Source organism: Onychomys torridus, chromosome 6 (assembly GCF_903995425.1).
Source record: "Onychomys torridus chromosome 6, mOncTor1.1, whole genome shotgun sequence".
Lineage (NCBI taxonomy): Eukaryota > Metazoa > Chordata > Mammalia > Rodentia > Cricetidae > Onychomys > Onychomys torridus.
The window spans coordinates 46,685,876-46,757,964 of record NC_050448.1 but is presented as its reverse complement, the minus strand read 5'-3'; the positions used below and the strand labels follow the sequence as shown (position 1 = coordinate 46,757,964).

At 43.4% G+C, this 72,089-nt stretch overlaps 2 protein-coding genes across 3 annotated transcripts in view; one reads left to right on the top strand and one right to left on the bottom strand.

Moving 5' to 3' along the window:
• Positions 1 to 14,329, top strand: part of Ift80 (intraflagellar transport 80) — a 101,960-nt gene extending 87,631 nt beyond the window's left edge. For both annotated transcript variants that reach the window (XM_036190853.1, XM_036190854.1), the window contains exons 19-20: positions 7,199 to 7,322; positions 12,180 to 14,329. In XM_036190853.1, coding sequence (XP_036046746.1) covers positions 7,199 to 7,322; positions 12,180 to 12,290 — 235 coding nt within the window. In that variant the 3' untranslated portion in view covers positions 12,291 to 14,329. The remainder of the gene's footprint in view (positions 1 to 7,198; positions 7,323 to 12,179) is intronic.
• A 20,258-nt stretch (positions 14,330 to 34,587) lies between these two features.
• On the bottom strand, positions 34,588 to 35,463 carry C6H3orf80 (chromosome 6 C3orf80 homolog). Its single transcript, XM_036191435.1, has one exon. It carries the CDS (start codon positions 35,395 to 35,397, stop codon positions 34,654 to 34,656), a length of 744 nt encoding a protein of 247 aa, XP_036047328.1. The 5' UTR covers positions 35,398 to 35,463; the 3' UTR covers positions 34,588 to 34,653.
• Positions 35,464 to 72,089: the final 36,626 nt, after the last annotated feature.

The following is a 72,089-nucleotide window of genomic DNA, read 5'->3' as shown; positions in this document are numbered from 1 at the left end:
AGCGCTCAGCAGCGGCCTTCACCCTGCTGAGAAAGTGTCAGCTGCTCTTTGTGGTACCACTTAGTGCCTCCTATCACTCCCTGATATGTGTGTCTCACAGTGAACAAAATTGTGTGACTCTGTGACCCAGAAATTACTGCATTATGAAACATACTTGTACATGTCCAAATGTCTTTTCTGGACTTGTTTTTCTCTGGGATCAAAAATAATCCACATATCTTCCTTTTTTCCCTTTTATTGAAAATAGATTCTTTTCTCATAATGTATCCTAATTATAGTTTTCCCTCCCCCTCTGCCTCCCAGTTCCTTCCCACCCACCTCCTCTCCTATCTGGAGCCACCCCTTACTTCTCTCATTTGAACAGAACAGCTTCTATGAGACAATATTAAGATATAAGAAAGTAAAATAGAGTAAGATAAAACAAAAACTAACCTATTAGAATTGGACAAAAATAAACAGAGCCTGAGAAGGCACAAGAAACAGAGACCCACTCATTCTCACACTCGGGAATTCCATAAAACACTAAACCGGAAGCCATAATATCTATGCAGAGGACCTGGTGCAGACTGGTGTAAGCCCTGTGCTTACTGCTTCAGTCCCGGTGAGTTCATGTGAGCTTTGCTCATGTTGATTTAGAGGGTCTTGTTTTCTTGGTGTCCTCTGTCCCTTCTTGCTCCTACACTCTTTTTGCTTCCTCCTCCATGGGGTCCCCCGAGCTCTGTGGAGGGATTTGATGGAGACATCTATTTAGGACCAAGCGTTCCAAGGTATCTCACTTCCTGCATATTGTCTGGCCATGGTCTCTGTATTTGTTCCCATCTGCTGTAGGCTTGTTCCTAAGCCTCTCTGAGGATGGCTAATCAAGGCACTGCTCTGTGAGTATAGCAGAATATCATTAGGATATTACTATGTTATCACTAGGGGTTTTTCCTTTTCCTGTTTGAGACCAGTAATATTTGGTTTTACCCTAGGTGCCTGGTCACCCAAGCAGTGTTGGGTGTAGGTTCCATTTTGTGGAGTGGCCCTTACGTCACCTCAGTTCTTGGTTAGTTACTCCAACAAGCTTTGTGCCGCTATTGTTCTTAGACTATCTTACAAGCAGGACACCATTATAGATCGGATAATAACCCACATATCCTTCACTAGTAAGATTCATAACTCTCAGATTAAGATTCTGTAGCTATTTCTTCTTCACATTTCCCTTAATAGAAGCAACAAGATACATTTGGTAGGGAGCAGTTGAGATGCTCTATAGCCTATTCTTGCCTCAAGCTCACAGCAGCCCTCCAAGAACAACTTAGGGAATAAAGTGATGTGTGTGTGTGTGTGTGTGTGTGTGTGTGTGTGTGTGTGTGTGTTTAGAGAAAGGGGTTTATTTGACCACATTTCCAAGTTACAGTTCCTCATTCGGGGAAGTGAAGACAGAAACCTGAGCTCTGTCATTACATGCACAGGCAGAGCAAAGCAGGACTAGACAGCCTCCTTGCTGGCTCCTGTTGGTGCCCAGGCAGCTTTCTTCACTTTCTACAGTTCAGGCCCAGCCGTAAGTGGGTGCCGCACACAGTCAAGACACTCTTCCTACCTCAGTTAACAATTACGAAGACACCTGACAGACAGGCCACAGCCAGCCTAATGCAGACAGCGCCGCAATTAACACTCCTCCGGGGTGATTGTAGATTGTGTCAGGCTGACAGCTAACCAAAGCTCAGTGAGCTTCTCAGAAAGGTCTTATTTTCATTTCACACAGAGTTCTGATTTTTCTTAGGACAGGGCGGGTGTCCTATCAAATGATGGTTTAAAAAATGCTTAGGTGTTGTGTCTATAAAAGAAAAAGCAATTAGGGCATACATTTATTCATGTACTTTTAGCAGCGGAAAAGCCCATACTTTTGTAGAGCATTGTGGAGGCCTGAACTCTACTTCATGGTGGATTATTTGTTTTGTGGGGAGTATGAGGTAGTGGTTAATCTGTACAAAATCTTTTTTTTTTAAAGATTCATTTATTTATTTTGTGTATGAGTGCTCGATCTGCATGTACACATTTATTCCAGAAGAGGGCATCCAATCCCACTATAGATGGTTGTGCATTGCCTTTGTCAAGGTCGTGAAGCTTTATAAGGGAGGAGGATTTACAGGTGTAAAGTTCCAGGGTGCTCCCAGACTTTGAGTAAACCCTTTAAGGAGCTGTCAGTCAATAGAGAGGATGAGGCCATGGATTAGTGATGAACATCTACAAAGAGTAGAGGGCAGTGCAGCTTTCCTGAATGCCATGTTTTAGGGTTGCTTAGGAAGAGGATTCAGTGGGGTTAGGAAGACTTGGACAACTGCTGGCCACTCAAGCATGTAAGGATCTGTATTTGGATTCCAAGCACCCACATAAAACCTGGGTACAGCAGCATGGCTCTAACCATGGTGCTGGGGAGGTGGAGAGGAGGGATCCCTGGGGCTTGCTGGCCAGCCAGTTTAGCTGAACTGGCAAACTCCATGTTCAGTTAGAACCCTATCTTTAAAAAGTAAGGTAGAGTGACAGATGAGTGCTCAGACCTAACGTGACGTTTATAACATCCCCCCCCCCCCCCAAGGCTTGGGGAATCTCAGAAGAGGGAGCAGGAAGAATGTAGGAGCCGGAAGACAGGGAGAACTGTTTCTAACTGCGCTCTTCTGGGCATGACAGACACTGCAATCTTGATCTCACTGCAGCTCTGGTTACCGCTCAGAACTGGCCCTGTCAGCAGTCAGTTATGGCTGGGGAGGGGTTCTGTGGCCATACCTCTTCTTGTTCTAGTATAGGCTACTGAAAGATTCTGGGACACGGGGAGTCATGAATAATTCTCACCAAGGTAACACAGAGGACCCTGGTTAAACTTAGTGGGTCACTAAACACAACAAAAAGACGTGAATGTCAGAGAGAGGTTTGTGGGAGGGTGACAGGGGTGGGAGGGAGATGAGAGAATGGAAGTTGAGAATAACAAAGAGTGCATTTTATACATGGTTGAACATGTCAAAGAACAAGTTTAATTAATTATGAAAAACATTTTAAAAAGGTAAGGTGGAGACCAAGTGAGGATGACACCCACTGTCACCTTCTGACTTACACACACACATACACACAAATAGAAACACAGAAATACACAAACACACACACAAACAGAAACACATAAATACACAAACACACACACAAACACATACACAAATACATACACAAACACATGCACACACACAAACACGCACACACACAAACACACACAAATTCATATACACACACACACACACACTCACACACACACACACACAAGACTGTGCTTTGAAGTTGCTCTTGGTTTATGGAGTGCTTGCCTGGTATATGCAAGGGAGAAAAAGAGTATTTAGCAAAATATGTCAGGAGGAACCAAACAGAAGAAATTGAAAAACACCTTGTTATGGAAAAGCACATAAAAATAGTGTGATAACAGTCAGCTTCAGCACTGATCAGCTTTTGTACAGTCTTTATACCCTCCCTTCTCTTACCATTTATTTTAAGTCAGACTACAATTGTCACATTTTATCTGTATTTAAGTATATCTCTAAAAGATTTTAGTAGCCATATACCATGATCACACTTAAAAATGATCATCAATTATATAGAGTGCTCTTATTTCTCTGTTATCTACAAGTGTTTTATGGTTTGAATGGAGACCCAGAAAAGACCCATATGCTGTGATTAGTTGCTACATTCGTAGACAGGTCCTATTTCATTTTGTGTTTGCTTATAATTTTCCCATTGAAGATACTAGACCTTTAGAATTTCCTATCATCTTGACATTATTGATTACATATTTTTGGTGACTGTCTCATGAATTAGCAACAAATTATTCATGAATCTAGAGCCTTATAGGTTTAAATTTAGTTGGGAGATGGGTAGAGGAAGACTAAAAACTGTAGGTGGTGGTATGTGTATTTCTATAATGACTGGGTCATTTGTGGTTTTATGATAGCAGCAATCATTGATGGTCACTGCTAGATCTCTTAATTCTTGAATGATAGAAGGAAGTGTTGGATCATATAGTAGATTACTTATGAGGTCCCTGAACATAGTCTACCTCTGTTGAGAGCATCTGGAAGCGGATAGGTTTTAATTCATTCATGTGTTACTCTGCTTGAGAAACTTGCTCTTACTGGTTGTTCATCTGTATTTCATATTAGAATTTGGAGACTGCCTGCACCCTAGTAGAATGCAGAGCCTAAAGACTTGTGGGTAGGTAGCTTAGCTGTTTGGTGTCTACTTTGGACATTGAGTTAATATTCTCTGAGAAACTGAAGTTAGGAGAGGAAGAAATGAAAGCTCCAGGTAACCACATTGATCCTATGTATAAGTGTTAATAAAGTAATTCCTAATCATCTACCAGTTATATAAAGTGCTTTTGATTTGTTCAAGTTATGCAAAAGATCATATTTAGAAGTTATCATATCTTTTTATATAACTTCTTCCTATGTAAAATACATGGACTTATTCCAGCCCTAGAATCTAATGTCACATTTGTTTGGTTGCCAAACCATTTTAAAACTAGAGACACACTGTTCCCAAAACCCTTATATAATTGAAGTAAGTTCCCTCCTAAATGTGGTAGAGAAACATTTTTACTCAGTGTGTATGCATTTAGAGAATACTTAAAATAGCACATATGTAAAATACTTTCAGCCATTACTCTTCAAATAATTAATGCATGTTTTATTATTATAATAATGACAGTAATGTAGATAATACTTGGGACCTACCCTCTGAATACAGGATTAGACATTACATTGTCTTTTCTGCATAACTAAATGTATTGATGTTTGCATACCAAATGACTTCCTTAGAATTTTTGAAAAGCCCCAGTACAGAGTGGCTGCCTATGCATGCCTGCTTTCTCTTTTGCAGGCAGATGTCCCAGCCAGTCACTTACTGTAAGGGGCCAGTAGTATGAGTCACCAGAGTCTCCACTGACACCCAGCCCAGCAGGATCAGGGGCTTGGGGAGATGGAGCGCTAGAAGGAATAAGGCATCTATCTGTACTACCTCTGCTTGTCAGAGTCTCTGTTACTTCATTGTTGCCTTTTATTTTTCGCTCCAGTTCCTATCTGCTTGGCTCATTTTTCTGTAAAAGACTTCAAGTTGCACAAAATGAGAGAACTCTGGGAGTCAGTGACAGCCAGTGCTCTGGTGCAGTCAAGAGACACCATGACCACAGCCACTCCTATAAAAGAAAGCATTGAGTTAGGTCTTGCTTATAGTTTCAGAGGTTTAGTACATTTCATCATCGCAGGGAATATGGTGGCGCACAGGCAGACATGGTGCAGGAGGAATAGCAGAAAGTTCTACATCCAGATCCACAGGCAGCAGGAAGAGAGAGCCACTGGGCCTGGCTTGGGCTCTTGAGACCCCAGAGCCCACCCCAGTGACACACTTCCTCCACCAGGACTTTACCTACTTCAACAAGGCCCCACCTCCTAACCTTTCCATAGTGCCAGTCCCTGGTGATTGAGCGTTCAAAACTATGAGCCCATGGGGTGCCATTCTCATTTACACCACCACAGTAATATATAGCATATGTTGATATTTTGATCTGTTTTTTAAGAAATCATGTTTCTTTATTTTGGCATTCCCATTTATGGTATTACTGAGTTACATTCCCATTTTTGTATTGTTTTTGATAGCTCGTTCAATTGCCTATCAATTGTCAATACACACTATTATCCAAAATACTTTAAATTTCTAAGTTTAGAGTGTGTGTGTGTGAGACAGAGAGACAGAGAGAGAGAGACAGAGACAGAGACAGAGATAGATAGATAGATAGATAGATAGATAGATAGATAGATAGATAGAGTGAGTGAGTGAGTTATGTGGGCGGAGTTCACATGCCACAGTATAAATATGGAGGTCATAGGACCAGTTTATGGAATTGGTTCTCTCTCTTCACCTTATGTTGGCACCAGGGATGGAACACAGGTTGCCAGATTTGCATGGCCAGTACCTTTCCCTGCTGAGCTATCTTTCTGGCTCCAAAAAGTCTTTCAAAAGATATTATTTAGTTTGGCTAATACTGAAGAGTCATAAGTTATAAAATATTAATGTTTAGTTTTATCTAAAATAACAGATCTATAATAGTTGCATCAGATAAATCATAGTTGTCCTGGTCATGTCATGGCATAATAGAATGCATGAGAACTTGATCATTGATGTACTTTTGAATACTTTTGTGACAGTTTCCCATGCTTTGAAACAGACGACAGTAAACAGTGTAGAGACACATGCTCCACTTGGCTTTTCTTGACTCAAGTCCTATGAATCATGCACATGCCCTAGTCAAACTTCCATGGAAGCCTGGCCTGAGAGACTATGTTCACTTCCTTGCAGGTTTTCACTGTTTTAGTAATTCTCCTAGTATTAAATAAAGGCTTACCTTAAAATAGCATAGTTTTGTAGATACATTTATTTAATTATAAAATTTCAATGGCTTCCTAACATTTTCTTTAAATTTTTAAAATTTAATTCATTCATTGATTGATTGGTTAATTTGTGTACATGTGCATGGGTGAAAGTCAGAAGACAACTTGGAGAAGTTGGTTCTTTCCATCGTATTGGTCCTATGAATTAAACTCAGGTCATCAGGCTTGGTGGCAAGTACCTTTACCTGCTAAGACACCTTGCCACCCTAGCATGCTATTTTCTAAGACTCAAATAGTAATAGCATTTGTCATACTGGTTTAATATTAATGTTTTATTGTATAAGATTTTAAATTTGACATAGTAATGTCACTTTTTAATTCCATAAGTTTATTATAGGTTCACAAAATGTCAAGTATTTTCTTTTGATGATTTTCCAGTTTTACTGAATGTTTTTTCCTACATGTACTCTGCAGTACTCACCAGAGGAAGTGAAGACTAGATCTCCCTTCAGAACATGTGTAGGCTAGTGTAGGGTCTGTAATACACACCTCGTAAGTAGTGCTAGCACATGTAGGTGAAAATGACAGCGTTTCTATGTTGTATTTGTACAAGAGTAGCTGGGCAGCAAGAAGGGTCATGTCTCATCTGGAGAAAATACATAGATGGCTAATGAGAAAATGGCTTTCCAAACTATAGGGTAAGCACAACAGCCATTAGTCCTCCCTCTAATTTCAGAACTCTGTTGCTTAGATACAGTGATATTGATAATCTGTATAATTTCTCATTATAGGGCACTGGAGTTGGCTGTAAAATACAAAACCCATGTTGATACAGTCCTTGCTTATCGTCAAAAATTTTTGGAGACATTTGGTAAACAGGAAACTAATAAACGATATTTGCAATATGCAGAAGGTGTAAGTATTGCACAGTGTTTTATAATAGTATGTATGCTTTATATAAAACATTCATCTTATGGTGAAAGTCTCATGACTCATACTCTAATTTCTAAAAGCATTATGTTTTCTCTTGTGATGCTGTCATTTTACTTTGTGACTATATGATTGTAGTCCTCTTTTTTTCTGGGATCTTGGTTGTTGTTGCTTGTTTGTTAACAGGGTCTTACTCTGTAGTCTAAGCTAGACTGGAACTCACTGTCTAGCTCAAGATAACATCTAACTTGGAGGACCTCTCCTGCTTCAACTTCCTGAAGGCTGGGATTACAAGCATGAGTCATCAGTTCTGGTGGTTTGGGTTTTTTCTAGATGCTTTAGCTGCTTTTTTAAAATATATATATCAGTTTTTATGATAATTTGTGTTGAGGTTGTATGTTATTTGATATTTTAGATAAATAATGTAGATGTCTAGGAAGAAAGCTAACTCTTAAATTTGTTTTCCCCATTTGAGAAAACATACACACAAAATCCAGCCCTTCCTTCAGTGAAGTTAGTTTATTTGTAAAATATTTTTATTTTAAATTATGTGTCTGTATGTATCTGTATGTGAATTTGTGTTCATGAGTGCAGTGCCTGCAGAGGACAGAAGAGGGCGTCAGATCCCCTGGAGCCAGCATTACAGACAGTTGGTGCCAGGAACCAAACTTACATCTTCCGTAAGAGTGTCCGGTGCTCCTGAGCCATCTCCAGCTCAAATTACATTTTAAATAGCAGAAGCTTAGTATCCTTATTTTCTTTTTCTTGGTCTATGTAATATTTAGCAGTTGCTAAAGTATAATACCTCAGGTGTAAGTCATAGCTCAGCCAGAGGAACAGAGCTTTCTCAGTGTTTCTTTCCTCAAACAATGCAACAGGGTAGCTTGATTCTCTCTGGTGTTATATATAGTCTTTTGCTTTTCTTCCTCATGGATGCCAAGTGAAAGTTAACAACTACAACAACAAAATCACAAAACAGTATTTTTTTAAAGCTTTTTTTTAAAATTATATTTGTGTTTTAATTTTACACATCAGCCATGGGTTCTCCTGTCCTTCCCCCTCCCTTCCCCACCCCCATTTTACCCCCATCCCCTCCCCTCCATTCCATGTCCTCCAGGGCCAAGACTCCCCTGGGGATTCATTTAAACCTGATGGATTTAGTACAGGCTAAAACAGTATTTTTAAAAGAAGAAAATGTTACTTAGAAATTTCTGAGTAGTGGTATAAAAATTAACCCTAGGAAAATAGCTTATGTGGCTGACATCTACTTGCTGATTGCCCGGTATCATTTGGATCTATCATAATCTATCATCCATATTTATCTATTTTGCCAAAATTATAGCCATATCTACTATTCCAGAACTAAGAACTTCATAGCTATGCCGTTGGCAGCATGAGAAGTTGCCAGCAGAGGAAGAGTTCTGTTCTCTGCCCATTACACCAGAACATAGGACAGAAATTCTGCTTCACTGAAGACAGTTCTTGTTTTAAAAGAATTACTGTCATTATCATCATCATGGTGTGTGTGTGTGTGTGTGTGTGTGTGTGTGTGTGTGTGTGCGCGCGCTTGTGCAGCCCAGAAGGGGCATTGGGACCCCTGTAGCTACAGTTGTGGGTGACAGCGATCACATGATGTGGGTGCTGGGAACTGCACTCCAGTCCTTGCCAGCGCAGAAAGTTGTGTTGACTGCTGGACCACCTCTCCAGCCTCTTGGAGACGGTATGTGGTCAGGTTAGAGAGGGCACCAGAACGAGGACTCCATCCTCACTCCCTTGGTTTGCTCCCACACTGTTGCTTTTTCTTGGCGTCCTGTCTCTGGACTCTAAAAGCCGCTATTCTTATCTTGTCATTTCTTTACAGCCTCTTGTTATTTATGAAGCTGTCATATTAGCCAGAGTTTTCTTTTTCTTTTTAAAGTTTTTTTCATTTTATATACCAATCCCGGTTCCCCTCCCTCCCCTTCTCCCACTCCTCCTCCCCACCTCCCCCCATCCCACCCCCATCCATTCCTCAGAGAGGGTAAAGCCTCCCTTGGGGTTAGCCAGAGTTTTAAGCCACTGCTTTTGTGTCACCTTTCACTGACGTCCCCCTGAGCCACGTCACTGCATGCACTGATAAACTGGCCTGTGTCTCTGCCCTTTGCTACTGGAGTCAGTACCACTGTGAATTTCGGAGAGCTGAGGGAAGTCACACTCTCTGACACTGTCTCAGGGGCATTCGGAGGAGCAGAAACTAGAAGAGGTGGGGTGCACTGTGATGGATATGGCAATGGTGCCCGTAAACCAGGTCCCAAGAATGCTCCTTTCTCCCTTTTCCTCCCTTCCTCTGTTACTAAGTCGTCCCTTCGTCCTTGGTGTCAGTTTTCAGGGCCATCCGCTTCTCTGATCACAACATTTGAAAACCACCTAGAAATTCATCACGTGATTAGATGGCCGTGTTTCCCACTTTGCACCTGGCACTCACTGTCTCCTTCTCTACTTTCATGCACATTTAAAAAATTCGTTTATTATCTGTCTCTTTCACCATGACCTGTCTTTATTATCTCTGAAGATAGTTTTTTTTTTTAAATGTTTTCATTCATTATTGAACCCTGTACTTAGGACAAGGCTTAACATAAACAAGTGTTAATATTTGCTGAATGAGAAGGCATATAGGATAAGAACTGAAAACAGCGGATAGTGGTTTTAGTGAAGTCCCTAGGCCCAAGGATGGAGTTCAGTGATGGAGCCCTTGCCTAGCCTATGTGCAATATTGACTGGGCCTGATCCCCAGCTCTACATTAAACAAACCTTTCTGAAGAGTGGCTGATGCACAGTCATATTACAGTACCCTGAGTGAGAAGAATGAGGTGGGCACTCTCTGAGACAGAATTGAGAGGCAGGAAGCCACAAAAGGCTTGAGTATGTGATTCCCGAAGGCAGTATCCTAGAGGACTCAAGAGCAGTGGACTCAGAGACCCTGTGCAAAGCTTAGCCCGAGGCAGAAGGAAAGCAGATGGGGTGATGGCCAGTGCAGGTAAGTTTATGAGGATGGAGACCCATGAATTCATGCCTGATTGCCATCTTATTCTCTGTTCAAGTAGGCAGCTGATCTTGACTAAGAGTAGGCAAGCTGGGTACTGGACAGAGCCATTAGATATGGATTTTTAAGTGCTTGTATGTGACAAGAATTGACTAAGGATCAAAACAAGAAATTCCAAATAGTTTGGCTTGCCCTAGAGTAGAAAGTATGGCTTTTGATGTAGAAGTCACTTGAAACTGTCAGAGAACAAGCACCTTTACCTAAAACATACTGTTAAGAGTATTCTTATTTAGGACCAAATTATCTGTAGAACATGCTCCTAAAACTGGGTAAATGCCAAGTGAAATGAGGCAGCCAGCGTCTGCAGGAGATGGCCCGTGGATGCACTCATTTTCATTTCAACAAGTGACTAATGCTGTCCTCAGGTCAGTGGACAGATGACCGCTGCTGCCACAGGTGGCGGGTGTCGTTGTGTCCTGACTGACTAGAGAAACAAATGTAAGTCAGTTTAAGGCTGCAAGGAAGCCAAGGCTGTCAGCAAAGTTTCTCTTCCCTTTTAATAACTGTTTTGTTATTAAAATGTGGAATGTGCGCATCGCCATTTAAAAATTCAGCTGTGGCCTGGTTGAAAGTCAGTCTTCAATAATCTAATATCTGCCCTGCTTTTCAGCAGGCTGTCATTGGATTCTTAGTCCAGACAGTTATCTTCTAGGCTAAAAGAAATTCTATTAATTATTAACCAGTTTACCTTATATATTATAGATACATATGGACAATTATTTTTAAGGTCATCAAAACATCAACAAATTACTTATTGGAAATTTAGACATAGCTTATTGGAATAAAAAAGAACCAAGTGATTCATTCAACCACTACCACAAAATAGGTGTGCCGTTCTGTTAAGATGAAGCTAATCTCCCTGTTTCTTCAGATGAATCTGCTCAGGTAGCAGGCACTGCTTTGGTCTGTTTACCCCTATGTGGATGGATTAGCCTCTTATTTCTGACCAAGTTTTAGAGCTTTGGGTCTATTTCATAGTTTCAACTTACTCTAGGACCCAGATTTTCCAATGTCTTGCCTCAGAGGACACACATTCCTAAATAAGTGATCTCCAAATTTGTTTAACGGTAGGTTCCTAAATAAACAAATATTCCTAAAGAAATAAATATTTCTAAAGAAATTGCTTGTAGGACTCAGGGGCAGAGGAATCCTTCCCCAGTATCAAGTCTAAGAAACTTAGAAAGGGATAGGTCTAGGCTAGGGTAGGCTTGCCCTTGTCATAGATGAAACAAAAGCAAACAGATCTAAGTCTTTTCTTACTCCCAGTCTTGCCTGTCCTCTGCTTCCTCTGATGTGACTACCACATCCCTCTGTCACGTTAGGAGTGGTTGCAATGGAGCCATTTGTGAAACAGCATTCCCTTATCTTTCCTTGCGGCTGGGCTTCTACTGGGAAACTCAGCTTATGAGATGGCCAGAGCAGAGCTGATGCAAGCACACCCTAGTTGCTGCCCTGCCCTGTTTGCTTTTGTTGGGAGCAGAGCAGAGCAGAGTGGCTTCTTTCCGTTGTTTCTAAGCTCTTGTGCAGGATCCTGAGGTTCTATGGACTGCCTCTGTGTGCTTTGTAAAGAGCTGCACAGAACTGTGGTCTTCTCAATCACAGTAGGAGGCTTCCTTATGCTCTGTAATTGCTCTCTTGATCTTAAAGGTAGCTCTCTCTCCATTTTTGAAGTCATATGCTCTGTTTTGTTTGTTCTTGGTTACTTTGGATTAAATGAAACATAGGCTATAAGCACGACTCTCTTTTCCCTTCTGTTGTAGCTCCAAATAGACTGGGAGAAAATCAAAGCCAAAATCGAGATGGAAATTACTAAAGAACGTGACCGATCATCCAGCAGCCAGTCTGTCAAGAACGTGGGCTTAAAGCACTGAATGCCATGCTGACCGCTAAACTAGTTCAGAGTAACCAAAGATATGCATGTTTTGTTTGCTTTTTAAAAAGGCATAATTTTAAGGCTAGTGTTGTCTCTGAATGGTGGAGTACTTGCCTAGCATGCATGAGGCTTTGGGTTTGATTCCTAGCACTGTCAAAAGAAAAAGGCATTATCTTTAAATAATTGTATGCACTTTCCATGTACTTAATACCAAAAGTACATTCAGGAAGATTAAGCACAAAATAATTGATATAATTCCATCGCTTATATTTTTCTAGTCTAACAATTAACGAAATATTTCTATATGCTTATCTATGCCCGAGTAATGTTGATTACATTCCAGTTTTTTTATTTCTTTATTCCTGGTTCTTTAGTATGAATAGCTATTAATGCTTATAGTAGTATTAATATCTAATAAAGCCTTGAGTTACTTATAGTGTATGTTATTGTTAATTTTCATTTGATCTGTAAATTGTGAAGTATCTCCCATAGTTTATAAAACAAAAATACGTGAGAGTGGGTTTGGGGAAATGTTATAATGCAGACACTTGTACACCAAAGTTGATAGTGTTGTTCAAATAACAAAAGCTGGGAACAACCCAGGTGTCCATCCACTGACAATTACATAGAGCAATGTGGTATTCTCATGCAGTGGAGTTATTCTCTCATCAGAGGATTGAACTGCGACACGACACATGCTGCAACATGGATGTGCCTTGGGAAACCTACTCTCTGTGCAGTGAACATACCACAGAAGTCAGCCCTGGGAGATTGTGTATACACGAGGCACCTAGAATATGCAAGTTCCTCCAGGCACAAAAGAGAAGAGAGGAACAGGGCCTGGGGGAGGGAAGATTGGGGTCTCATTATGTAACACTTGCAGAGTTTCTGTTTGGGGTGAGTAAGTCCTAGAATTGGAGAATGATGATGGTCTATAACATTGTAGATGTAACGCACCTCAACTGTACTCTTATAAAGGGTTAAAGTGATGAATGTTGTTGTTATTATTATTATTATTATTATTATTATTATTATTATTTACCACATTGAAAAGGAAGTAGGCAAACTCCCTTTTCTTCATTCTTCTTCTAACTTAAGAATGTTTAGGCATAAGACCTAGAATCTGAATTTTCAAAGCTTGTCTCAGTGGGTAAACCTGTTTGACTGGCCTTGATTTAGTATATCCCAAATTACCATCCACCAAAGCTTTTTAATAGTGACCCAAACATCACTCTAGAGTGTCCTTGAACCTGTTTTTGGTACATTACAGACCTCATGCACACTCACTGGAAAACATTGCCTTCCCCTCCATTATAATTCTCATGTAGGGTTCTTTCATAGAAATGCTCCTTCTCAATATGCTTCTTTCCTTTTATGAAATGTTGGACTGTTCAATTCTTGGTCCAGAATTTGGATACAGGAGTGTGTGTTCAGTTCATGACATCTAAGGCATTTACTTATATGTTATACATGTTTTCTACATTGTTGAATTTCAGTGTAATATTTAAAAAGAAAAAAATGGTCAAAAGGTTAAATTTTATGTTTACTATATTTACCACAATAAAAAAGTAAAAAATAATGAAGCAAGTCTCTATTCTTTGATATTTTACAATTAATTCACTTTTGACACTGACTGCCTAGAGTTAGCAATAGACACCACAAATGCCATGAACCACAGCTGGATTGCCTTGAGTTCTGGAGTCCCTAGGCTATCTGCACTTGTGTCTGATATGGCTGTACATCTGGGGCTCCCATAAAACCCCTTCATTTCAGGTTTGATAATTCAATAGAGTTGTCTATAGAACTGCTGGAAGTCTTTACTTACATTTTATTTAGGAGGGTAAATGGAAGTGTAAACAGGCATGTAGACGAGGCACATGGAGCAAGGCCTGGGGAAGAGGAAGGTCACAACAGAACTCCCACATCTTGACCTTACTGAAGTCAGGAGACTGGCCATCTTCCCCTCTCATAAATGTGTTCAACAGGAAGCTTCTTCCCTAGGTCTTGATGTCTTGGGGTGTTGTAGAATATTATTTTAAGATGTATTACATTTGTTTGTGCTGTGGAACATTTATTTAATGATGCAAAGATGTGTTGCATTCTTTTAACTCTGTGTTAAAAGCTGTGTTATTGTGCCTGTCTAAAACACCTGATTGGTCTAATAAAGAGCTGAATGGCCAATAGCAAGGCAGGAGAAAGGATAGGCAGGGCTGGCTTGCAGAGAGAATAAATAGAAGGAAAAATATGGGAAGAAAAAGCAAGAGTGAGAGAGAACAAGGAGAAGAGGATGCTGGGGCCAGCCACACAGCCACACAGCCACACAGCCACACAGCCACACAGCCAGCCATGTGTAAGAATGAAAGTAAGATTACAGAAGTAAGAAAAGGAAAAGCCCAGAGGGAAAAGGTAGACGAGATAAATTTAAGTTAAGAAAAGCTGGTTAGAAACAAGTCAAGCTAAGGCCGGGTATTTAAAGTAATAGTAAGCTTCCATGTTGACTTATTTATGAGCTGGGTGGTGGGTCCCCTAAAAGAACAAAGAGCCTAAGAGTAAGAGTGAAAACCAGCCAACAACATTTTGGCGTTCCAATGTGGGCCCAAATTTCCATGTAGGGCCTGAGAAAGCTGACAAGAAAAAAGAAAAAGGACATGGCTCCTTTAAGAGACTTTGCTATTCAGCTGGCAGCACTAAATAGGAAGGGCAAGCTAAGTAAAAAGCTGCTCCTGGCAGTGTAGGTACAGGCTTCCTACAGTTAGGAAGGTTGAATGCAGCTATCTCTGACAGGGCTGTGAGCTTTAGGCTTGGCATTTACCACCTGAGAAGTGGGTGGAACCAGCTAATAGAGCTGCTCTTGGAGAACCTAGCTGTAGCTTAGCAGCTTACAGTTTTCTCACAGGGTCAAAAAAGATTAGAGATATGCAATAAAAGAGATCCAGATAGAAAAAAAAATCTCTGAACAGGTTCCAGTGTGTTTTTCATTGCATGTAGGCTTAAGAAAAAAAGAATATGGGTATAGACAGTCATAGAAAGAAATAGTTTAAAAATAAAGTCTTTAAAGAGACAGTAAAAAGAAAAAAGCCATGTAAAGATGGGAAATACACAGGGAGTCTGGATCCTGTGTGTTGTTATGTTGGTTTTGAATTCTTTGAATGCTGATAAGCAAATAACAACTGCTGGCAGACATGGGCTTGTGAGCAGGACTGCAAAATTGAACCAGTTTAGATACTTTAGAGCTATCTTAACTTTAAAAAAGAAGTAAAAAAGTATACTTGTCAAATGGAAATCAAAAATGCTTTAGAGTTTTGTTCCCACAGGAGACAAGAAGCTGTGGATTCCTTCAGGAATGAGATGATCAGGGGAGACCTCCTGAATCTTGACAGGTGACATCAACAAAGGTTATAGCTGGTCTTCCCAGGACTGGGCCAATATCCCAAATTTTCTCAGGGAACCTAAAGATACCTTCACCCACAGATAGCAGGAAGCAGTTTGGAGAACAAAATGCCCACATTCCCAAGAGGGGTGTGGGAGGCTTTTGGTTCTTTGGTGGGTTGTGATGTTTGTTGTAATTTAGAGGAATATAGGAATATAGGATAAAAAGATAACTATTAATCTCATATTTTACACTAGCATGGATTTTGGTATATTGGTACCAATTTAAAGTTAATTTTGTTACACTATATATATATATTTCTACTCTTGTTTGGGGTATTGTACTTATGCAGTTTATTTAAAAGTGCAATGTATAAATAAGAAATGAGGTTAGTAGTTAATGTATAATTAAACTTGTAGTCACATTAGGAATGTGTTTAAGGTTAAATAGGTATATTTTATATTAAATGGCATTCAAACACTTCAAAGACCTATAGAATATGGCATTTAAAATGTTTTGTTAACATAGGCTTTTCATGACAATGAAACACAACAGCTCCTGGCAGCACCAATTTATTTTATATAAGGATGATGGGCATCAAAAAATTTGCTTTCATTGTGGCAAGATTAGCCATTTGGGCAAGAAACTGCTTTTGTCTTGACTGCTTGACAGTATGTGGTATAAAATGGACATGCAGGACCAACAGGAAAGTGACTGCTGAACTTTATCAAAACAAGGTGGGACAGTCCTTCAGGATTCCTGCTTCATGGATGAGTTTGCCAGACATTTTGCAGGACATAAAGGAAAGCAACTGATGAACTTCGCCAATACAAGGTGGCAGGACAGTCCTTCAAATTTCCTGCTTCATTGAAAAGTCTGCCAAGTACTCTGGGCCTGTAGGCTAAGGATGGATGCCCCAACACTGCAGAGGAACTTTGGGTGACTGTGCAGGCAGTCAAATGTCTCTGTCATTTCTAGAGTTTTGGAAGTTGCTTGCAATGCACTTTGTGTTTACTCAGATAATAATGTATCCTTCTGGAGCCTTTGATGGAGTTGAAGACTAGAAAGGTACAGTTGCAGTTTTCCTTAGTTATGATAGAAAGTGAATTAGGTAGAAAAATTTGGAGTCAGTAAGATGAAATGATGGTGGAGTATTTTCTCTGAATTTGCTAAATACAAGTGAACAATATTGTAAATGTAATTCTTATTTGATAACTGTTGTGTATAGTTTTACTATGTTAAAGTTAAAACCTTTCATTTTTATTTAGACAAAAAGGGGGAAATGTTATAGAATATTATTTTATGATGTGTTACATTTGCTTATGCTGTGGAACATTTGTTTAGTGATGCAAAGACATGTTGCATTATTTTATGTTGCATTTGTTTAACTCTGTGAAGCTGTGTTACTTTGCCTGTCTAAAACACCTGATGGTCTGATAAAGAGCTGAACAGCCAATAGCAAGGCAGGAGAAAGGATGGGTGGGGCTGGCAGGCAGAGAGAATAAATAGAAGGAGAAAAAGGAGGAGGAGCAAGAAGAAGGAGAGGAGGGTGCTGGGGGCCAGTCACCAGCCACAAAGCCAGCCATGTGTAAGAATGAAAGTAAGATATACAGAAGAAAAGGGAAAAGCCCAGAGGGAAAAGGTAGACGAGATAATTTAAGAAAAGCTGGTTAGAAACAAGCCAAGATAAGGCCATTTAAAGTAATAATAAGCCTCCATGTGTGATTTATTTATGGGTCCCCCAAAAGAACAAAGAGCTAAAAGAGAGTAAAAAACAACCAACAACATTGGGGTTTTCTATTTTGTTTTTAAAATCAAAGTTTGATTATATATGCATAATCAATTAATGCATTGGCTTTTGTCTTAGAGTTTCTATTCCTATGGTAAAACATCATGACCAAAGGCAACTTGGGAAAAAAAGGATTGATTTCAGTTTTTATGTCACATCATTGAAGGAAGTCTGGTCAGGAACTCAAACACGGCAGGGACCTGGAGGCAGGAGCTGAAGCAGAGGCCACAGAGGAGTTTTGCTTACTGGCTTGCTCCTCATGACTTGATCAGCTTGCTTTTTTATAGCACCCCAGAACTAATTCCTCCCCAGGGGCTGTACCACCCACAGTGGCTTGGGCTCTCCCATACCAATTACTGATTAAGAAAATGCACTACAGGCTTGCCAACAGGCAGATCTTATGGAGGCGTTTTCTCAATTGAGAGTCCCTCTTTCCAAACAGCTTTAACTTGTGTCAAGTTGACAATACAAACTAGCCAGGACAGCCATGCCCCACCTACTTCTTCCCCATGGTTGGTTCTTCTGGCAACCGCACCCTGTCTAGGTTCCTTTCCCCCAAATCACCCCCATTTATTATAACAGACACCCTATCAAACAGGACAGTTCTAGGACTTTGGAAGTTCTGTGCCAGTTACCCCCCTTCTTTATCCCCCAAAGCCCAGGTAGACTGTATTATAGACCACCCCTGGTCTTTGATCCTGTATCTTTTGTAGTTAAAAAAAAATTCAAACCCTGCTGAGCATAGCAAAAGCAACATTTATAATTTCCCAGTGAAGTTGACAACACTGAATTTGACTCTTAGCCAACCAGGCCAGTGTGAATCACCAATTGTATATGATAAATGTAACTAAAGAAGATACTGGTGTATTACCCAAGCCCCATCTAATCTCTTAGTATAGACCGTCATCATTTTAATGACCAACATACCTCTCAGATAGGTTCCCTCAGGTTTACAAGCATCAGCTAGATCTTGTAAGCTTCCAAAATCAGGAGAGGTCCCAGCAACACATGGCATCACCCCTTCAGTCATCAGGTATAACTGAAATAAGACACTATCATGTTCTCCTCTAAGCCTCCTTTTAAGCATTAATAAAATCCTGGCATTCTCTATTTAATCTACTGATTCATTTCTGTATCCTTAGGTACCGGTCCTGCCTCTCTATATCATCCATTTTCCCATCTCTGGAAAGGACATGGCCATTGTTGCTGATCTAGATTATAAGTGATGTCTTGCAAGTACTTCTCCCTCAGTCCACTCCATACAGTGTAAGATTACATTAAGTATAGAATTATAGAGCTATTTCTATCAATAAACAACACAGTACTGGTTAACTTATGGAGTGCCATGGCTTGAATGTTCTTTTCAAATCTCGTGTTGAAATGTAATTGCCACAGTGAAGGTATTAGGAGGTAGGACCTTTAAGGAGTATATAGAACATGAGAACCCCACCCTCACAAACACACTGGTACCTTAACAAGACAGTGGAGTTGTTAGAAAAGTTTTCTCTCACAACACAGACGTGTGATCCCTTGCTCCCACCCACTCTGCTTGTTTTCTTACTGTGTCATGCCCTCCACCCAGTTAGGATGCAAAGAGAAGGACCTCACCAGATCCCAGCACCTTGATAGTGGGCTCCTCATCCTCCAAAGTCATGAGAAAGAAATTGCTTTGTAATTCACCCATTCTGCAGTATTTTGTTATAGCAGCAGAGAGCAGACTAAGACACATACACACACTCTTCAGATACTAAGGGATTTAGATGCAAAGGTTTAAAGGCTTGATTTCTTAGGAAGCAACTCTGCTTCCCATACTTGGGGCTGCAGTACTGGTCCTGACCACTGCGTCTGGTAGTGTTTTACTTTCATTTCTGTTGCCATGATCATAAAACCCACTGACTAAATGCATCTTTGAGGAATAAAGGGTTTATTTGTCTTATAGTCTGTGGTGGTTCGAAAGAAAATGGTCCCCAAAGGGAGTGGCATTGTTAGGAGGTGTGGTTTTGTTGAAGTAGGTGTGGCCTTGTCAAAGTAGGTGTGGCCTTGTTGGAGGAAGTATGTCACTGTGAAGGGTGGGCTTTGAGGTCTCCTATGCTCAAGCTAAGTTCAGTGTGGCACACAGTTGTTTCCTGTTGCCTGAAGATCAAGATGTAGAACTCTCAGCTCCTCCAGCACCATGTCTACCTGCATGCTGCCATGTCCTGCTATGAAGATAATGGACTAAATCTCTGAAATTGCAATCCCCCACCCCCAATTAAATGCTTTTTTTTGGGGAAGAGTTGCCATAGTCATGATGTCTCTTCACATCAATAGAAACCCTAACTAAGACACAATCCCAGGTCACAGTCTACCTCTGAGGGAAATAGGGTAGGGATTCCAGACAGACCTGACTGCTAGTCCACACAGTACTACTCTTTACCAAGAAACTCACATCATAACTAATGAAGTACAACAGGAACCATGAAGGATACTGCTTGCTAGCTGACCTGTAAAATTCAGGACCACCTGCCTATTGATGGTATCATCCACAGCAGGTTGGGCCCTCCTACAACACCTAACAAGACAATCCCCCACAGAGATGCCTACAGTCTGATTGAAGCAACTCTTCATTTGAAGTTCTCTGCTCAGATGACTCTAGGTTGGGTCAAGTTGACAGTTAAAGCTAACTAGGATAGAAGAAAAATAAAGAAAAGTGGAAAGGATAAAAGTGTAGTCACAGGAGCATCCTTCCTGCTATGAGCATTGTATAGTCACAGGAGCATCCTTCCCGCTATGAGCATTGTATAGTCACAAGAGCATCCTTCCCGCTATGAGCATTGTATAGTCACAGGAGCATCCTTCCCACTATGAGCATTGTATAGTCACAAGAGCATCCTTTCTGCTATGAACATTGTATAGTCACAGGAGCATCCTTCCCACTATGAGCATTGTATAGTCATGAGAGCATCCTTCCTGCTATGAGCATTGTGTAGTCACAGGAGCATCCTTCCTGCTATGAGCATTGTGTAGTCACAGGAGCATCCTTCCTGCTATGAGCATTGTATAGTCACAGGAGCATCCTTCCTGCTATGAGCATTGTATAGTCACAGGAGCTTCCTTCCTGCTATGAGCATTGTATAGTCATGAGAGCATCCTTTCTGCTATGAGCATTGTATAGTCACAAGAGCATCCTTCCTGCTATGAGCATTGTATAGTCACAGGAGCATCCTTCCTTCTATGAGCATTGTATAGTCACAAGTACATCCTTTCCCATTTCCACTCCACCCACCTCCCCAGGGCCAGCAGGAAAACAAGACTATGTCTAATGCAGACACTCCCTCTCCTTGCTGAAACTCATGGAGAAGGCTGGAAGGCTAGCCCTTCACACAGTATCTTCCTTGACTTTATACAATTAGTGATTGTTTCAGTTGCAGCTACATACTCTGTCACACATCTCAGAGTAATGCCTAGCTGTAGGGATCCTTTGGTTTAAAGTAAAGTGACTCATGGTTGAATCCATATAGCATCTTCTCTTCTGGTTCTTTGTTTTAACATTTCATAGATTCCTGGGTAAACGAAGCCAATTCAGATTGTCAGTTCCTGTCACGACCCATTTGTAGCCCTCTGCCACTCTCCACTTCCCAGATCTAGTGGCAGCAGTTGACTTGTCAGCTGTTTGTAGGGCCTTCTGCTTGGAGGATCTGTGTTCTAGACTTTTATCTGTGGGATGAGTTTCTTGATTCTCCTATCTACCTCCTCTCGTTTTCTTGTTAATTACTGCCACGTTCTTATGCTTTTAAGGGCCACATGAGAAAGCTAAGACAGTAGGTCTGATGAGGTTTCTCAAACTGTTGATGGCTTCTGTAGCAGTAAGGTTTGGTGGGATGTCATGCAAGTGAGGCCCCTAGACAGCATTTTCTATGACCTGGGTGACAGACATACTTGGTGGATATGATCACCATGAAACTAAGTCTAGTTGTCAACACAGACCAGCTTCATTGAGGGTTCTGGTTAGCATTTATATGGAGAACTGGAAAGCATCTTCATCAAGGGCAGGCACTTCACACTTTTCAAAATCTTTTATTCAGTCCGCCAGGATGGTCATTCCCCCTCAAAGAGTAACCTGCTGGGTGACTGTACTGTGTAGCTATCTGTGATTCTGCCATAGTGAACTCTGTGGACAGGGATAACTTCTTTAAGGAGATTGTGGTGGTTTGAAAGAAAACGACCCCCAAAGGGAGTAAGTAGTACTAATGGGAGGTGTGGCCTTGTTGTAGTAGGTATGGTCTTGTCAGAGGAAATGTGTCACTGTGAAGACAGGCTTTGAGGTCTCATATGTGCTCAAGTCATGCCCAGTGAGACAATTCACTTCTGTTGCCTGCAAGATGTAGACCTCTCAGCTCCTTCTCCAGCACCATGTCTACCTGCAAACTGCCACGTCCCACCAGGATGATAATGGACTGAACCTTTGAACTGTAAGCTGCCACCCCAATTAAATATTTTCCTTTATAAGCATTGTTGTTGCCATGGTGTCTCTCCACAGCAATAGAAACTCTATCTAAGACAGATAATTAGTATAGCTGAATTTGAAACCAAAGACATATAAAAGCCTTCACAGTCTAGTTAACACAAGGATTCTTAGCTGGCCCTGTGGGAGCAGGAGGATTTCAAGGCTAGCATGGGCTACATAGCAATGTTCAGAACAACTTCAGCTACATCATGAGTTTGTTTCAATAAACTAAAGCCAAAGCAAAGCTATAGAGAGTCCACTGGGAGCTGATGCCACGTAGCCACAAAATGAGACCACGTCTTCATTTAACACCTGCTGGTTTCACTGGTTTCTTGGTTTTGCACTTTGTGGAACATCTTCTTGGTGAGCAGAGGCCTTAGCAGTCCCTTTTGCTGTGCCAGGACAAGATCTCTTGATATGGTAAATGATCAGGTCTCAGACTTACCAAAGTCTGACCTTGGCTTAGGGTCAAGGTGTTTCCTAGTCTTCCCTTTTACTCTCATTTGAACTATTATATATAATAGCAGCACGTGATCATACACATATATGTGTTTCTTATTTTATGCCTCCTTCCATATCCAAATGAGCTACCTCCTCTAATGCTGAATCTGCCACCAGTTCTCAATCAGTTGATCAAATTGATCCATTGATGAAATTACAGTTTACCTTTATCAGTGGTTGTAGCACAGTTCAGAGGTTCCGTCCATTGTCATCAAGGTAGGGCATGGTGGTGTGCAGGTAGGACGCCTACTTTCCTTCTGTGCTCATATGTAGACATTTAATCCCTACTGTTCGGTATAGACAGTGACTATGTGCTATGGTTTGAAGGTCCCTGGAGGCTTCATGTATTGAAAATTAACCTCCACTATTATGTATTTAGAGGGTGAAAACAACCTAGCTGTGATTTACAGAAGGTCTGGGAGGTAGGGTTAGATGAACTCCCTAACATGGCATCTTGGCAGTGGGGGTTCATTATAAGAAAGGGGCAAAGACTAGGGGACAAACACATACATGCACATTCCCTATCTCATGCTGTATGATGTCCTATATGTTTTGGGCTTCACACAACAGGAGGACCATTGCCAGCCAAGAGCCCTGGAGCCTCCAAGACTGGGGGCTAGGTAAACCAGGCTAGGCTGGTGATTAGCAACAGAATGTGGACTACTAATGTGGGGATTTAACAAGGCAACTCCACATAGTTAAAAAGGAGGTTTATTTTGGGGTAACTTACAGCCAGTAAAGGGGTTGGTTACAGGATCTTGGAGAAGTGAGGTGCAGTCCAGCAGGGTTCTCTGGAGAACTCTGACTTGGTCTTCCATCTGGCATCCAGGATCATGAGGAACCAAGAGGCCCCAGCACGTCCGGATCTCAGGTCTTAAGGGCTCCTGTCCCAGCCCCACCCTAGGGGAGGTCATAGGTAGGCGTGGCAGTAACCAGAAGCTTCACTAAGGGTAGTACTTCCAGGTCAAAGCTGGGACAGCTACCCACTACAGACTACCATGATAATCATCCAGAAACGAAGGCTCTTCCTGCTGTCTGAACTCAGCCTTTCTCTTTGCCATTGGTATTATGATGAATCAGAACCACTCAAGCAAGCCTTGTCATGGCACAGATGTGTCCTAACCATAATTTTCTGGCACCAGCTTCTGTTCTACAATTCAATTTTGAAATGAACTATCAGCAAATTAGTGTCAGAACCCGCATGTTAATGAGTGCTAGAGTGATTTAATGAAATCCACCAAAACACTAGCTATAATTTGAGTTTTAGCATGCAAGATACTATTTAAGAATAACCAAAAGAGAGAAATGCACCTGCCAAGTTCAGGGTGGGGGGGGGGTGGGGATGTGGATGGGGGTGAGGGTCACGTGAGACCCCATCCTTTTAGAGCTTCTATGTCTCTCCTTGTGGAATCTGCTTGTCATCTTCCCAGCACATTGGTGTATTTACCAACCCACCTCAGTGTCCTCGGGTCTGTTTTGATTATTTAATCAGGCTTTCATTACACAGGCGTGACTAAATAACTCATTGACCAAATAAACGAACTCGATCTCCAAACCCATTTTGCCCCTGGAGTCCAGGTGACTGAAAGCTGTAGCCCACTAATCACGTGATGGTATTTCATATGGCCAGCCCCATCTTGACGCTGTCTCAAGGTCTCTTGTGTGCCTCATTAACACACCAAAGTCATGTCTGTCACTCAGGATACTCACAACGACCAGATATGTTCTGTGCTGTATGAGAAAGTCACAGTCCCTGTCATTTTGAACATTGTGTTTATAGGTGATTCTGTCTTACATGAAAAAAGAATGTTTAAGCCAGATGTGGTAGCACATACCTATAACTTTAGCACTTGGCAGGCAGGGGCAGAAGACTTTACATAGAGAATTTCAGGTCAGTCAGGGGCAAAGAATGAGATACTATCTCAAAATATTCAATAAAAGTAAAAAAAAAAAAAACAAACACTCCACAACTCCACATTTATCACAGAACTTCTCAGTTGCTTCAACACTAAAACTTTTATCATTTTGATAGATTTTTTTGTATACAGTGTATTTTATAAACCTCTCAAGTGAAGAATGCCTGTCACTGGTTCCTGCTACAGAATGGCATTTCCAAAGTAGTATTTGGAATAGTATCGTATATGAAATAGAATATGTATTTTAAGTTTTATTCCTGTTCATGATTTTGTATATGTGCATGCTGTGTGTGTGTGTGTGTGTGTGGTGTGCACATGTGTGCCTGTGTGTGTGTGTGTGTGTGTGTGTGTGGTGTGCACATGTGTGCCTCTGTGTGTGTGTGTGTGTGTGTGGTGTGCACATGTGTGCCTGTGTGTGTGTATGTGGTGTGTGGTGTGCACATGTGTGCTTGTGTGTGTGTGCCTGTGTGTGTGTGCGTGTGTGCGTGTGTGCATGTGTGTGTGTGTGGTGTGCACATGTGTGCCTGTGTGTGGTTTACACACGTGTGCATGTGGATACATGTGCATGGTGTGTGTGTGTGTGTGTGTGTGTGTGTGTGTGTGTGTATGCCTGTGTGTGGAGCTCCAAGGTTGACACTGGTGTCTTTCCTTGACCACTTTTCACCTTGATTGTTTCAGTCAGGGTTTCTCATTGAGCCTGAAGCTAATCATTCAGCTAGGCTGGGTGGCCAGGGAGCTAGAGGGATTCAGCTCTCTCTCTACCTCTGACCCCTAGGCTGGGGTTACAGCACAGGCTACCAGGCCTGGCTTCTCACAAATGTCCTGAGGATCAGAACTCAGGTCCCTGTACTTGCCTGGAAGGCACATTATGACTGAGCTATCTCTCCAGCCTACGTTATGATAAGTTTTAAAGCACATGTATTATAGGATATGATTTACTATAGTAAAAAAAAATTAGTATAAGTGTCTATTGAAGAATATCTCCAAACTTCCCTTTGCACATACAGACCATACATGCCTTTAGAGAGGGCTATTGCTCAGTGGTAGGGAGAGCACCTGCCTGGTATGTACAGGTGCATGAGAGAGGTCCTCCCTGTGACAAACATCAAAAAGACCGCTATGCTTTTCTGAAAGCGAAGTCAGTATGCTATATAAATCCTATCCAAGGCCATACTGTACCCTAAGTCCATTTCCCTTAAAATCCTCATTAATAATGAAAGAAAACAGAAGCATCGTGTAATACCACAAAAAGATGTTATGCAATAAGAAAATACACAGATTAATATGCTTTGCTGAATAATCCTTGTTGAGCTGTAGATAAGATTGTGGGAAATCACTGGTCAGGGCTTAGCACCATGTACACAATACCAAAGAGAAGGTGTCACCTCGGCTCTTTAGACCAGACTATCTCACACCTTCTATGTCACACCTTTCACTCTGGCACACCTGTGCAGCTCCAGGAGCTTCTGTATGCTGGTAAACGGCCTTCGGATTCCAAAATGTATGAGATTCACTTCATCTTTAACAGCCTCTAAAAAACGCCATTTTTCATTCTTCTGCTTCTCCATTCTGTCCCCTCTACTTGGTACACTCTGCTGGAGTATTGTCACCTAGTGATGGCAGCCCTGTGTGCCGCGTGCTCATCACACCCTTCACACACAATTGTAAATGCAGTGACTTTTCCGGCTGATTCTTCCATCAACACCCCAATACAATTTGAGACAAGAAACCACTTCAGACATTCTCACATGTTCTAGATTACCCGAAACTCACTTGTACTATGATAATCTACAGCAAAACAACTTTTGTGCTGTTTCAATGGAGAAACAATATAATTTGATGAAAATGACTTGCAACACATTCTTTTCCTTGTGAGTATAAAATGTCTCTAAGCTTATCTTCATTTTGGGAGTATTATCACCAAAAGAGAGAATTTAAGCAAATTACTTCAAAAGCAGTTAAAAAAATTTACCTCAAGCATATTTTTTTCTCAAGGTGACCAGAGCTGTATCAGAACTATTTGTAGTGGGCAGATAAGTAAATAAAATACATTTCCTTCTATGAGAAATCAATGAATCAGAATTAATTAGCCAAGGGCCTCCATTCTTCGAACATTAAGTTGTACTGTATCTGGGTGTCGTGGCCCATGTCTGTTCTAGCACGGGGAGGCTGAGGCAGGAACATTACAAGTGTAGAGTCAGCCTAATCTATATAGTGAGACCTGTTCTAAAATATAAAAGAAAGCAAAAGCTTAATGAAACAAATGATGAATTTTTCAATTGCATTTTCTCTAGGGAGTGTTGAAAAAGCAACAAAATATGACTTTTTACAAAGGTTGAGAGAAATACTGTTTATGGGGAAGAATTTGAAAGTTAGTGTCAACTATGTCACTTTCCGGATAATGATAGAATATGTTTGTTGATTGGGCTGAAGGGTCCAGAGTTAGAACTTCAGGACTGTGTTATTTGCATCTCCTGAGAAATGGCTTCTCTGTGCTCAGTGCCCAAGGTATGATTTAATTTTGAGAAGCCCCATGGATATGCTCAGTGTAGAGATGTTTGCACATGTTATCCCTGTTATAGACCAGGATAGGGAGCCAGGTGTTGGGGGGGGGGGGGGGGGGGGGCGGTATGTGCAGTCTGGGATTGTTGGGCAGGTTTAAAGGGGTTTAGTGGGTGGTGGGCAGCGTCTTACCTGGGGTTCCTAGGGCCAGCCTGGCCTCCCGCAAGGCTGCTAGGGCTGTGAGCCTTAGTATGGAGCGCAGGGGAGGGGTAATGAGTCATTTTTCAAACATCTTTCAGACATTCTCCATCCTACACATGATCTGAAGTCATTCTCGATTCCCATACACATTCTATGATTTTTTATTAATGATTCCTTTAAATAACAAGTAGTAACTCCTTTATTTTGCTTGTGAAAAAAAAAGAGAGGCTAATGTACAATAAACCTGCTTCCTTGATTCAGATAACAAAATAAAGTACTGTATTTCCAGGGTTGCTCTTCTTCTGTCTCTATGGGAATGTACATCCCACCTAATTCCAGCTTTTCTGTACTTATGTTTCTCTGTCCTTTATTCATTTCCTGTCACCCTGGTCAGGTTTCCAGGACCAAGCTATGCAGGATGAGGCATACAGTTATTGTTGTTAACTTCAAGTTACTGTTTCATCATGATAAAAATGAAAGACCACCTCCACAGCATGTGTCATGATTATATTTAAGGACATGTGCATCTTTTATTTCGTCAGGTTTTACCCATTAAACATGTCTATATCATACAAACAATTGGGAGTTGTTATAGATATTACCCAATATGAAGGGCTAAAATACAAATTGATACCAAATAGTAAATTAGAGCAAGCTAAAAGTGATGCTATTAAGTTCATCACTGTGAATTATATGGTACACACTTACAATCTCAGTACTTGGAAAGTAGAGACATGAGGATCAGAAGTTTAGGTCATCTTTTGATACACACAGAGTTTAAGACCAGAATCCTGGGATACATGAAACCCCATTTCAAAAATCCAAAAAGAATAAAAGAAAGAAATAAGGAAGCTGTGAAAGAAAAATAAATGATGATCTTAGGAAGGGATAAATTGGTGAATATTTGTAAGGCACTCTTCCTGGGGAGACATGATCAAACATTTACTCATCCAAGATACAGAATCAACAACAGAACAAAGTAAGACCACCAAAGTCCAACTTCATGAACAAATTAGTTTATTGGGATTACTTATGGGACACAGAGTACCCAATGACCACCAAAAAGCCCACTCTAGTATGGGTGATTACTCATGAAAGCTGGTCTGCCTCTTCTCAGCAGTATTTACAATTTATATAATGTTGGAGAAGGAGGAGCCTTGTGAATCTGGTATGTTACAGGGACTTCCTGAGACTTGCTAGTTGTTTGCTTCAAGAGTATTAAGGGAAGGAACTTCCAAAAATTGAATGTTGTAGGCTCTTGAGATCTTCTTTGGGTGGGATTGAACCCAAAGGAGACCAGACAATGACAAACAGACAAAACCAGAGAAAAGGACAATGGAGAAGAAGCCTTGATAGCTGTCAAGTACCTTCTGAAATTCCAAAGTGGAAAACATACTATGTATCAAGAGACTGCTGAAAGCTCTTATGGGAAGTCCAAGAAATCTTGGAGACATTACAAAACTTATAGAAGGGAAGGTTTAGAGAACTTGTTTACAGGAATAAGCTCTTACCACAGATTCAGATATAACAGAAAGCAGAACTCTTCCTCAGAACTCCAGTAATACAGACTAGCTGTAATTCTTTCATTGCAAGTTGCTTGCATAAGTTTTCAGTTGAAAGCACATATGGATGACCATCTAAAACTCTGACCATCTATACTACTGACCATCAACAATATTGACTGTTGGCCAACTATAACATTAGCCATCTAAAACTTGGACAAATCTACAACATCAACCATCTATAACATTGACTATCTACATTATTGACCTTCTAAAACACTGACAATCTGTAACATTGACTATCTACAACATCAGCCATCTAAAACACTGACCATCTATAACATTGACTGTCTATAACATTGTCTATCTGAAACATTGGCCATCTACAACATTTTTAAATGAAAGAAAACCTTGAGCTAAGTGGGAGTTATTTTATTGAAACTGTCAAGCAATAAAGAAAGGTTCAGTTGAAGACTTTCTGGGACAGAGACATGTAGGACAGAACTCAAGGAAAAATGATGTTTTCAAGTCAATTACATTAGATGTGGAACACATTCCATACAGCAAAGTAAAATGGGGATGGACTAGGATCCCAATCAAGAAGACTCTTGTGGTCTTTGTGAATAAGAATCCAAAACCATCTGGTGGTGGTGCACGTCTTTGATCCCAGCACTCAGGAGACAGAGTCATGCAGATCTCTGTGAGTTTGAGGCCAGCCTGATCTACAAAGAGAGTTCCAGATAGCTAGGGTTACACAGAGAAACCCTGCCTTGAAAAACCAAAGAAGGAGGAGGAGGAGGAGGAGGAAGATAAGGATAAGAAGAGAATCCAGAGAATCCAAAGCTAATGTCTCCGAATGGTAGACAAATAGTAAGGAACCTGCAAGACCGTGTTAGTCATTAGAAAAGATCAGCCCCCCCCTTTTTTTTTTTGGTTTTTCGAGACAGGGTTTCTCTGTGTAGCTTTGTGCCTTTCCTGGAACTTGCTTTGGAGACCAGGCTGGCCTCAAACTCACAGAGATCCATCTGGCTCTGCCTCCCAAGTGCTGGGATTAAAGGTGTGCTCTGCCACCACCCAGTGAAAAGATCAGCCCAAAACATGAGTTTCAGAATTGTAAACATTTGTCTATTCATGCACGTACAGAGATGAGAGTAAAGAATTAGGAGATTAATTTTCAAGAAAAAGGCAAGTTGGAGAATATCCCTTTGTTCCAGTCACAAATATGGGACTGCTAGATGATAGCAAGGGTCTTAGATTGCCTCTATGAAAAGAAAGGATTCAAGTAAAGATAAGGATATTAGGAGGAGCTTCCAAGAGCAAAGGCTGGAAGATTGAGCTATGAAGTAAGTCGGTGAGTGGAGCATGAAAGGAGAGGTAAACTTACCATGGCACTGAAGAAGTCTGGCAGCCAGCTAGACCAACAAGCATCATGTGTGTGAAGGCATATGACAATCTGATTAAGAGTGTCCTGGATAGTTTGTTTGTTTGTTTTTCATCAACTTGACACACACTACAGTCATCTGGGAAGAAGGAACCTCAATTGAGAAAACACTCTCATCAGACAGCTTGCCTATAGGCAAGTCAGTGGCCTTTTCTTTATTAATGATTGCTAAGGGAGACCCAGCCCACTGTGAGTGGTACCACTCCTGGGCAGGTGATCCCGGGTTGTATAAAAAAGCCAACTGGGTGAGCCATGAGGAGGAAGCTGGTAAGCAGCTTTCCTCCATGATTCCTGCCTCCACTCCTGCGCCTACTTTCCTCAGTGATTGACTGTGACCTGGACAGGACCTGTTAGCCAAATAAACCCTGTTCTCCCCAAACTGCTTTTGCTTATGTTGTTTATCGAAGCAGTAGAAAGCAAACCAAGAAAGCTTGCATCAAAATTATGCCTATAAATCAAGGGATGACACTTTTAAGACCTAGAAAAATCATCAAAATTAATTTTGATCTGGTAACATCTTTGGTCAATAATGAAAATAAAGCTCATAGAAACAGAAGAACAAAAGAATATATCTGGAAGGTTCTAATCCTTTAATGAAATAAATATGATCAACAAAGAGGCAAAAGATTAAAATCTTAATGAATTTATGAAAATTGTAAGATCATATGGAAGCATAGAAAACAGTCGGGTAACTTCTAGTCTAGCCAATAAGACAGATACTGTGAACAGCTTACTGGAGGACAGAATGAAGCACGTAAGAGGCAGCAATCATCCTAAATCACGTTACTTCTGAGGTCTCTGGGCTTCATAGTGCATAACAGCAGGATGGGATTCTTTATCCAGTACAGCAAATAGACTATTGGCAAACCAAGATGGGTTTACCATTACTTAGATAAAACAGTATGCACCAAGGAAACCACAAAGCTGACTGTGAGAAAAACTGAGCAGAAAGATGCAGCAGTCTATAAAGAAGCAATATACACACATACATTTATATATGCATGAATATAGTTTGGAAGCAAAATAAGGTCTCTGTTATGAAGAAAATGCAAAGGTCAAATTTTTCCCCAATATAGCAAAGAGCATATATTTGGAGCAAGATGGAAAGATGTGTTGATCATTCTTTCCAAAACATCTAGGTGAGGTACAATAGATAGATGTCAGGGTCTACTGTGCTTGAGAGTTAGAAACATTAAGATCTCATCCTTTACCCGGAGAGGCAGAGAGAGAGAGTTCTACATAAAAATTAAAGGGGAAAAGAGTTTATAGTCCTTTAATGGATAAAGAGGAAAGGCTTACCTGGCTCAAAATGAAAGCCTACAGAATTCAGATGCAAAGAATAAACAAAGAAAATACTAGAAAACTACTGATTTGTAAGAGTTCCGTGCAAAGGGTGAAGTTGTAACTAGAGTGTTGTTGGATTGCAGTGAGGACCATGTGGAAGTGCCTCTGAAGAAACCCTAAAGACAACACAGAGCAAGTTAACAACACAGGAGAGAACAGAGAAGTGGAAGATGTAAAAACAATGGGGATATTAACCCGTTTAACAAGATGTTCAGGGGAGCTGATACTATTTGGACTACTGACAAGCATTAAGTGTTGCTCCCTCCTCCCATGATGTAATTTTTGTGACAAAATTAAAAATACATTTTGTAATTAAAAGTATACAAATAAAACCAGGTTCTATGTGATTTTGTGAGTAACCAATGTACTGGTTTATTTTACATTTGATGATTTTAGTGTTTTAAAGGGGACACTACAATTTTTCTGTGATTGGCTGCATGAAAGGAAGGATGGTTTTTGTTCTACTGTTAATGGGATTCTTGAGCCCCTTTGGAGAGATGGTTAAGGCTTGCTACTCAAAATTCAATACTTATTTCAACAACACTGTTTTTCTCTACCAGGAAGTCCAAGTCATTTACAACTTATGAAAAGTCATCTCAGAATATTATATAGATCTGAACATCATATTCGTGTTTATAACATATTGGTTGCAGCTCTAAATTGTTTATTAATTCCTCTTGAGAGATACTATACACAAAAAAAGGACATCAAGGTACTTAGCATATTGCCTTTTAAACTGTTAAGTGGGGCCATTTCCTCATATTCCCATTGGCCTTTACAATTGAATCTCCTTTTCCTTATATAGTATACCTCATGCCCTTTGGCATAATTGCCAATGCCATTTTCCACGTGGGAGCACCCTTGCATTTGCTGAATGTAGCGATTAATGGCTTTTAAAAACTTGTTCTATTTCAAGAAGACATTTTCCCTTTGGTTGTGATACTGAACTCTCATAACAAATTACTTTTTGCACAGCCAGTGATTACACACATGTACATTACATTTATCTAGCATGTGAACTTCTGCATTCCAGATGAGATACTATACTCAGGATTATTATTATTGATGAAAAGAAAAGGCCTGAGTGTTTTCTGGAAAGCATGGCACTCTTGAATACATTTGGCTAAGATATAGAAGCCCTAAAATTAAGCTCATTTTTTTGTATTAATTGTACTGATAGCCACATATAACACAAATTTGCCATATCTGAGTAACATATATATATATATATTTCAGTATAATTATGTTTAATTAAATCTTATATTGTTTTCAATTAATAGACTCTCAACTCCCAATGGTTTTTTTTGTCTGTCAGTTCAGTTTAAAATTTCTTTTATACAAGAGATACATATTTTAATGTTACTCCAGTCATAAATCTAATAATGTTGTATGAAGATAGCCAGGTATGGTGGCTCACACCTACAATCCCAGGATTTGGGAGGCAGGGGCATGAAGAGTGAGCCAAGTTTGAGGCCAGCCTGGGCTGTAGAGTAAGTCCCAGATCAACCTGGATTACAAACTGAGATCCATCTTTAAAAAGAAAAATAAAATAATGCACAGAGAAATGTTTCAGTGTTTTTCTATTTTAATGCACTTCAGATGGTTTCATTAATGACAGTGTCATGAGCTTTGAGAAGTTTAAAGCAAACCATTATTTTATTATAACTCATACATTAAAAAAAATTCCCAGGATGTCAGACATTTTCAATCAGCCTTTAAAAGTTAAAAGTAATCAAATATTTTTTTAAATACAAATCAGATACTTGACAATCTCATAGGCCTGCCCAGTTTCTTCGATCATAGACCCATGTGGACAATCTTTCTTGTCAATTGGTACTATTCACACTTCTCCAGGGAAAGCCATATTCCTTTTTATCCTTTCTTCTCATGCTAGCAGTATGCTGCCATAGCCATATGGCATACAATGTATGCATTGTACACAGACAATACCGTATGTACATTATACGTGATGCATTAAAATTCGTCCTGTTACCCTTTGCTTAAAGGGAATGTCCCAGAAGTAGTAAGATGATACTGCTTAATTTTAATGAAGACAGGTTGAGTGAATTCTTTGCACATTACTGCAAAGTTACAGGTTTAAACAAAAGTTACAATTCTGTTTCTTATGTTTGGAATCACGTTGCAGAATGTATCCTAAATGAAAAACAGAGAAGGAAATACAAGCAAGCCCTCTTGCTTCACGGTGTGTCATACATGTACCAATGGTCTTTTTTACATAAAATTCTATGATGAATGATACAGTTAAGACCCAGACTATACAATGGACACAGGTATTATCAAAAGTTATGCATTATGCTTCAGTACTAAAAATAAAATATATTCTTAAATAGTGAAAATAAGATATCCTTCACGTTTTTACATCACATTTCCTGTTTGACCATCCCCACACCTTTAATGAAATAATGTCCGACACTGTATTAAGCAATGACAGAATGTGAGCGACCTCTTGATGGTTACAGGCCCCAAAACAGAACAGTGATTACCCTGTCAAATTGTTGAACTACCTTCCTGATGTATTTAGTGCATGATATAATACAAAAATAAAAGACAAACACCTTACTGACAAAACCAAAAGTTCATCAGTACCAGATTACAAATAGGGTCCGGATTAATTAGTTGCTACAAGATGTAGCAACTAAACCATCCATCATGGTATCCCTTCCCCCACCTAACTGTGAGCTGTCATCTGTGACTATCTGATTGGCCAGGGGGACACCAAAAGGTTTTCTGGGTCCTTCTCAAGAGAGGGATTCCATCACAGCCAAGCGCTGTATCCACAGACCTGCATGCTGCAGTCACTGGCCATGGCCCAGAGACAAAGGCCTCACCACCCAGTCTTGGAAGACTGGGACCGGTCCATGCAGGAGGGCAAGGAATGGGCCTGCGCTCCTTCCTTTTCAAACATAAAAGCAAGCCGCGGGCCTCTAGACACACCAAAGGTTTACGTGTTCTTTTGGATTGGAGAAGCAGGCACTTACAGTGAACACAAGGGGAGGCTTGGCAGAGGGCGGGGACGACCGTCCAAGAGGAGCTGCAAGCTATTCCAAAGCCGTCGCCCCCGCCGAGCTGCCCAACCTTGAGCCCAAAGAAACGTAGAAAAACACAGGATCCCCAGGGAGCGAGAGGGAGGGGACTGACCCCAACCCAGGCGCGGGGCGACAGGTTGTGCGGGGATGCTAGGTATGGTCAGAGGCAGTCAGTGGCGGCCGCCAACACACCAGCTGTTGAGTGCCACACGCAGCCCCCAGCCTCGTACAGTCCGGGTGATCCCCTTGAGGCTCCTGGCGTTCAGATGAGCGGGAAGCGGCCCTGGCCGCCGTCGGGGTCCCCGGCACCACCGCCTCGAGGATGGCCCAGCACCGACACTGGCAGCACGACCTCCGCAGGGCTGAGCTGCTGCAGCCGCATGGACTCCTCATAGGTGGGCAGGTACTTGACCTCCTCGTAGCTGGGCAGCTGGAGGAAAACCGGCGACACCACCCGCAGCTCGTGCTCCGAAACGCAGGAAGGAGGCAGACGTCCGCCACCTCCTCGGCCCCGGCCGCCGCCACTGTCCAGCAGTGAGTCCAGCGAGCCTGCGGCCACCTCGTCGCGCAACAGAGCAGGCGAGTCGTCGTCGTCGTCGGGTTGCCCCGCGGACCCCGGCGGCCCGGAGCCTCCAGCAGGCCCGGGTCGTGCCTGGCCAGGGCGCGCCTGGCCACGCGGGTACCTGCGTGGGCTGGGGCAGATGATGCGCTGCAGGAAGTAGCCGATGGCGAAGAGGACCAGCAGGATGAGCAGCCCAGAGAGCTTGCGGACGAACCAGCCCACGTTGTCCAGGAAGGCGTGGAGCGGCAGCTTGCAGCAGCGCACGGCCGTGGCGTTGGCCGAGTCGCAGCAGCGCTCCCGCTCACCGCACGCCAGCTCCGCGCAGCCCCCGCCGCCCCGCGAGGGCGCCACCAGCGCCAGCGCCAGCAGCAGCAGCAGCGGCAGCAGCGGCGGCGGCGCTGGAGCCACCGACAGGCCCTCGGCCGTGACCCCCGGCCCCCACATGGCCGGTGCAGACCTCCGCCGGCGTCCGGAGACCGCGAGGCTCGGAGCTCCGTCTGGCTGCGCGAGCGGGCGCTGCGATGGGTCCCGCGCGCGCCGCCTCCCGCGCCTCGGCTACCTGCGGCCGGAGCGGTGCTCACTTGGCCACGCTGGGGCGGGAGGAGGAGCCCGGGACGCGCCGAGGCTGCGGGAGGCGGCTGCTGCTCACTGCCGCCGAAGCTGCCTCGGGAGCTTGTGACCTCGGGCCGGGGTGCTGGGGCGCTGCGGTCCCGGGCGAAGCGTGCGGAGCCCCGGGGATCAAGAGAGGCGGCCTGCGCGGGGTCGCTCTGGGCATCTCGCCCGTCGCCCGCCGCACTCTTCCTCCAGCACCTGGGCACCCCGCGGCGCTGGAAGGGTTAAGGCTGAGCTCTCAGCCCGGGAGCCCCTTGATCTTGATTAATTCAGCCAGCGCGCTCTTCCCCGCCAGACGGGCGGGGCGCTCTCTCGCACTAGCGTAGGTGTCTCGGTTTTAAGTGATTGGATTTCCCCGGGAATATTATTTAAATTGACTCGCGACCGGGTTTCACTTACCATCTTTCTTGTGATCTTTCTGATTAAAAATGGATGATGGCCATTAATGGCCAGTGCAGCCCCATTGCTGCCCTGAGGGTTCCGGGGTGGGAACTGCTGGATAGTTCTGCTGACAGGTAGGTCCAGGTTGTTGGGGAGCCGGGACCCTAAGAAACTCCAGAACAGGTAAGAGAATTCTTTGGAGAGGCTCAAGTTACAGCCACGAAAGTAGCCCCAGAGGGACAGAGCAGCGCTCTGTTGAGGTGACCCCAGCTCACCAAGGAGAAAGGAGAAGACCCTTGTTTCTCACAGGCTAACCTGACCCTGCCCTCTGCTCCACTATGCCCAGAGGGGAGAGCCGGGAGTTGAGTGGCGGGGTGCAAGGAGCCCCCTCCTGCAGCATAAATAGCCGATCCGGAGGGGAGCAGTAAGCGGCTGGCCAAGTTCCTGAGCAGAATGTGAAGGTCTTTTCCAAGGTTATTCTTATTTGTAAAGTCTGACTTTAAAGGAAATCAGTGTTTCTTTCCACTTAGTACTTGCATCAGTTTACCTTCATGCAACCAGCCGCCCGGGAAGTGTCAGCGCACCCAGACCCATTGGGCACATCAGTCCGTTTTGGTGGAGCCCCTGAAGAAGCCATTTGATTGAGACAGTATAAAACAGACACACTTGCACAGGAGGACTCCCTGAAGAGAAAAACCAATGGGGGTAATTTCAAGGTCGTTGTGAGAGAAAAGTAAAAGCCAAAGGCCATACAGAGACCGAACAGACTCAGCTATGAGTCAAGCTTTCTCTCCTGAATGGAGAGACAGACCAAGATTGGATGGGGGGGGGGGGGGTGGCTGAAATGGGCTGCGTGGTCCAGCCTAAATGAAGACTCTCCTAGAACTTGTTTTGGTGGGAGCACCTTGCTTTGCTTCAATTTCAAAATGATGCTTTTTCTTCCGGGAGAAGTGTCTACGTGTCACTCAGACAAGAGACCGTGTGTCCTTGAGCACAGGGGGTTTCTAAGCTTTTGCGAAGCCAAAGCGTTTCTCTGGCCATGATCTGTGGGGAGGACCGAGCCCTCGCCTGTGTAGTTTAATTGACAATGCTTTTAACCGATGGCCAGATAGGGAGAAGGAAGAGATTTGCTTTGAGTCACTGCCTTGGTTGTGCTGTTTTCTGTGTCCCATTCCTGAATTTACACTGGAAATGTAGACTAAGTATGTCCTGCATCCAGGGAGCCCTGCTGGATGCTTTCCGTAATAGATAATTTTAAAAACAAATGCCTCCCAAGAAGGGAGTGACCCCAGTTCTCTATACCCTTTTCAACTGAACAGAGTGAGGGCGAGATTTCACAGAGAGAATAAATGCTGCATGCCTTCCTTCTTCATGACTTTCCCAAAGCAAAAATAAAATCGATGTATTTCAGATAGTCGCAGGGATAAGGAACTCTCATGGCCTGAGATGTAAGGGGGGGGGGTACAAAATGAGGGAAATACCAGTCTCTTTGGGCTTTTAGAATCAGAGGTCTTGGGATTTCTGGCAGGCATGGCAGAAGCAATGGCAGAAGGGAAGAGGTGCTCGGGATGGTGTGGCTGCTGAATTTTTAAGTTACATTTTATATATTTATTCTGAGGTTAGGGGTATATTTGGGAGTCTGAGATACATTTTATATATTTTTTGGGTGTGTGTGGGGGGGAAGGGTATATTTTCTCCTTCCCCTACCTAGGTCCCAGGAATCAAACTCACGTCTCTGGCCTTGGCAGCAGACACTTTGACAGTCTGAGCCCTGTCAGTGGTTCCTAAACAACAGCATTTAAGTAGTTTCATTTCTGTCTTCTTTTAATGAGTTGGAATTTGTTTGCAGAGTTTCAGGGCACAGTTAAAGAACATAGGCCTGATATAAAATAAAACATTGAACAGCCTTGTTTACACGAAAGCAAAGAATGAGCTCTGGAAAGCGAGTGTGGGACGGAGTTTTTGCTTTAGCTTTCCAAATGAATAGTCCCCGAGCATCATCCTCAGACCCTCTACAGAAACGGGTGCCTGTCTATTCTCAGAGCTCTCACTTCCACTTAACCTGTCTTTATTTGAGTGTAATTTACTGTGTATAGCCCTTTCAAGGAAAGAAAAGAGACCCTAGCGCTTTCAAAGCCTCACACGAGCATTGTTCATTGCTCAGATTCTTTTTTTAAAAAATATATATATCTAACATACAAATAGAGCAAGCCACTTAGTGAAGAAGAGAGAAGTTACTACATGTTCCATAGGAAAGAGTACATTTTGTTAAAATTTGCACCAGGTTGTATTAATAAGTTCATAGGAGGGGGGGAACAGAGAGTGAAAAGCGACTGTGGTAGTTTGAGTGGCATTGGCCCCTATATTAGGGGGCGTGGCCTTGTTGGAGTAGGTGTGGTCTTGTTGAAGGAAGTGTGTCACTGTGGGAGTGGGCTTTGAGGTCTCTCTTGCTCAAGCCTTGCTCAGTGCGACTGACTCCGAGTCGTCCACTTCCTGTTGCCTGCAAGGTGTAGGACTCTCAGCTCCTTCTTCAGTACCACATCTGCCTGCAAGCTGTCATGTTGGCCGGCATGATGAGAATGGACTGAACCCCTGAAACTGTAAGCAAGCCCTCCCAATTAAATGTCATGGTGTCTCTTCATAGCAAAAGGAACCCTAAGACAGTGACTGACTTTAATCCAAAAAGCATGGTGTGTTTGAGCATCTCTTGCTAAGAATTATGAGCATGACATACTGGGGAGATGGCTAGTTGGTAATATTACTGTTGTGAAAGCATGAGAAACTGAGTTTGGATCCCCAGCAGCCACGTAAAAAGCTGGGTGGGACAGCACATGTCTGAGGAGGCGGAGAAAGACAGAGCCCACGGGTTTGCTAGCCAGCTGCGTAGCCAAATTAGTGAGCTCCGGGTTTAGCAAAAGACTCTCTCAAAAAATAAGATGGCTTGCAACTAAGGAAGACACTTGATGTCAACCCATGGCTTACACATGTGCACACACACACATATACTTACGTACAAATGCATGTACACACAAACAGGCACGCATACACACATGCATGCACGTACACGTACACGTGCACACACACACTCACACTTAAATTAAGAACATGAGCTGAGCTGGTCACCGTGGCATATGTGTTCCTTGGAAGCTGTCCTCAGAGCTTGAGAAAAACCAAGTGTACCCACCATGACATCCCTTCCAGCTGTCACACTGGAACAGAAGGACATCCCTCCACCCCCATCTGCTGACCTTGGGCTCTTGCCTTTAGGTCTGAGACACAACAACCTTAACCTTTTCATGCTCCTTCAAAATGTTCAAGCATGGGCGGTTTGGAAGTGTAAACAACCCAGTCTGTCAGAAGCTCTTAGTGCATGCCACATGGTTCTTCCTATTGATATTGCATTACTGTAATTGATTTATTAAATACCCTCCTTTTGTGGAGTCCCTTCACTTGTGATAAGTCCTCCCTGAATAACAGTTAATTAAGGGGTTTATGTACATGTGCATGAATGTGCCTTCCTAGAAATGATTTGTGACTTGAGATAATCTGCTTTGGAGGTTTATTTTTTAATTTTATCATATTTCTGCTATCGCTTACTCAATAAATATTTAATGTAGGCCCTTCTCTGAGCTAGATACTCCATCCCACTCTGGGGATGTTATGAAATCAAGCTTTTCTCTGTCTTCTGGGAACTTATTGGAGAGGGGTTAGAGCACAACGGGTTAAAAACAGTCAGAGCGATGAATTGACATCCCATTGGTGAATGCCTATGATGGGAAAATTCAAAGTTCTCACAGTTTTTACCCTGGCCTCTTATGGGGATGACACTTGATTGGAGGACATCTCCAGAAAAGACTTTTATAAAACAGGATAAAAAGCAGGAGGCAGGAATCTCTAGGCAAAGGAAACTTTATAAAGATAAGTCTCCAGGGTGGCAAGATCCTTCATCCAACATTTTGTAAGTCTGGAAAAAGCAGAGTAGCTTCAACTGCAATGTTTGCTGCTATAGGTAGGTGTTAGGGAGCTGAAGCCTCCCCTGCAACCATACAGTAGAACTCCAACCAGCTTCTCTCCAGTGGTCTAGGTGGTGATTATTATTTTTAGTTCCCTTGGAGACCAGAAAGGAGATCACAGGACTTCCTGTTCTTCCTGTCTTCCCATCCTTGACTGGGGTAGAATTCAGATTTCCTCTTTCAACGTTATCAATTCCCAACTAGCCAACAAAAGGCTTCTTCAAGCCACGTGCTAGGAGAAAAATTAAAGTAATATGCTTTGTCTCTTCTGTTTAAATGATGTGCAAAAGGAGCCGGGATTATTCTTCTTCCGGAATTGAAGTAAGAAACAAAGGGCAGAGAAAGGCCTATGGGAGCATAAGGGTCTCACTATGTCACCACAGGTTGGCCTTAAATTCACATTTGTATTTGGTTTTACAGTTTTCCAAAGAACTTTCATGTACATTCTTTTGTTTTTCTCCTTATTCAATGTCTGTGGGATAGGTTAGGTTATTATTACCCTTTTACAAGCCAACATGGTTTAACTGCCTGAATTGGGCTGAGGATGTAGCTCATTGGTAGAATACTTGCTTAGCACATGCAAGGCCCAAGATTCAGTACCAAGAACCAAAGACAAACAGATGGACAGACAGACACACATCTGAATCACAGAATCATTTAGTGACAGTACTGAATGTGAAACCCAAGGCCTGTACTAAGTCTAGCTAAAAAGGCTGAGTGGGCATCTCACCCTCTGTTGAGTTGGACCAATGTCAGGAGGAATGCTCCTGAAGCGTGGAAAAGGCAAGTTATAAGACCAATGAGGGAACCGGGCATGGTGTCCTTTAATCTCAGCACTCGGAGGCAGAGGTAGGCAGATCTCTGTAGTTGGTGACCTTCTCTCCAGGTGCCACCACGCCCTGTTAGTCCAACAACCCACTTGTAAACTAAACACACAGACATTTATATTATTTAAACTGCTTGGCCATTGGCTCAGGCCTACCATTGTCTAGCTCTTACTCTTATATTTAGCCCATTTCTATTAATCTATACTTTGCCATGTGGCTCGTGGCTTACCGGTACCTTATTTCTTTCTTGTCATGGCAGCAACTCGCTGTGTCTCTCTCTCCGCCTTCCACTTCCCAGAATTCTCTTCTCTGCTTGTCCCACCTATACTTCCCGCCTGGCTACTGGCCAATCAGCATTTTATTTATACAGAGTGATATCCACAGCAGATCTCTGAGTTTGAGAACAGCCTGGTCTACAGAGCGAGTTGCAGGATATCCAGGGCTACACAGGGAGACCCTGTCTTAAAAAAAACAAAAGAAAGACTTATGAGGGTGAAGCTGGGATTAGTCTAGACCATGAATATGAAATTCTTCTGAAGAAATAAAACTTTTATTTCTGTCATTTTATGGCCACTTTTAGTAACCCATTACTAATGCTTCAGGTAATAATGTGACTAACTAGTTGTTTTATTTTTATTTCTGCAAACAAATAAATTCTCTTCTCCATTACAATTGATCCTTACCGATGAACCAAGTCACCTAATGCTAATCAGTACAAAATTATATATACTTTCAAAAATAAGGATATATTGAGTTCTGAAACAAATGAATATACAATATTATTAATAATGACTTCAATTTCTATATTTATTATATATTTGTTTTTATTGTAGGGATTGAACCTACAGCTTTGCACATGCTAGGCAAGAATTCAGCTTCTGAGCTCAACCATCAGCTCTGAATTTTTAAAGGACTTACTTATTATTTTATGTGTTTGTGTGTGTGCCTGAGTGTACACATATGCAGTACAAGTGTGCAGGTGAACGGGAAGTCTAGAAAAGGGTACCCAGACTCCCTAGAACTGAAGTACCAGGCCGTTGTGAGCCACATGTGGGTGCTGGGAACTGAACCTGGTTCCACTGAAAGAGCAGGGAGTGTTCTGAGTGGCTGAGCCATCTCTCTAGACTCCTGCCCTGAGCCTTTGCTCCATAACAATTGATCAGTTAATTTCTCATAGCAACCTTCTAGAAGAGGTTAATAACATCCATGTCATTGCTGACACTGTGAAAACTAAACCATAAATATTATGAGAAATAACCTTTAGTGAGGTCCTGGCTATCTAAAATTGGAATTCCAGTTCTGATAGCTGAACGGGTTTCTCTCTCATGCTCATTTTAAATTGTTAGCTTGTTGAAGTTAGAATGTGTTTTTCAGAGGCTGTCGGGGTAGCGAAATGCTCACATTGGCAGAAAAGTCATATAGCATGAAATTATTTCTCCTTATAAGGTGAAACATTGTTATGCTCCGTTATTTTCAGTTGAAGCTGGTAATATACCTTTGCCTCCGTATCACAAGGGGACATTGCTTGTTACATCCCACTCTGCGCATTCTCTGTAAACCTGGGTACATCATGCAGAGACTGTTCATGCTCTGCCCTATGCTTAGGCTTTGTACACACAACAGTACTGGGGCCATAACTCTGAGCTTGCTGTCTGCCTTCATTGCTGGGACATGATATCTGTCACCAACAGCTTAAGAGTGGAAGGATTTACTGTCTCAGATTTTCAAAGGTTTCAGTTCCCAGTCCTTGGTGATGATGCAGACCATGATGGTGGAGGGGACACATGGCTTGGTGGACAGGAAGCAGAGAGAGAGGATCTCAGAACAAGATACAGCCTCCGTGATGTGCCACTTTCTCCAGCTAGGCTTGACCTCTCAAAGTTTCCACCATCTCTCCAAATTGCTCCACAGGCTGGGGACCAAGCCTTCAAGACAGGATCCTTTTGTGGGGAAGATTTCATATGTAAACTCTAGCAAGGGCTGTGGCCCATATAGCCAGCCTTCTTCTTCCTGGGCTGAATGTAATAAATAATTGTCCCCTGAGACACTTGTCTTAAAGGATTGTGAATCTACCCCCACATATTTGAAATTTCTCCTAGCAAGTCCCATTGAAGATGTATCCCATGATGGATTTGAAAAGGCGCCTCAAATATCCTTTTCACCTTCTTTTCCATACCCTCCACCCAGCACCTTGGCTTCAGTGAGTGGCTCCTGGATACAGCTGCTCAACACCTGTTTCTGAGATGTCACGGCTTTCTCTCTCGGTGAGTGCTACATGCTCCTTCCCTGCCTCTGGAGGTCTGATGCCGGCTCCCCTCCAAAGCCTTACTCACCCCAGTTCTATCTTCTCCAGCTGGAAGCTATGCCTCTCTCTTCATGGAATCCTTTAGCACTTGCTCCTCTGGAGCCGGGGGATTCTCATCTTCTCTCTCATGTTTCTGGTGGGTATGTGCACCTTGTAACTTTCGGGGGTTTTAGAAATAAGCTTCTATTAGAAATGTGTTCTATCAGAAATTCACGAGGCAAAGTGCTCAGATGTTCTTTTGCAGGAGCCACCTTCGACCTTACTGTTAGAGTAGTTTAACCCGAAGACTGCTGGATACAAGTCATAGACCCACACTATCCTTCTTTCTTACAGGCGTTACCCAAGCATGTATAGACTCACTGGGCTGAAATGAAGGCAGCACATCCATGAGTGGCTTAGAGGACACAGACTGCCACAGCCACATTATCCCAGAACCTTTGCCAAGTTGTTTATCATGCCACAGAAAACGTTTTTATGGAATTTGCCTAGATTTACAAAATTGCATTTTCAATATGTATTTCCTTGCAAGTAACAACAATTCCATGGCTCTAATATCTGCAAAATGTAGTGTTTTTCTTTTTTCTTTTTTTCCTGTGGTTTCTTCTTTCAAACCCAAAGTACATTGCTGCCTTGCTACAGAGACCTGGGATTTGAAGAGTGAGCATTAAATTAGCCTGTGATTTGCTTCCAGAAGCCCAGATGCTCCAGCTACTAGAAGATGGAAATTTCACATTTATGCTGTCGGCACCTGAGCCAGTCTTGAAGGCTTTGCTTTTGGATTTCTTCCTTAACCTTTTGCAGCTCAGCGCTCTATCACAGGGTGGCTCAGCCTGGGAGGGTGGCTTCCCTGTGGGTAGAATCCTGGCCGCATTCTGCCAGTGAGATACTGGAAAGCAGACAAGGGGGTTTGAGGGTTCCTAACAGCTCCTGTGTGGGTCTCTCTAGGCTAACTGATGTTTCTAACTCTGCAGGAAACCCCACCAGAAGACCAGGGCCTTCCTTCTTTCAGTTGGTGGCTGTCTCCAGGCTGCCTGCCTTTCCCAGGCAGATTCTTAGCACTTCTTGTAACCAGTTTCTTGTTTTAAATTCTTTCTATTAAAAACTCAGAGGTTCATTTTCCTGTTTGGACCCTGTATTAATTACTTGTCTTGCTGCTGTGGTAAATTACCCGACAAAAGCAATTTAAGGGAGAAGTTGGAGGGGGCAGTCTATCATGGTGGGAAGTCATGGCCACGGGAGCTTGAGACAGTTGGCCATATCACATCTTCCAGTCAGGGAGCAGAGAATAATGAACGCTGGTGCTCAGCTCACTTTCTCTCTTTTATCCAGCCCAGGACCTCAGCTCATGGGATGGTGCCACCCATGTCATCGAACCTAATCTAGATATTCCCTCTGGGACACGCCCAGAGACTTGTCTCCTAGGTGAGTCTAGATCCTGTTAGGGTGACAGTCAACAACAGCCATCACAGATTCTCACTGATGCAGTGCCACTGAACCATGCTGTCCACATCCAGAATGCAAAGACAGTGAATTATCTTCGGATTCTGTAGACTGGCCTGAATGCTGTTTCCCTTCTCCCGTCAATATGGCAGGAAGTTGACTGCAAATACTAGCCATAACACACAGTGTGACCTTGGGCACTTGATCTCTGGGTTTGCAATTCCTAATCTGTAAAATAAAGAGCACAGTACTGGGTGCCTTATAGAGAGGTGAGGATTAAGCAGGTGCATACTAACCAAGTGCTGAGAACACTCTTGGGCACAATGAGTGTGCTGTGCGTGTTAGCCATAATTACTGTTTAACCAGAAATAGTATGTAACCCCTCCTTACTTGGCTGTTAGTTTGATTCTTAAAATGGTGACCTACTGTAGTGGGTAGCTGTTCCAGCTTTGACCTGGAAGTATTATCCCTAGTGAGGCTTTTGGTAACTGCCACGCCTACCTATGACCCACCCCTGGGGTAGGGACAAGACAGGAGCCCTTAAGACCTAAGATCCTCAGATGTGCCAGCTCTCTTGGTTCCTTGTGACCCTGGATGCTGGAGGTAGATGAAGCAGAGTTCTCCAGAGAACACTGCTGGACTGCGCCTCACCTCTCTGGGATCCTGTAACCAACCCCTTTAGTGGATGTAAATGACCCCAAAATAAACCTCCTTTTTTAAGTACATGGAGTTGCCTTTTTAATCCCCACAAAAAACTACAAGACTAATTTTTCTTAGGGTGCTCATTAGTTAAATTTGCAATTTGTCTACCAGAATCAGCTACAAACGGATCCCATTAACTTTGTAAAATTTAGTATTTGGCTCTTAGGCTTATCATGGGCAATACTCTAAGAATTAGCAACATGTCTTTCTTATAGTATTTGAGAAAGGGTTGGAGGTACCAGGTGTCCTATGAAATTGTCCTTTTAAATAATTTCTTTTAGAATTCTAAGCCCTAAAGCTATGTTTTCCTTATGCACCCGTGAACACTTTCTCTTTTATCATCATGGTAATGGTGTAAATGGTTGTGAATCCTGTTTTAGTAGCTAGAAAATGTGGAACTAAATGTAAAGTTATAATATTTATGTTGGCCATTCTTTTTTATATTTATCTAGTATAATAGGACCTTGGTTTTCTCATTCTGTTGATTGATTGATGATGATTAATTGGTTGACTGAAACAGGGACTCATGTATCACAGGCTGGTCTCAAACTTGCTATGTAGCTGAAGATGACCTTGAACTTCTGATCTTCCTGCTTCCACCTCCCAAGTACTAGGATTATCATCATATACCACCATGCCTGGTTTATATGGTGCTGGGGATAGAAGCTGGGGCTTGATCTGTGTTATGCAAACACTCTACTGACTAAGCAATAACCTCAGTTTATTTGTGCTGTTCTTTATTCATATCTTGCCACTTATATTCATGTTATAAGTGATTCTTTGTGATAAGATATAATATAAATAACACTAAATCTGTAGGATTTTCAGAACATGTTATGGATTTTTTTTTTTATCACCACAGTCCTTTTAGAATACAATCTTCAACACACAAAAAAGATAGTCACATTCTTCATTATGTTTTCTCAGCTTGGCATGTTCAGGCATGCTCAAATGTTTTGGTCATGTGTTGGTCATTTTGTTTCAGAATCAACTGTAATGGCCTTTGCCAAACCTTCATGGGGCATGAATTCTGTGGTATGCTATTCTTGTTTAGAAAAAAATGGTTTGTGGTCAAATCAGTTTGGGAAATGTACAGTGAACTTAATTACTTCATCCTTTTCTAGAACCTTTATTTTCTTAAGGAATATTGTGACTCTCTAAGTGGAAACAGCGTGGGGTGGAAAATGCCCCAAGAAGTGACCAAGAAGCCCCACCACCTTCCTCCTCTGTAATTTTTTCCTTACCTGGAATTCCAATTATACCTTGTGGGACATACGGGAGCTACAAAGATGATGCCGAGAGGAAGTTAGCCCAAGTTGTTTACCCAGAGATTAGATACAAATGGTGCCAAAGGAAGTTAGCTCAAGTTGTTTAGCAGAGATTAGATACAAATGGTGCCAAAGGAAGCTAGCTCAAGTTGTTTACACTGGGAGTAGATACAAAGGATGGTGTGGAGAGGAAGTTAGCTCAAGTTGTTTACACTGGGAGTAGATACAAAGGATAGTGTGGAGAGGAAGTTAGCTCAAGTTGTTTACACTGGGAGTAGATACAAAGGATGCTGTGGAGAGGAAGTTAGCTCAAGTTGTTTACACTGGGAGTAGATACAAAGGATGGTGTGGAGAAAAAGTTAGCTCAAGTTGTTTACTCTGGGAGTAGATACAAAGGATGGTGTAGAGAGAAAGTTAGCCCAAGTGTTTACCCAGAGATTAGATACAAATGGTGCCAAAGGAAGTTAGCTCAAGTTGTTTATGTTGAGATAAGATACTAAGATAGGGAGATGACGTCAGTGCATAAACAACTCCTAAACAAGAAAATGAGTATAGGGTGACCTTTAAAGTGATTGGTCAATTCCTTTACCCCCTCCTAGGGTTCTGAGGTTTTTGCTATAAAAACAAATGAGTTCTTGCTTGACTTGACTCCCTGCTGCTGTGTGATTGGCTCTAGGTAAGAGGAAGGCTGGGAAACAGGGGAGCAGCAGCGCACTTACCTTTCCTTGGCTCCAGGCCACCTCTTTTTTCTTTTATTATTATTATTATTATTATTATTATTATTATTATATTTGTGTTTTAATTTTACACATCAGCCATGGGTTCCCCTGCCCTCCCCCCTCCCGCCCCCACCTCCACCTTCTCCCATCCCCTCTCCTCCATTCCCATCTCCTCTAGGGCCAAGACTCCCCTGGGGATTCATTTAAACCTGGTGGATTCAGTACAGGCAGGGCCAGTCCCCTCCTTCCAGGCTGAGCATGTGTCCCTGTGTAAGCCCAAGGTTCCAAACAGCCAGCTTATGCACTAAGGACAGGTCCGGGTCCCAGAGCCTGGGTGCCTCCCAAACAGTTCAAGCTATTCAATTGTCTCACTTATCCAGAGGGCCTGATCCAGCTGGGGGCTCCACAGCCTTTGGTTCATAATTCATGTGCTTCCATTCGTTTGGCTATTTGTCCCTGTGCCTCTCCAATCTTGGATTCATCGATTCATGCTCTTGCAGACCCTCCTCTTTCTCGACAGTTGGACACCTGGGGCCTGGCTAAGGATCTCTGCATCCACTTCCATCAGTTATTGGATGAGAATTCCAGCTCGACTGTTAGGGTATTTGGCCATTTGACCACCAGACTAGGTCAGATCAGGCTTTCTCTCGACCATTGCCAGCAGTCTACAGAGGATGTATCATTGTGGATTTCTGGGGACCTCTCCAGCACTCTGCCTATTCCTGTTCTCATGTGGTCTTCATTTATCATGGTCTGTTATTCCTTGTTCTCCCTTTCTGTTCTTGATCCAGCTGGGATCTCCTGCTCCCCTAAGCTTTCTTTCTCTCAAATCTTGCCCTTCATTACTCCCACTGTCGTCCAGGTTGTTCATGTAGATCTCATCCATTTCTCTGTCATTGGGTGATCCCTGTGTCTTTCCTAGGGTTCCGTTTTCTAGGTAGCCTCCCTGGAGTTGTGTAGCAGTCTAGTCATCTTTGTTTTACATCTAGTATCCTCCTATGAGTGAGTACATACCATGTTTGTCCTTCTGAGTCTGGGTTACCTCACTCAGGATGATTTTTTCTAGATCCATCCATTTGCCTGCAAACCTTATGATGTCATTGTTTTTCTCTGCTGAGTAGTACTCCATTGTGTATATGTACCATATTTTCTTTATCCATTCTTCAGTTGAAGGACATCTAGGTTGTTTCCAGGTTCTGGCTATTACAAACAATGCTGAGCAAATGCCCTTGTGGTATGATTGAGCATTCCTTGGGTATATGCCCAAGAGTGCTACAGCTGGGTCTTGGAGGAGATTGATTCCCAATTTTCTAAGGAAGCACCATATTGATTTCCAAAGTGGCTGTACAAGCTTGCATTCCCACCAGCAGTGGAGGAGAGTTCCCCTTGCTCCACATCCTCTCCAGCATAAGCTGTCTTCTGTGTTTTTGATCTTAGCCATTCTGAGAGGTGTAAGGTGGTATCTCAGAGTTGTTTTGATTTACATTTCCCGGATAATTAGGGATGTTGAGCAATTCCTTAAATGTCTTTCAGCCATTTGAACTTCCTCTGTTGAGAATCCAGGCCACCTCTTAAGAGGTGACCTAAGTTCCTGGTTTAGCAGGACCCACAATACTTTGAGTCTGTGGGCTCTCTATCATGAGATAATACTGTCAAGGTTTTGCTTATATAGGCTGGTGCTTGTTCATGAAGTCCATAAGAAAAGAATGAAAGGGCTGTTAGGGTCTGAATGTGAAATGTCTCCCGTAGTCTCATGGTTTTGAGTGGTCCCCAGTTAATAGGACTATTTTGGAAGGTTGTGAGACCCTTAGGAGGTGGAGTCTCACTGAAGGAAGTTGAGACACTCCCAACAGGCCTTGAGGTTTTTACCCTGGCCCTGCTTCCTGCCAGGTCTCAATTTCCTGGTCCTGGGACAGGCAGCATCATACTTCTGCTGCCCCAGCTGTGAACCACTCCCACCACCCTGCTCTTGACACTGTGACGAGCTGTACCCTCAAGCTGGGCACCAAAAGAAACCCATCCTTTCAGAGTTGCTTAGTGTTGGTTACTGGTATTCAGCAGTGAGAACAGTAATGAACACAATTGTTTACCATCAGTTAGGAGTGTTCCTAAGGTGAGGAATTGTAAAGACACTTTTAAAAAATAGGTTACACGCTGGGCATTGGTGGCACACGCCTTTAATCCCAGCGCTTGGGAGGCAGAGGCAGGTGGATCTCTGAGTTTGAGGTCAGCCTAGTCTACAAAGTGAGTTCCAGGACAACCAGGGCTACTCAGAGAACCCCTGTCTCTAACTCCCACCCCCCCCCCCCCCCCCCCCCCCCCCCCCGCCAAAAAAAGATTAAAGTAATAAAAGTCAGTTATTTGAAGGTAAATGCATATTTTTAAATGAGGTACTGTTTTTGCCTAAAATCTACTAGTCTAGGCAGAGATAAAAATGCAGAGGCCTCATCCTTCATGTGACACCTCAGCTGTTGGTATCAGGCGGCCAGGGTTTAGCATTAGATAGAGCCAGGTTAGATATGAGTCTAAGGATGGGCTTCGAGGGGTTAGCTGAGAATGTGTTTTGACTGACATGCTTGGGAAAGAAAAGGAATTACTTTTATGTACATTTCTGTATATAGAACCTTTAAATACCAGACATGATTTTATTAAGATTGTAATCAAGTTGTTCAGAAAGACCTTTCACCTTGATCTCCTTTTTGATAAGGCAGAATGAAAAAGTGAACCCCATAGGATGAGCGAACCCCTTAGGATGAGTACCCTGTGCCCGACTTTGCTTCCACAGTGTAGCTGTACAGTGACAGAACTCTAGATTCCTTTTTTTTTTTTTTTTTTTTTTTTTTTGGGGAGCTGAGGATCGAACCCAGGGCCTTGTGCTTCCTAGGCAAGCACTCTACCACTGAGCTAAATCCCAAACCCCTAGATTCCTTTTTATAAGATGTGCATTCTCACAGAGTTGACAATCTCTCTCTCTCTCTCCTTTAAATTATGTTTGTTTTTATTTATATGTACATGTGAGGTCTTATGCACCGTGCATACTGCAGCGGACAGAAGAGGACGTGAGATCCCTGGAACTGGAGTTATGGATGCTTGTGAGCCACCTCCGAGTGCTGGTCCTCTGGAAGAGCTGCCGTTGCTCTTCACCTCTGAGCCACCTCTCCAGCACCCACTGACAACCTCTTGCAGCACAGGCCGCCCATCATAACACCTAACCTGTGTTTCATGCCTCATATTTACAAAGTGTTTGCACATATTTCATTTACCTCATTCATTACAATGACAGGAGGTATTGAGCGAGCCTTGGTAGGCCCAGTTCAGCATGTATGCAGCTAAGAGTTAAATCCCTGGACTCAGACAGATGTGATGTTAAATTCAGTCCTGGCACTAACTCTGCAGCCTTGGGCAGGTAGGTCACTTAGCTGCTTTGAGCCTCAGCTCCATTCTCTATGAAATGAGAGTAATAATAAAATCTAATTTATAAGGTTTTTATAAGGATTTACTCACAATCCAAAGGTCTTGGTGCATAGGAAGTGCTCAGTAAAAACATTATTATAGAGACTTTAGAAGAAAATGAAATTCGAGAAGAGTCGTCTATTCAAGGTGATGGAAACAGGAAGAGCTACAATTCCAACTCTGGTGTTTTTTATTGACAGGAGGGAAACCATAGGGTCCCTGAGCTGGGTCAGCTGCCTGTTGGGAGTTATCACTGCTGACCCTGCCCAGCAGCACTCCAGCACCAGCTCTACCACTGTACTGGGAGAGAAGTGTGTGTGTGTGTGTGTGTGTGTGTGTGTGTGTGTGTGTGTGTGTGTTTGTAGTGGGTGTCTGAGTGGTAGTTACAAGTTAAAACCCAAGTGTGGCCACTTAGGATGAGCTTGGGTCAATGGTTCCTAATCACTGTGAGAACTGTGTCCACTGAGATGGTGTTCTCGGAGTGAGCAGGTGGATGTTAGCTCTTGCTGAGGAGTTGTCATGATTTGGAATGGGCCCAGCCCATACCCAGCAGGGGAGAGCCCTAGACAAGCTGTGGTTTACTCCCTCTGCTCAGAGGGGAAGAAAGAAGTAGAAAGGCTTTCTCATCCCCAGTATTTTTTTTTAACAGTCATGTTTATAAGCTCTATCTACATAATCCAAAATAAAATATTTAAGCTCCTTAATAGGCTCTTAAGAACAAAGATTTGGCAAGTTCTTTGGTGTATGTTTACTGCATCTTGGGTTTGTAGTTACAGTAAGCCAGTATGTATTTTTAGGTGGAATTTAAAGTTTACACTTACACATTAGATGCATAAAAGAACACCAGGGGATAGGATATTCCCAGGATGCTCTGCCAACATTTGCTATTCACTGCCATTAACTGGGAATAACAAAAGCATCAGATGTTGTAAAACTGATGTCTTGGACTCTGTGAGGCTGGGGAAAAGGGAGGGCCCTCTGGGGAGGAGGCTGGTCCCAGCATAGAGGTTAGAACCAAGGCTGAGGAGGAGGAGTCAGGAGCAGGACAGACCTGTGGATGCTTGTGAAGTACAACAGATATTACCATCTATCAAGTGCAGTAGCTGGGTGTGATGGGTACTCGTTATTCCAGCTCTTGGGAACCAGGCAGGAAGATAGCAGTGTTTGAGTCTCTCTTATGCTGGGCTATGGAGTGAAATCCTGAAAGAAAATGAAATAAGGGAAATAGAATAGACACAATAGCTACTGGTGTCAGAGCACATATACCATAAACTGAGGAGGTAATGCTCCTTTTCCCAGCGCTATGCTAATATACATACCTCCTTGTCTCCTGACTCTCCTATGGCCTCTGGTGGAAACTGTGGCTTATCTTTGATGTGCCCCATTTTATTTTACATGGTTGTTGTTTTGTTTGGAGACAGGGTTTTTGTAGCTTAGGCTGGGCTTGAACTCAGAATCTTCCTCCCCAGCCTCCCAGTGCTGGGATCACAGATGAGCGCCATCAGACTCAGTTTGTATATCATCTTACAACCTCCCCTCAGCTGGACTCCATGGCCTTCCTCCTTTGAACCAAAAGAACACAGCAGAAACGAATCAGGTTGACTTTCAAGGCCAGGTTATGAAACAATATGGGTTTCATACTTCCTTCCTGGCCCCCACCTCTGTCTTCCTCTTCTCTGGATAGGACATGGAAGAGGACCCCCATGTAGACAGTATAGTTGACATCCCCACTCGGGTTTTTAGCCAATATCCAGTATCATGTGAGTAAACTAGCCTGCCAAGGACCCCTGCCCTCAGGTCCCTGCTGAGGTCACTGGGGAACAGCCATACTATACCACTGTCACTTGTAGTGGATAGCTTTTCTGTCCATGTCCTTGAAACACAGCCCCTAGATATGTAGCAGGTAACTGCCCTAACTACCTATGACCTTGAAGTACCTGCCCCTGGGGCATGGCTCGGGGCTACCCTTAATACCTGAGATACTCGTAGGCTTCTCTCTTCTCTCCCTGGTGGGATTTGGATGCTGGGACAGTCTCAGGTGGAAGAACAGCGTGGGACCGTGCCCCATCTTTCCAGGACCCTGCGACAATTCCTCTGTTCTGTCTTGTGAGTTTTCCTTTTTAAATAAATCTCTTTGCCCTTTCAACAGACTCTGGATTTCTCTCTTTAGTCACTATGCTTCATTTCAGATCCTGGCCCAGGGAACCGAGGAATGGAATAAGTGGCCATGATTATTTTAAGGTGATTGGTTATAAAACCACAGGAATGAGAGTGAGATTTCTCACCCCCAGCTAATCATGAGAACCCCTGAGGCCATCAAGTGTGTCTTGTATCCATCTGTCTAGGTAGCTCAGCTTTGTCTTCTGTCCAATGGTCACTGCTCAAAAAGCTGTCCCAAGCACAGTGCCACCAACTCTCTCAACCGCAGTGGGCACAACCAGAGCCATCCTGCGCCTTCACATGCAGTAGGAGAACTGTGATCAGCTCTGCAAATCAGCTGGAAAGAAAGCAAGGGGAATAGCATGGGCAATGAGGCCCTGCTCTGCATGTGTATGTGCCTTCTGGGACCCTTTTTATAGATAGCTGGTTGCATGTTGCTTTTGCCTATCACACATGACTTCTAAATAGGAAGAAGAAGAGCAAAATTTTAAAAATGCATGCCAGTTTTTAAAACTGTGTCTGCCCCTGCCTTGAGAAAGCCATACCCCAGTAATGGTTTATACCATACTGAGAAGATGAGGATGTTCCCACTACCAATTTGTAAGGGACCTGGGAAGTGTAGTTTAGTAGGTGAGTGCATTCTCCCAAACCAGATGGAGGGTCTGTCTGCTGGCTTAAAAACAAGTTGATACACAACTTGTGACGTTCCCCGCATGCGCTTGGGTGGCGGCGGTGGGGGGGGGGCACACAATTTTAGCAAGGCTGTAGAGAAAAAACATGTGTGACCATGTGACCATGCCTGATCTCAGCAAGAATGAGGGCCTCAGGAAATATGAAACCTGAAATGGTCAGGAGGGACAAATGGAATTCATGCAGTAGCAAGCTTGGGACTTGAGAAGTCTTGGCCCCTTGGTACCCTCTTCTGTATGGTGGTTTGTGAGTGGTACAGTGAGTGTGTTGGGCACCTTGTGAACAATGTATTTGATAAGGTGGTTTCTTCAGACTGGGAGCATCTTGGCCTAGCCAAGGGCTTTGTGGGACACAACAGGCATTGCCAACAGGCTTTGATGAGTTACTTAATATGGTCATGGAAGAAGTTGGTGTTATACTCATTGGATGGGAGTTTCTCAATGAGAAGAAAGTTACTAAGAGGCCATCATAGATGCCATCTCAGAGTCTGGTGCACATGACTGAGATCTGAACTGTGAGGTCATTTAGTTGAAGGCATGAAAACTCCCGAGAGCAGACATGCTCTCTATAATCTCAAATTTTCTCAGCAGTGTTGATAATCTATTTCAAGAAGTTTGAAGCAGGCCCTGGCTGTAGGCAGTTCTCCACTAAGCAGGGAATTGGAAACCCAAGTTCCTTTCGTTTCTCAAATCCTTCTTCTTATCTTTCTATTAATTCATTTAAAGTCTGTGGAGGTTGAATGAGCATGCAGGAGGGGTGGCTTGTATGTGGAGCCAGGCTATGTGTGTTGCATTGACTTGAAATCACGAGACTACATCTTTTGGCAAGAGACAGGGAAGTAGAATTCTGCCATGTACTTAGGAAGCAGGGAAATGGGATTAGAAAACTGCTGGCCAGTGTCTTCCATGGAGAAGACAGCATAGACCAGGCCAAAGATGGAGCCTTGGTTAGTAAAACCTTAAGGGACTGTGGATGTGGCTCACATAGAGTGCTTTCCCAGCACTCATGGAACCCTGGATTCAACCTCCAGCATCACATAAAGGTGACATGGTGGCATGTGCCTGTAATCCCAGCACACAGGAGGCAGGAGGACGAGAAGTTCAAGGTCTTCCTAGACTACACAGCAAATTTGAATGGAGCCTAAGCTATGGGAGACTGTCTCAAGTTAAGTCAAATCAAATGAAAAAAAATCTTAGGGTTTTAACGTTCTTTAATTCATCTTTTATTTTAAACTTAGTTCCATTTTAAGTCAAGTCAGTGAACTCTGCAGAGTTTCCAGAACCTATGCTAGGCTCTGTGAAGGCACCGAAGGAGGAACCAAGTTCAATGTTACCCTTGCCTTACCTTGAGTAATGCAGTGAGAGGAGACAGATGTGTAGAAAGAAGTGTGAGACTGGATGGATGGTTGTTAGACCAGAGGAAGCTTCAGAGGTGCTCAGATTAGGTGTTGTTAGCGCCTGCGAGAGAGAAGATGGTGCTTCAAAGCTAGTAGCAAACAATCAACATTAGTGTCCAATAGGGGATGCTCCAAGTTTGATCCCTGGACCCAGAAGCTCCTGTGGCACTGAGTAAGAACCCCCAGGGCAGAGTCTAACAGTCTCTGCTTTAGTGAGCCTGCCAAGTGATTGTGCTAATACATCAAGCTGGGGAGTGTGAGTATCATAGGTCATTTTCTTTGTTGTGATGAAAAGATATGCTGACAAGAGCAACTGAAGAGAGAAAGCCTTTATTTTAGTTCACAGTTCAAGGTGGAGTCCATCATGGAAGGGAAGTCCAGGATTCTCTTCCCAGGGAGTGTCCTTCCTACAATTCCACATCAATTAATGTAACCAAGATGAACCCACACATGTCCATCTCCAGGTGATTCAGTCAGACTGACAACTAGCACTAACTGTCACAGTGAGCTTTATCTATGATCACCTCAGCAGTTATGTCTGCTTTGCTTCTCTGTGTTTAGATGTTCAGGCCTTTCAATGGTCTAAGGTTTTCTTTCTTTTTCTGTCTGTCTGCTACAAGACACAGAAATATGAAGTAGGAATTCAGCTGATTATGACCGAGCAGTAACTTGGAAGAGTCAAGGGTTTTTCCAGAGGAAGCCAAGACTCAAGGAAGTATTGGTGCTATTGGCTTTTGAATATATCAGCTGTCCCCTGCAATGAATTTCATGTGTGCGATTTCAGTTTCCCATTTGATTCTTCTAACAGTGGGACTGATCACTCTTTGGGCACAGTCTCTCCCTATACAATTAAGGTATTTGGACCCTCCCCCAACTGTGCTGACAACCATGACATAGGCAAGTCTTCCCTTTTCCAGGCACTTGTTTCACCTTTTTAGCATTAGCATCAGATGTCTGTCTTCTGTAATTATCTCCTTTAACAAGCATCCAAGGCCAGGGCCATCTCCAGACAAAAGCATTTTATCTGAGATACTTATCATACACGCAAGGACAAACAGCAGACAGAAGAAGCATTCCTGAATGCTGAATTAAGGTAAATATCCATACATAGACACCACCTAGGCCAGGCTGACGTTAGGTACATAGCTTTGTTTCTTGTGCAAAGTAAGCTTAGACCCTCCTTTCTTCCACAGCTCATAGCACCTCTAGACTTCCCCTCTAACAATTCTCAGAACAAAAGGGCCTTTTCATAGCAGGTACATCAAACTGTGACACAGGCTTCCTAGCTACCAACCTGCCCCACTTGAGCAGAAAGCGGCGGATTGTAGGTGTATTTAAACTGGACCGGGGGGAGAGGAAGGGGAGAAAGAAAGATGAAGGGAACTTGGAACAATCAGAGGACCGAGAGGAGCTAAGTACGAGAACAGAACTCCAGCTGTGTAGACAGATTCTGACTTAGAAGAGTAAAGTGAATGGACTAAAGAGCTCAGTGTACTTAGGTTCATTCGAGTATCCCTCAGATTAATCTGCCGCTGGTAGCGTCTCTTCTGGAACCTGGGAGAAGACTATAGAGGGGCTGGATCCCAATAGTCTTCGATATCTCTGTGTGTGTGTGTGTGTGTGTGTGTGTGTGTGTGTGTGTGTGTGTGTGTGTGTGTGTGTTCTATAGAGGGGCTGGATCCCAATAGTCTTCGATATCTCTGTCTCTCTCTCTGTCTCTCTGTCTCTCTCTCTGTCTCTCTGTCTCTGTGTGTGTGTGTGTGTGCGTGTGCGTGTGTGTGTGTGTGTGTGTGTGTGTGTGTGTGTGTGTGTGTGTGTTGAGACAGAGTTTCTCTGTGTAATAGCCCTGGCTGTCCTCAAACTCACAGAGATCTGCTTGCCTTTGCCTTCAGAGTGCTGGGATTAAAGGTGTGTACCACCACGGCCTGGCATGAGGTTTTTTCATCAAATATCAATATACACCAAGTTCAGCCATTTGCAAATCAGTATTAAATAATTGGATGGATTAGATTGAAGGTGTTTTTTACAGCACATGTCCTATGCACCCAAGTGCCAAGAGGGGTCCAATGTTTCTAATTCCTTCTCTAGAATTTAGATCATGGACCTTTCCTTTCCACAGTCTTTCACAGAAGCATCAGAACTTTGGACAAGGCAAGGAAGTAGAATGGCTTTTAGGGATCATTTCATCCAGAGCTGTAGACTGTGGGCTCTAGAAAATGAAATAAAGGGGGTTTGTTAGACTGGTCTATATGATAAGGGCTTGGTAGTTCATCAGTGGCTATCTGCATGTTGGGAAGGCTGAGAACTCAGTACCTGCTCAGTCCATGAAGTTGGATTCTTCAGCAGTCCCAATCTGATGCTGAAGTCTTGGAGGATTCCTGGGAATTTGCTCGTCTTTATTCTACAGTGGATGGCTGGAGAAGCTGGATTCTGATGGAGGCAAAGGATGGTAACAGCAGTAGCAGCAGCAGCAAGATAGATAGACTCATCAGCAAGGAGGGAAAGCGGGCAGGCAAAAACAGCACCCCTCTTTTCTCAGTTATCTTTACATCTGGGTCACCACAAGAAGGTGTTGTCTGCTCTAAGAGAGTTTTTCTCTTTCAATTAATCCTTCCAGAACATCCTAACAGACCACCCAGGGGCCTGTCCCTTAGTCAATTCCAGATCCAATCAAATTGATAACTGAGATTAACCATCACATGGTACCAATGCGCACATACCTATTTTAAGGAGAAGGAATCCTACCTTTTAGAAAATTCAAGAGGACCATACCTAAAAAAACAAACAAACAAACAAAAAAGAAAACCAAAAGCCAGGTCTCTCAATGTCATAGAAGCTGGAAGCACCAGGGTCTCACAGACGACAAGGAACATTTTAGAGTGTTCAGCTGAAGGGCTGACAGAGCTGAGACTTAGAAACAAGGCTGTCAGACTCCCAAGCTGCCATTTCTGGTCAGCCCCATCACAGTTAGCATCACTCCCATAATGCCCTGATACCCCATGGCACTGGCCTCTGACACTTGCTAAAACCATACCTTTGAGTGAAGGTATGATATGCAGTGAAGTCTAGTGAGAGGACTTTATGGGGCTGAAGAGGTGGTTCAGCAGTTCAGAGCACTGGCTACTCTTTCAGAGGACCCACGTTTGCTTCCTAGCACCCACACAGTGGCTACCAAACATCTGTAACTCCAGTTCCAGGGAATCCACGGCTCCTCTGGCCTTTGTGGATAATGCATGCACACAAGTATGCAGACCCATAGGAAGGCAGAATACACTACATATTAGATGAAAATAAAATCTTAAAACAACTTTTTAAAGAAAGAGCCATGCCTTTCTGATGCTATAGTGGCTTAACTGGGATGATGGTCAGCTGTTTACCTTGTACCACTGATCAGGACTATATGGGGAATCTATATGCCACTACAGATAAACACCAGTTTCCACATGAAATTACAAGGGTATAACATAATTCTGGGCCAACTGTGAGATTCAGCGGCAAGTGTTAGAACTCAGTGTTTTATGATCTCCAACTATTGTGCCAGTCTAAAACAAAAATAATTTGAAAAACTGCTGGAAATATAACTCACATAAGTTAATGTGACTTCTTCTTCTTTTTTTTCTTAAAGCATTTATTTAGTGTGTGTGTGTGTGTGTGTGTGTGTGTGTGTGTGTGTGTGTACTACAGGTGCCATAGCATGTATGTGGAGGTCAGAGGACAACTTGTGGGGTTCAGTTCTCTCCTGCCACCATGTGGTCCTAGGGATCAAATCAGGTCATCAGGCTCAGTGGCCAGCACTGTATCTGCTGAGCCGTCTCTCTCACGAGCCAAGGTAATGCAATTGCTTTAGGTTTTAGGTGTGTTCGGGCAGGTAGATGGGCGACTCATTCCCAGCTTTCAGGTAGGGAAAAAGGCCACGAATTCACACTTTATAACAATAAATGAGAAATAAGAGTTTTATATTTTCTTTAAGTTTTCCCTTATGACAGTGTTAGGCAGGAAGCAGCCTATCATAACTCAAGCTATTTGGTGTAATTATCCTTCATCTGCTAATTTCTCGAAAGGAAAAAAATGTGATTTAAATGCGTTTCCGCACAGCTGTTGATTAGGCATAATAGCAGAGTAGTCACGGGATGGCTGATAGAGTGGAGCTCATGTCAGAACGTCATTGTCTGAGGAACGGGGGCCTCCAAAGCCAGAAACAAAGTCTGGCTAACCAAGAGTCTCCCTCCCACATGCTTTCTCTTTGTCTGTACTTCAACATCAATTAAACAGAGCAAACTAGAGCCAGTTAATTACATCAATTTTGAGGTCACCTCCAACAACCCAAATCTCTATGACAAACAAACCACAATTTTGAAAGCTGTTTTTGTTTTTGTTTTAAATCATTACATAGACAACAATCATAATAAGAGCAGCTGCAAGACATTTATCAACACATCAATAAATCCTAGACAAGTCTTATGCTTTGATGGCCCCTTCTGCCCTGCTCCCAAATGAACCCCTCCCCATTCTCCGCAGGCCCAGTGACTGCAGCCCAGTGAGTGATGCCATTAAAGCCCTCAAGGAACAACACTTTGCAAAAGTCTCCATGTGGCTGGAAAGCAGATGGGTGAGCTCACCAATGGGACAGCACTTGGTGTCAGACCTCAGGAGTGAACACAGGGGCCCTTTGGAGTGTTTGATAACACAATTGTGATCATTCTTTGTTATCCAGAAGTCCAAAGTCAGCAGAATTCATGGGAATTCTGGGGTGCTCCAGCAGAGGAAGAACACGTGGGGGCGGGGCTTGTCCTTCAGTGTTTACTTGATTGAAGGCCACTGGACAAGCATCGCTGGAGGGACGAAAGAGACTAAAGGCGACTGAGCAAGGGAGGGTGGCTAGATGCCCAGCTGCAGAGAGAACTGTAGTCCAAAGGTATGTTCTAACGGGTCACAATGTCCACTGGTGTCTTCTACTTTTGCCTCCTTTCCTTTCTTTTTCTTTTCATACATTTAAATTCCTCATATTGTATTAATCTTAAAAGGAGATAGTGATAGAGAAATGGTCCACCTATTGAGAGCACTTGCTGTTCTCGCAGAGGACCTCTGTTGGGTTCTCAGCACCCACATGCTGACTCACAACCTTATGTAACCCCAGTTCCGAGGGGTCTGATGTCCTCTTGTGGTCTCCGTAGGCACTAGGCATGCATCTGGTACACATACATGTCCAGGCAAACACTCACACACATAAAATGAAATTAAGTAACTCTTTAAATTCCTCAAATTCTTTCTCTCAGTCCTGCATAAAAGTGCTAGATTCCCCCCCACCAAATGAACTGGGGTATCTTTATGATGTCAGGTCAATCCAGGAAGTTGTCTCAAAATAACCATCCCTATACTCCAATATCTCTAATTTCGTTTTATCTTTAAAAACAAATATGTAGAGGCTGATGTAGTGTCACAGGCCTAGGATCTCAACACTTGGGGACTTGAAGCAGGGATGTCAACAAGTTCAAAGCCAGGCTGAGCTACAAAAGCCTTTGAGCCCCACCTTCTATCCAACCTGCTTTGACATTTTATTTGTTTGTTTATTTATATTTTTAATTATGTGTAAGTACGTGTGTCTGTATGTGGGTATGTATACATGAATACTCCATGAGTATCCATGGAGGACAGAAAAGGACATCAGATCCATTGGAGTTACAAGCAGTTATTAACTGTCTGACTGGAGAGCTGGGAATCAAACCTGGGTCCTCTGCAAGAACAGTAAGGGTTCTTTACCATTGAGCTACTTCTCCAAATCCTGCTCTGACATTTTAGTAGAAGAAAGTTGACTGTGAATTACAAAGTCAATCCACTTTCCCATTATAAGACTATGGCAATTCATTCATCAAGGAATAACATTCCATAACATTCCACAACATTGAAGCCACTGCTTTATGAAGTCGTCCCCCGCACCCCCCATGATTACTTCTTGGAAAATTTCAAACTTCTAATTCTGATCATCTTGACAGGAACAGACAAGTGGTCTAACATTTGGAACTTGCATTTAGAATTAAGGGTCTCTTTAGATATCCTCTTCCTGGGGTCACTTTAGGAGAAGGGAAAAGGTGGACGCAAGCTCTAACTATGGGGCCAGCAACACGGCTCAACAGTCAAAGGTCCCTACTGCCAGTCTAGTGACTGAGTTCAATCCCTGGAATTCATATGGTAGGAGGAAACCAACTCCCCAAATTGTCCTTTGACCTCTGCATGCTAGGGCATGAGCACACTCCCACACACCCACACATGCACACAGAATAAATGTACTAAAAATAGTGTAACTATGAAGAGTCAGCTGATGAAGACCTCACAGGGAGGAGTTGGAACCAAAGGAGAGGGATAGAAACTATGGCCAACTCTGACTTAGGAGGATTTAGTAAAGAAATTATCTTGAAAGATACTGGTTGGTGTTTTTCTCAGCTCTGCTCACACGTTTGTGCGTCTCATTGCCCACTCTCTTAGATCCAGCTGGAAAACTATGGTCTTCCAGGAACAGGAGGATGGTTAGGCCCTTGGGAAGAGGATCATCTATGCTCCTTCAGGGTTTTGGCACCAGATGAATAAAATGAAAACATGACCACTCCACGCTATGGCTGAGAGGAAGGTTTTTACTGTAGATGTGAGGGAGAATATAGCCAGAGGCATCTGGAAGAGTCCAGAGCAGGGAGAGAAAGTAGTACACTAGACATGACCAGTAGACTGAACCAGGCCGTGAGAGGAGAAAGCAGGGAAGAATGAGAGAGGAAGAGAAGAGAGACAAGAGAGGGCCAAGGAAACCAAGAGGACAAAGGCAGGGGCGGGGGGAGCAGAACCAAGGTAGTGTGGTTCTGCTGGGTTTTTATTGAAATCAGAAGCTGGGAGAAGGGAAGCAGAGCTCCTGGACTGGACAGGTTTAGGGAAGAGGGCAGGGTGGAGGAGCCACAGGTACCAAGTGAGCCAAACACACACTTTTGCTATACTAGTAGACACCACAGTTAGCATTTGTTCTGGGTTTCTTTGGGAGCTGGTGCTCCTCAGTCGTGCCAGGAAGAAGATACCCACATCCTTTGTGACTCTTCTATAGCAACACCTCTGCTTCCTTGCCTGGTGTGGGATTCCGGGCACTGTGTCAGGAAGTACTGCTGGAGAATTTTATTCCACCCTCCCATAACTTCTTCCCACCCTCCGACAGTTCCATGCCCACATTTTTTATTATTTCGATGTCATTTGGTAGAACTGACCCAGGTCAACTGAGGTAAAGTTCTAGTAACCATGAGACATAATATTAATATTACTATTGAGAGCAATATTGAGATCACTGTTCCTACTTCTGGCCTTGAAGACTCACAGGAGGCTCTGACGCACTACAGGATGTCCAGAGACTTCAGATCTGCTTACGCAACTTTTGCTTCTCTCCATTGCCACATTTCATTTCTGTTTCACTGGGTTTCCCAAATCCACTTGCCATAGTTCGGTTCTGATGCTCTGCCAGAGACTTCTTTTGCCATCACTGTGGGGCATTTACCCATCAACCCCACAGCTCCCCAGAGTTTTCTTGAGTGTGAGCAGCAGGAAATATTAGTTAGAAGGATTTAGATTGTGGCGATAAACAGATAGAAAATACAGGATAGCCTCAAGAAGGCCTGGAACCTTTTCCAACAGGCCCTGACTGTCTCTGCCTCAGGGTATTTATAGAGACACCAAGGGGTGGAGCAAAAGACCTCCTCCCCCAGCACAGCCAAATGCAGACCATTTCAGACACCTGCACTCAGGCCCGTGGCCCTAATCATCCTCTATGAGGACCTGCTGGGTAAAGCCACGAGGAACCTGAAAACAGGCTTCCATGTATCACCAAGCAAAGATGCTGAGGTGAGAGGAAAAACTGTGGGGATGGACTTGGATCTAGTATGAGAACAAGATCGCATGCACTTCTTTTTTTTTTAAAGGGTTTTTTTTTTTTTTTTTGAGCTGAGGATCAAACTCAGGGCTTTGCGCTTGCTAGACAAGCACTCTACCATTGAGCTAAATCCCCAATCCCTGAATGCACTTCTTTGCATGAGCTTGATATCTTATAATGAAAACATTTCAGTACACAGATTAGATCTCAGAACTCAGGGCAAGGCAGAGTGGTCCAGGCTGATGGGAGCAGTGCACATGGTGAGTGTGTGTGTGTGTGTGTGTGTGTGTGTGTGTGTGTGTGTGTACATGACTCTACCGGCTTCTCCCCTTTGACTTTCCATACCTGCTTCTCTGCTGTCACTCTTGACTGTGGCTGAGGAGTTCCCCTTCCGCATTATTAGGCAATAAGCCAAGCCCACACATCTAGACACAAGGCTGGACCTCCATCTTTTGGAATAGAGGAACTGGTCTTCCTTGTCCAAAAGGTCAGTTTCTGCTTGTACCCTCGTTCCAGGATCCTGTTACCCTCCTGAGGATATGGTCCTTTCCTTTCTCTTCTCGATGATCACCCTCTCTCTCCTCACCACATTGTTGCCATTGGTGGACCGATGTGTTTTGAAGAGAAGAAACCACCTCTTGGAATCCACATCTCTCTTGCTGCCTCCTGTTTCTGTCACTATGTGGATGGTGGGGAAGTGGGGAGTGGGGAGCACTTCCTGCTTCTGAAAGGACTGAATATGCATTTCTCTTGGTTTAAATACAAATTTATCTTAAGTGGAATGGCCATTTTTAAATGAAGAAGATTGTCTCCAAGGCTCCATGTTCGAAGGCAGAGGTGGTCTTGAGAAGGCGGTACATATATTGTTAACACTTCATGGGTTCTATGTCATTTAAGGATGATGTTTGGCAGCATGCAAGGGGGATGCAATCCAGGAGCTGAAACAAGTAAGGAGATTGATTACCTACCTCACAGTTCTGGGTGGAGAGCAGGGTGGATGCCACTGGTCATTGTAGCTGGAGTTTTCCTGTGTCCACCCAGCTCCTGCAGCCGCTCAGACCCAAGTAAACACACAGAGACTTATATTACTTACAAACTGTATGACTGTGGCAGGCTTCTTGTTATCTAGTTCTTATATCTTAAATTAACCCATTTCTATTAATCTGTAAGTCGTCATGTGGCTTGTGGCTTACTGGTACTTTTACATCTTGTTTCCTCTGTGTCTGGCTGGTGACTCCTCCCCTGCCTTCCTGTTCCCAGAATTCTCCTCTCTGCTTGTCCCTATACTATACTTCCTGCCTGGCTACTGGCCAATCAGCATTTTATTTATCAACCAAAGCAGAGCAACACATTCACAGCATGCAGAGCAATATCCACAGCAGGTCATGATGCTTCTGAAAGTCCAGGCCTTTCTCTCTTTCTGTTTTAAGATGGTCATTCATCCACTTTACTGAAGCATGGCTCTGTAGCTGCAGTCCTGACATCTGTGTTTCAGGCATGAGCTCAAAAAGGCCAAAGAGTGAGGAATGCTGGCCATGCCAGTCTCCTTTGAAAAGCCTTCTCAGATCTCTAACCAGTGAATTCCTCTTATATTTCACTGGCTGGTCCTTGGCTAAGAGGGAGAACAGAGCAATGACTATTTTAGCTTTCTAGCTTTTTAGGAGAAGAAAACAGGAAATTGGGCTGTGAGTGACCTTTTGGTAGCCATGTGTGTCGTACATGCCATGAAGCCATCTCTCTGAAGCAGCCTTGCTGTCCACTATAGTACCCTTGGGGAACATTTGCAATGAATGGCCAGGCAACCCCTGCGCCAATTAAAGTAGGTCACTGGGTAGGACACAACATCGGTAGTCTTAAAAGGATCTTTAAGCAACTGACGTATGTAGCCAAGAACTAGAATTTCTTCTCTAAATGCTGCCTCGAGTATTAATTCTGACCCAGTTCTCATTGGAAACTAGCGATGCACTAAAAAGTGCTAGCAATGGAGGGGTCTTATTGATCAGAGAAAAAGAAATGCGTGAGGTGAAATCTAAAGGGAGTGAAGAGCTGCCCCTCCCTACCTCCCACAAGCAGTGGCAGCCCTTGGCCATTGCCCATCACTCCCAGTCAAGAGACAGAATAAAACCTGTGGGCCTTGATCCAATCTGCACTAAAGGTTAAACAGAGCAGGTAACCTGGTCCTGCACACCACTCCACTCTAGTGATGATGCTCAGCTGGAATCCAATTTGGGACAAGTGCGTCATTTAAATGTCTGTTTAATCCCAAGCCACTTCTGACTGAATAGGATGCTTAGGGTTTGAATGCCAGGGCTCTCTCTACCCAAGTCTCCCCGGCTAAACTGCAGACATTATGCACTGGGTGTGCAGCTGCCAAAAAGCCCAGTGCTAAACCGCCCTCCCTCATTCTTCTGGGAGCTTTGCTACTTTAAAGGCAAACAGCTGGTCTGTCTGAGTCCCCAGCAGTGTCAATTAGCATGGGATTTTCCAGACACTTAGCACTGATCATCCATCCAAACGGAAGCTTGGGGAGGTGGAGGGACTGGTCCAAGTCACCCAGGCTATTGGCGTCAGCACTGGAATGCCAGTACCAACCTTGAGATGAAATCAAATGGATGTTTTATACAAAGCAGAAGCTAAATGCATATGTCCGAGGACATATCAGTATCTCATCACTGTCCTCCAACCTTTCAGGGCCCTAAACCAAGCCCATTTTACATGAGTAACTCAACTATCAAAAGGAAAGCTACATAATTGTGGGCTTTACGTTGCAGCCAGAGCTGTGTGCTACACTGAAGCACCTGCAGCACCTCCCACAGCCTGGGTTATCCCGGATGCTGGGCTCCGCCAGGTGCTGGGCTCCCCCGGATGCCTGCAAGCCTCTGCTCTACTACCCATTATTTAGAATGCCTCAGCAGGGTTGCACACAGTCCAAGTGAGGCCACAAGAAATCAACTGTCTTTGGGATTTGTGTGGAAAAGACTGGTGGTAGCTGGAAGCCATGCCCAGACGGATGAACATTTACGGTAATATGCTCTCGAAGTTCAATGTCGTAAGTTCTCTAGGTGACGCAAAATGATTGATTCTGAAATGAGCACTGAAGAAATAAATTGATCCCTTTGAAGTAAGCGGACCATTAATTCTTGACCTTGGAATCTCTAAAATGTTTTAAAAGAAGTTGACTTAGCAGTTACTTCATTTTATGGAATTAACTCTTTTCCCCCCTTCTTTGGTTAAATTATCTTTTGGGGGGTGTCTAGCCAACAAACTTTATAGGTCCCAGGAAGATAAGATAGAACCAGCTATTCATCATCATGTCCCTTAACGCCTTACATGTATGTGCACTTGGGCTTGAAGTCCTGGCAGGGGTCAGGTGTGGTGGATTGGGTGATGGCTCTCCTAGCCACCCTGGAAATGGGGGGCTGTTTGAGCCCTTGGTCTAATGTGAGCTCATTGCTGAGAATGACTGTCCCCCAGAATTGCAGGGGCTTCCTGCTGTAACTCCCGGGAGACGTACGTGTTGCTTGGGTCATGCACATCCGGCTGAGGTGTGGGGCAGGATGGGGAGAGGACAGTGTGGGGGGGCTCTGCTTTATTGACTATAATGACTCCTTCAAGGCTGGCCCTGAGGGAACTCTGGTGATGAGTTTAACCTCTCTTTATTCTTCTTGAGAATGTCTTCATTCATTGCGCCTTTACTGAAACAATGCTTAGTGGTTGTCTACAGGGTTAACATTTGTCAGCTGTGGGCTGGAGAACAGTAGGAGGCTTGCACACCATCATAGATCTATATCTTGGTACAACTTTAATGAACAAGCTGTTCGAGCATGAAAAGACCTGGTCTAGAGCACTTTGAGTTCTGAATTGAAGGTTGGTGGTATATGGATAGCACCCTCATCCCTGGCTCTGGTCCTTTCTCTGACTCTGCCCTAACTGCCCAGTAAGTGGGGGAACCTTGCAGTATGGACTGCCATTTGGCTACTAGTTGAGCCCTGCTAAGTGTCTTGCCTTTGGGAAGAGGTGCATGTGAACCTTGGAAGTGGGTTTAGGGCTATTTAGATTCCTGGGTACCATTTGGAAGGGAAGGCAGAGCTCTAGATGGGTATATCCCCATAGCCTTGTAATTCCTTGCTTCAGAGAGACCCTCTAGGCATTACTTTGGGGTTCAGAGAAGTGGTCCCAGCTTCCCTGATCTGTGAATGGTGCTATGTGACAAAGGCAAGGAGGTCACTCTAAATACCCAAGATGTTTTTATTTCAGCCACAGGGAATGCTTTATTGTTTCTCAAATAACTGTCATGTTCTAGAACAGACTCAAACTGACTCCTACCAGCTCCTAGGTTGGCTCCTGATGCCCTTGTCATGGTCCATCTATCCTGGGAGATTACTCTATTGACAGGGCAGAGGATGTGGCAGGCTGTGGAGCTGATTCAGTCTGGACAGAGCGTCTCCTCTGCAGCCTCCCCCTCCCTACCCAGAAGTGAAGGCCAGTCTCCTCAGAATGTTCCTGGTCCAAGGCTTTGAGCAATATCAAAGATACCATGCCAGGAATTCAAACCAAGATGTCAACACCCTCTTTGGTACAAGGGTAGTGTAATTCCACCAAACACAAACTTGCCAGGACCAGGAGTGCAAACTGTTCACCCAGCCACCCTGACCCAGGACTCTGCCTAGCGAGAAGAAAAGGAGGCTGACCTCAGAGCACATGTTCTCTGTCTAGGCCATGATTCTTCCTTTGCCTTTTGTGTTGCCTGTTACTTTCAGTTCAGAGTGAGTTCAAACATCTCCACAGTATCTTTGACATCTTTAGAAGGTCTTAAGTTAAAGAATTCCTTAATGGACTGGGAGTGTAGCACTTGCCTAGCACACTCAAGACCCCGGGTCTGATCTCCCAGCACTGCAAAAAGCAATCTTTCTGGGAATTATATGACAGCAGAGATGTCAGTGATATCAATAGCTTCCCCATGTCGGGCATGTACCATAATCTAGAGTACACACTGAGTCCTTTAATCTCATAGCTACCCTATGAGGAGGCATTGTTATCATCCCATTTCAAGGAGACTTTCTTTTTCATTCAGTGTTTGTGTTCAAAACCATTAGGGCTTTGTGGTGCAAAGCACACACAACACAGCATGGCACAGCAATGGCGTGGCATGGCATGACATGGCACAGCATGGCAAGACCTCTGCCACTGATCTACAACCTAGTCCAGGAAAACACATCTTTTAGCTAAAGTTTTTTTAAAAATTACATTTATTTATTTGTGTAGGTGACACACATGGCATGTATGCATGTGGAGGTCAAAGGACAGCTTATAGGAGTTCTCTCCTTCCACTACGTGAGTTCTGGGAATCAAACTCAGGGCATCGGACTTGGGGGCAAGAGTCTTCTTTATCTGCTGAGCTGTCTTGCCGTCTCAGGAAAATAAATATTAACAGAGATTAAACAGCTTCCCCTTGGCCATACATTTAGGATTTGAACCAACGTGTGTGTGTGACTCCAATGTGAGTGTCCTAGTCATTGTGCTGTAGAATTGGCAATTGCCCAAGACATTCTCCCCATGGCTCTAAACATTTCTTTGCAGGATAGGACCCGCCTTTAAACTCTATGAAGAGAAACATGTTTCCAGTCTAGAAGCATTTATTTTTCATATCTCTGATGCCATGGATGGCCTCACAGCTGTAGGTCACATGGTGGAGGAGGCTGCTACTTCAGTTGAACACAGGCACCTTTCACCCTGACTTCTATGGAGGCCCACAAAGGTTTCCTAGTGAGATCTGAGCTTGCTTTACCCAGCAGAGCTGCATTAAAGGATTGCTTGACCATGTGTGTGGTTACTAGGTGATTGGAAGGGTCTACACTGTGCTAGGGGGAGGTCTTTGCTCCGCCCCTTGGCATTCCTATAAACAGCCCTTTAGAAGAGACAGGAGGAGCTGCTGGATAAGGAGCCAGGCCCTCCTTAGGCTATCCTGTGTTTCTATCTCTTTCTCTCCCATCTATCTATCTATCTATCTATCTATCTATCTATCTATCTATCTATCTATCTATCATCTCTTATCCCTCACTCCTCAAGAGTACTCTGGAGTAAAATGTGGGAGCTGGTCGGGTCTCCTACAGACTTCCTCTTTTCGGATCATTTCCCTTCACGTGTCTTAGGAACCTTCAGGTCTTAGAGCAATTTAATATGCTGGACACACATGTGGACTCTTTCAATTTTGCTATGGTGACATCTGCAAGGCATTTCCTTTTGAATAGTACCCACCCCGCAGATGTCCTCCGCGTTCTCATGTATGTGGTGAGCAGGAGACATGTTTTCTAGGAGACAGAGAGATAAGAGAATCAAAAGAACTAGAAGGGAGCTCATGAGTTGCAGACAGGCTGGCCCTGAGATAAGAAGCTGTGGGGAGGAGTGGAGGCGAGGGCAGGGGCGGGGCGGGGAGGGGAGGAGAGGCTGAGAAAGGCTAGGAGAGCCAGAATGAGGTAAGAAGTGGAGGCAAACTGCCAGGTAAGGGCTTTAAACCTGAGCCTCCTGGCAAATTCACAAGCGCAGAGCGTTGTTAACAGCAGGGCCAGTGATATATGAAGGAAGACAGCAGGCAAGATTTTGGATCACTGGGAGTTGCCGTGACTCCACCTCCTATAGCGTCCTTCCTTCTTCCCACAATTCTACACAGACATACTGAAATTATCCCAGAATTCCTGGTGAGGGCTGCTAATCCCGAAGCACTGTAGCTTTGACTAGGGCATTTAAGAGCGTACCCTAGGAGCCTAGAGGAAGCAGGAGGGTGCTGGATCCTCAGCATGGGCCTGGAGAGGAAGCTGTAACAACCAGGGAGGGGTAGGGCTCTGGGTCTGCGTATTCCCCAGGCTAGCTCTTGATTGACAGCTGCGCTAATTGCAGATTATGTTGCTGATACATTATCCATATGGCTCAATTGATAACGTTTTGGCAGCTAAACGCTTTATAACTAAAGACTCCCAAGGTGAAGGTAACCAATTAGGAAACAGGAGACAGCATCCACAGAAGCACGCACTCCTGTTGTCTGTGGGCTGGATATGTGTGGGGTCAACGTCCGGGTCTGGGCCCTGCTCTGGACTGCATAAAGCCTGTCAGCCCACGTTTCATTCTAGTCTTGACCTGCCTGTCCCCAGGGCTCTCTTGGATGGACTTCTCTGCTTCCTGCCTTCCCAAGCCATGTGCTCAGCATTAAACTTTGGCAATGGAGTCGAAAGGGTTTATTTTCATTATTGAAGAGCTTTCTTATTCTAGGCCCAGACTCACATAGTCATGAGTTAGTATTTACAAGTTTAACTGTGAAATACATGTCATTTATTCATTCACTCATTTATTCTAACCATTTCTACTAAAGCTAAGGATTACCTAGGTGATAGCTCACCAGTTTGACACATCTACTGGGGTAGTTATCCAAGGTAATCTAGTGTATATGTTTACAAAAACACATGCGTGGGAGTCTTTTTAAAGAAAAAAGATTTATTTTATTTTAAATTATGTGGACATGTTCATGTCTCAGGTGTCCATAGAGGCCAGAGAGAGCAATGGAACCCAAACACTGGGGTTACAGATGATTGTGAGCTCTCTGATGTGGGTGCTAGGAACTGAACGCTGGTCTACACCAAGAGCAACAAGGGCTCTTAACTGTTAAGCCATCTCTCCAGCCCCTGTATGGGAATCTTATAGAAGATTATGTATAATTGTCTCAAGTCAGAAATGCACTCAAGACTATTGAGGTGAACAGATACACAAACATCCTATAACCACACAACAACTGCCAGTGCATGTGACGACATGGGTGACTCTCTGCCACTGTGTTGAACAAAATAAGCCAGATACTGATGACTGCATAGACATAACTATATACCAAGTTCAAAGCAAGTGAAGCAGACTTTCTAGGTCAGAATGCTGATCACCCCCAAGGTTATTGACTGAACTACGACCAAGCAAAATACATAGTGATGCCTGTGCCAATTCTGCCCTGGCTTGTCTCCTGCTTAGATGCAGGCCTTCTTTGAACAAGGTTCTAGAAATTTTAATAAGCTTGTTTTCAACAATGCCTCTACTGTAAGGCACTGTTACCTCTGAACCACTGGGGGATCTTTAGGGCAAGAAAACGTTTCAGTCCAAACACTCACAAAGCCACAGTTGCAGTGTGCTGGGGGAGATCTCAGTCATTTCTCATATGTCTGATGCCCGAGCTGGGAGGATTTGAACACAGAGCAGCAGCCCAGAGTGCTGGCATGTCTCTTCATGAGCTTGGCTATTCTTCATGCACGGCAGACTCAGAGAAGCTGGGCTGTCCTACATGGAGGTAGGGGTATATCACAAGTCTCCTAAACCAACCAGGAATGGCAGTTGAGCCAGTGAAGAGATTCCGTTCTAGTAAACACACAAGGGTCCCTGAGCAGACCTGTGACTGAGCCAGGAGCTTGGCAGATAAGGAAACATGAGTTTGGGAAAAGGGTGGAGAAAAGGGTCTGGAACTGTGTACTCGGTGTAGTAGCCAGCACCTGTATGTGGCTATTTAAAGTTAATTAAAATGAAGTGAAAGTAAAATGCAGTCCCACTGGTCCCATGTGGCTAGTGACCTATCACAGAACGTGGAATCACTGTGAGAATTCTCCAGAGCTGCACTAGCTGATAGTGCTCTTCACGAAGCAGCTCAGAGTAGTTGATGTTTTACTCTTTTGGCTCTTAGTTAGGGTTTCTATTGCTATTAACAGACACCGTGACCATGACAACTCTTATAAAGCATTTAATCAGGGCTGGCTCACAGTTTCAGAGGTTTAGTCCACTACCATCATAGCAGGACATGGTGTCATACAGGCAGACATGGCGCTGGAGAAGGGCTGAGAGTTCTACATTTTGATCTGTAGGAAATAGAAAGCGAACTGAGTGCCACACTGAAGGTAGCTTGAGCATAGGAGACCTCAAAGCCCACCCCCATAGTGACACACTTCCCCCAACAAGGCCACACCTACTTCAACGAAGCCACACCTCCTAATAATACCACTCCCTTTGGGGGCTGTTTCCTTTCAAACCGCCACAGGGCCACCACAGAGGAATCTGCCAAGACAGGGGCTAGGCTTTCATGAGTAAGTGCTTGCTGACTAAATGAAAGACGTCCCAGACGGCACTTCAGGATGTTTGGAGCAGTGTTAGCATGAGCAGGATCAATTCAGTCTCTCAAGGTCAAGGTTTTCATCTCTTTATTACCATTGTGTGTGTGTGTGTGTGTGTGTGTGTGTGTGTGTTTGCATG

What these genes read in the sequence shown, in the direction of transcription:
- C6H3orf80 (XM_036191435.1), bottom strand. Translation starts at nt 35,397, where the DNA reads ATGTGGGGGCCGGGGGTCACGGCCGAGGGCCTGTCGGTGGCTCCAGCG.